The sequence below is a fragment of the Ictalurus punctatus genome, chromosome 25 (genome assembly GCF_001660625.3).
Source record: "Ictalurus punctatus breed USDA103 chromosome 25, Coco_2.0, whole genome shotgun sequence".
Taxonomy (NCBI): Eukaryota; Metazoa; Chordata; class Actinopteri; order Siluriformes; family Ictaluridae; genus Ictalurus; species Ictalurus punctatus.
This window is the reverse complement of record NC_030440.2, coordinates 9,577,120-9,649,208: the sequence shown is the minus strand read 5'-3', so window position 1 is coordinate 9,649,208 and position 72,089 is coordinate 9,577,120. Positions and strand designations below refer to the sequence as shown.

At 39.9% G+C, this 72,089-nt stretch overlaps 2 protein-coding genes across 3 annotated transcripts in view; one reads left to right on the top strand and one right to left on the bottom strand.

Moving 5' to 3' along the window:
* The window catches only part of prkaa2 (protein kinase, AMP-activated, alpha 2 catalytic subunit), a 16,378-nt gene extending 5,872 nt beyond the window's left edge, over positions 1–10,506 (bottom strand). Inside the window, exons 1-6 of the mRNA XM_017456273.3 lie at positions 10,358–10,506; positions 7,527–7,668; positions 3,268–3,361; positions 2,551–2,695; positions 1,328–1,415; positions 126–350 (exon numbers count right to left, since the gene is read on the bottom strand). Of these exons, the coding sequence (XP_017311762.1) occupies positions 126–350; positions 1,328–1,415; positions 2,551–2,695; positions 3,268–3,361; positions 7,527–7,668; positions 10,358–10,451 (788 nt within the window). The 5' untranslated portion in view covers positions 10,452–10,506. The remainder of the gene's footprint in view (positions 1–125; positions 351–1,327; positions 1,416–2,550; positions 2,696–3,267; positions 3,362–7,526; positions 7,669–10,357) is intronic.
* Positions 10,507–12,206: 1,700 nt separating this feature from the next.
* plpp3 (phospholipid phosphatase 3) lies at positions 12,207–43,757 on the top strand. 2 transcript variants are annotated; one of them, XM_017456329.3, is made up of 6 exons: positions 12,207–12,813; positions 29,026–29,183; positions 31,152–31,432; positions 32,173–32,230; positions 37,821–37,997; positions 43,457–43,757. In XM_017456329.3, the coding sequence occupies exons 1-6, from the start codon at positions 12,678–12,680 to the stop codon at positions 43,583–43,585; spliced, it is 939 nt and encodes a 312-aa protein (XP_017311818.1). In that variant the 5' UTR covers positions 12,207–12,677; the 3' UTR covers positions 43,586–43,757. The 2 variants fall into 2 exon arrangements, with proteins under 2 accessions (XP_017311818.1, XP_017311819.1); XM_017456330.3 differs by lacking the exon at positions 29,026–29,183 and adding an exon at positions 28,345–28,499 and having other exon boundaries at positions 12,218–12,813.
* Positions 43,758–72,089: the final 28,332 nt, after the last annotated feature.

Genomic DNA, 72,089 nt, shown 5'->3' with positions numbered 1-72,089 from the left:
AAGGGTTAGGAGTTACTAGTTTGTGTTTATATAAGTGGTGTTTAAGTTGTGTGGGTTTTTAAAATGTGATTTTAAAACCTGTTGTTTCATGATGTCTTGAGGCATCAACATTTTGATTGTCTAACCTAATGTCTTTGATTGTGGCCCTTTTCAGAGGGTCCACCTGGAGCATGAGCATCAGCAGGCTGGCCACAGAGCGATTAAGGTACTCAGGGATGTAGAAAACTCCTCCACGGATCTTCTTGAAGAGAGTGGGTACATGCTCATCATCGAAGGGCAAAGTGCCACACAGCAGAGCATACAAGATCACACCACAGCTCCAGATATCCACCTCTGGACCTGCGTACAGTCTTTCACACAATATACAGGTAAAGTGTGTTTGTGAGAACAAACAAAATCAACCTCTGTGTTTGATTTCAGTTTCGATCTAGTGTTTAAAAACGTGAGGTTAGTTACCAGCCAGATGCCTTCTAACTACTTTTTGCACTCACATCTCACATCAGATGATCCACAAGCACAGGAAATGCTTTTGTGAATCTAACCTTCTACTAAATATTGTTTACGCTGCTAAAAGTATATATTATAATAAGAGAGTGTTTTAAAATAAACTGTAATATAGTACTGATATACAATCAAAAGTTATAGTGGAGCCAGAGATGAGTTATGCGTACATTAGTATTCAGACATCAGATATAACTACAGATTTAAGCACAATTCAGAGCTTGAACAGGATTTGTGTGTGGAGTTTGCCTAAAACAAAATCATGTCTCAGTTACACGTGATTCTGCACATGGACTTAAGTGCATTATTCTTGTGCTATATCAGCTCGATTGAGGAGCAGTATTAAGTCAAATGCCAATGTCTAATACTTTCATTTAACCACAATATGTCATGCTGAAATTTATGTCTTGGGCCATTTCAGGCCAATATTACATATATAAATATGACATTATTAATTAATTATTATTGTCCACAAAAAATGCTTGTGGAACGGGAGACAGCATCTTAATTGAAGACACTTATTAATTTGGACCAAATGTGTTACGGATAAAGTTATGAATGAAATTAGGTAACCTGTAAGTGTAGCAGATGAGTGCTTGGTCATTATTATTATTAATAAGTACAGAGACACATGCAGTTACAAAAATGTATTGTTTTGGTTTTTTATTGTACATCAAATAAAAAGTCATCAGGCAGTCAGTCTTTCATTTAAAAAAATGGAGGTGTACAATCACCAAGCAGTTATTTGTAACACAAAAGTGGTTACATCACATTCCATAGTCAGTTTTTCATACAAAATATGAGATCAGAGGTCATGACTTCTTACCTTCCAGAGATGACCTCTGGAGCAGCGTAGTTAGGTGAACCACAGCTTGTTCTCAAGAACTCCCCATCTGACATCATGTTTGACAAGCCTAAAAAAATACAATATATATATATATATATATATAATTTTTTTTAAAAACACGAGACAATGACATTTAATCTCAAATAAAGGGCACTATAACATATTAAAGCTCAAGAGCTGTTCATTTTAAAGCTTCAAAATGCAATAGAACAACTGCAGTACATTGCATATAGGTTGCCTGTAGCAAATCACTGGAAATGGATGGCTATTACAGTGCCATCGATTAAAGAATGGGAAACTAAACTGAGAGAAATAATAGAAATGGAATGAATAATATATAAAATAAGGGGCCTAGAAGCAGAACATGCAGAACAAGAAGTTTTAGTAAGCAGGTTAAGTTCCCCCCCACTTTCCCATATGTACTCCCTTTCTGTCTTTCATTCTTTCTTTCTTTATTTATCTATCATTTAGTAATTTCGTAATGATCTTAATATGGGTGTATAGTTACCCTTTTGTGTGAAGAAAAATCCCAACTTTTTGGTTAAAAAAAAATGCATGAGGAAATGTACAAATTGTAAATGCACAACTTGCAATAAAATAATAGGTTATAAGCTGTTCCATTTGACTGATTTAAAGATTCAAGTCTAACTGCAAAGGACAACTAATTGGGTTCAAAGGTCAACAAAATGAAAAACAATCTCTTTTCAATCCAGTTACAGGTATGTAGATTATGCTTTTAAAATGAGGATGTAAAGTCTAGGACTAGCTCAGGTGGGTAGAAATTATAATATACTACCCATAATCAAAGCAGGACATTATCCATGGCACATGCGTATTAAAAAAAGGGGACCACCAAGAGGGAGATGAAGGTGATAGAGGTCAAAACAGATACTTTCTGTGAAACAAAGTAAAAGTAAAAGGAAACAACTCTTTCTTGTAGCTTCTTCTTATGATAAGAAAAGTCACACATAGATGAATAACATCCTACAGATTTTCAGCAGCCTTTTGTTATAATTCATGCTTCTAAGAACTGTTTTCCCTAATAGCTGTCATTATCCGGGGTTTTCTTTCTAAAAAGCTAAATACGATCTCGATCTGACAGCTTCTTTCCTAAATGACCAAACGACCTGCTTAATAGACTAACTGCCAGAGATGATGGCAAAACTGCCTGTTGCTTAGCAACTCTCTGTGTCCCTGTGTACCGAAATCAGCAATCTTGGCGTTCATGTTGCCGTCCAGAAGGACGTTCTCGGGTTTCAAGTCTCTGTGCACCACCATGTGTCTGTGGCAGTAGTCAACTGCAGAGATGATCTGCTGGAACAAACGTCGTGCTTCATTGTCCTCTACCTGCTCGGAGAGAAGGGAGAGAGAACGTGACGAAGAATTATTCATATGAATCAATCAATCAGTCACATCAGTCACCCTATATAGTGTATCTCCAGGGGTGGACAAATGACAAATTCATGAGCTAGCCCACCAGCAAAACAAAAGCTTCAGTGTGTGTCCCAGTTTCACTTTTTGGTTGCCCAGAAACCTGACCCGATGGGGTTAAATTAATACGTGGTATCTAATATAATGTAATAACAAATTTAAGAATGCACTTAATGTAGCGTGCATCGTTACATGTTTGCTGGGAAACTACGAATAAAAAACTAATAGCCGGGACAGGAAATCTGCTTGTCCCAGGTGCCCACGCTAGTGATTTCCCACCCCCGATCAAGTGCACAACAAATTAGCACAATGCTTGTCTAAAAAAAAATATAAAAAGGTACACTTTACCTTTAATAGCCACGCACTGGATATTTCATTATAGTCTACCATTGAGGTGCATTTTGCAGTTACTGACTGTGGCCCATTTGTTGCTATTCACAATCGGACCGCATCTCCACACTTTAGAGAGCATAATGTGGGATTCTTACCCTTCCATGCTTACAGATATAATCAAAGAGCTCTCCTCCAGATACATATTCCATCACCATGAAGAAGTCTGTGGGAGTACTGATCACCTGATACCTGCATAACACACACACACACATTTATTACAGCAGACTTAATGCTGTGCAAAGATTGAATGTGTAAATATTGTTTCAGTTAAGATTGCTGTAGTATTTACTGTAGTTGAAGAGATTCAACAAGTACTGAGACTCATTCTACAATATTCATGAGTGGTGGCATAAGTTCCTGCTAAAATGGTATGACCTACGTATATTGTGCTGTATATTTGTGAGCATTGCTTATGTAGTTAGCCCCATTATCATGAAATTGTGGTGGAACCCAAAAAGACGCTGGCGTGTAAGTGCAAAACGTTACCAAACCAAACACACATGACAGAAAAATCAGAAAACGCAAAAACAAAACAAAAACAAAACAGTAAATTTGGAAACATGACAGCAAAACCAAAACCACAACAGCACAAAATAATGAACATCACATGCTTGTTGGACACGCCATAGGACTATCACAATACAATACGTGCACGTTTTCTGTCTCTTATCTAGTTATCCCAGTGAAGACGATTTATGTCTGCATAGTGAGGAATAATTATTTATCCTGAATAATCCAGCTTCCTTTAGCCGGGGTTTCGGCATTCGCATATTAATGTTGTTAATCTAAAACGGCATCACATCAGTGATATAAACATATATATAAACATGAATAAAGCACCATCAGATTCATTTCGGCTCATGTTTCCTCTTAATGTAAACATCCTCCAGCTCTCCATTTTCAGTGGTCTCTTAGCCTGATGTGTGCGGTAGCCAATCAGCAACAAGCAACAAGCAAGGACCTACCCATTCTGGTCGAAGGTAATGTAGTTGCGTTTTTTGATTTTGCGGTCATGTTTCCGAATTTTCTGCTGCATTTCTGGTTCTGTTGTTGCGTTTCCTGATTTGCGGCTGTGTTTTCGGTTTGTTCATGTGTTTTGCACTTATGGGACAAAATGAAGTTGGTTGAACTTCATACAAATGTTTGCCAAAATGCAATAAATGTAAAAGTACTTGGAACTTTGGTGAAAAATACACAACAGCTGGTGTAAATAGGGACACTAATACACAGTGGGCCTCATTTATCAAGTCGGATACAAACGGGTTTGTGCGTAAATCGTTCGAAAAACCAAAAACACAACAGAACAAAACAATGAACATCACATGCTTGTTAGTGGTTGGACATGCCATAGGACTATCACAATACAATACATGCACGTTTTCTCTCTCTTATCTAGTTATCCCAGTTTACACAAGAAATTTGGTACTCGTGCAAATTCTGAAAAAAGTTCGTATCCTACGTGCTCATTTAAATTTACTCATAAGTACACTGACGTAACTCTTGACTTGATTGACTTCATATTATATCATTTGGATGGATTGCTGCACTGTCATAAATGGATTATACTGTTGAGTTTAAATTTATTTTTACGCTTATTTCTTATTATGTTTACTGCATTCAACAGATGCTCTTATCCAGAGAAGCTTATATACAGTAAGTGCTTTGCTACATCCGCATGCTAGTTCAATTGGACAGGGACTGTATACCATCAAGAACATTTTGTGAAAACCAGTTGCTTTACATTATTGGCATTAATAAACGAATAGTAAAAATAACAACACTACAAACCCATGAATTAAGACAAACAAATTATTCAATTATGACAAAAGAAATGGTGCTGTATAAACAAGTCAAGTCAAGTGGGTATGAGCCGGAGGATGAGCCGGTCTGTCTGCACATATTTGTTAGCTATAAACGAATGCCTCAGCTTATGGAAGATTTAGTGCTTATTGCTTATTATTATTAAAATTCTATATTATTTTTATTGACATAGAAATAAGTCAAAATAATTTCCACTTCTTGATCATTAAGGCCCAATGTCCATATTTCAAATGACAATGTAAAGACTATTGGCATAATCTAGCAGGAATAATCTTTGCCTTGATATCAGCTGTCACTGTGAGAGTAAATGGCAGCATTGCCTGTTGCTGTATGCACACTGAGAGACCGTGCATAATTAAAGGTCAAACTGTGTATTTAATGGACATCACAGCCAATGAGATCTGACACGAACCTTTTCACAATGGAGCTATCAATAACACAGGCGGGAGCTTTGACACGTTCATCTTTGATATCGTCTCCCCTAGAGGGACAGCGAGACTCCCGCCGCAGCTTGGAACACACACCGTCTCCCTGTGAAGCGTCATGGCTGGGCTCTAGCTCTCGTTTTAACAGGCTTCTGTCTCCTCTTACTCGTTGCAAGCTTTCTACTGTTTTGATGACAGGAGACAGCAGATTCACTGCAGGAGAAACTGCACGAAAGCCTTTTTTCAGATCTGCTTGGCTCAGCATGTGGGAGAATGGTAGAGGATGAAAAGCTGCTGGAGTGGGTATCAGGAAACTGTCAGGATATGGGAAAATCTAAGGGGCTTTTACAAACTAGAAGCTGGTTGTATGCGATCTACACCAATCAGCTATAGATATTATTAATTAATAACACCTTGACTTTAAATTTAAAGAGCTGGGGGAAAATCATTCTCATTGTCAAGTTATAGCAGATCTCTGTACTGTCCACAAAGACTTAATTAATATTAATATTCAATATATTAATATTTTATATTATATTGTAGGGGTGTAACGATACAGTGCATCATATTTTTTGGTTCGATACAAGACTCCCGACTCCATACTTCTTCATGTCAAACAGTACATTCAACAGGTTGCATAAAGTACAATCATACGTCATACAATATCACATATTACATGAGGTGTTACATGCCTCCTAAGCATACGCTTCTGTGTATGGTTGCACGGTATACCGGTACTACGGTAGTATCATGATACTAAAGCTTCAAAATCCCGCCGACGCCACTGTATTTTTGGAACAGTGGTATCGTCAATACGGTAGTACCGTAAGTAATGTAGTACGTGCGGCACTTAATACTATTTTCACTAAAACGACACATCCCACTGCTTTCCCCGAATACACAACGGTTAGTGACGCTTCATTTAACCTAAATTCTTCCATTTGCATGATTTCATTGCTAGGGAACAATAGATGAAATATGTGGCACACTGAATTAGTCGTTTGCCAACTGTATGACTGTTCTTGAGTTTTTCCAACAGCCAGTTATTCATTCTCATTAATAAAGGAAAATTCGGTTTGTCTATTTTCATTTATATCTATGTATTTCTGTAAATTTGCTTCATTTTGTAGATTTGAATTATGAATTAACACAATATTGCGTGGTATCGTGATACTTCAGCTGGTATAGTATCGTAAAATGTGTTTATGGTATCATGACAACCCTACTTCTGTGTTGGTCTCTAAAGCTAGACAAAAGCTAGAAGCCAGACGCGCACACACGACATTGTTGATTCACAGACTGGGCTAACGAAATCACCGCAGCGACAGAGAAATTCATATTCACTAGTAGAGTGCAATATTATAAAATAGAGAGCTGCATGACTCTCACAGCACAACAAGCTAACAGCAGCATGAGAAAAGCCCTGCGCTTCACCAGAGAAAGCTTAGCCATGTTTTATTTTGTTACATTAGAATGCTCTTTTGCACTTTGGAAATGTTGAAATGGACTGTCATTAAGTTTTAATTATTGTACCTTTATAATGTTGAATGTTTAAATTAACTGAATGTGGAAACCTAATGCACATTCATATTCAGGCAATGCTTATTTTTGCTGTATCAAAAATGCATCATATCGAGACACCACTGTATTGTATCTTACTGAACTTGAATTTTGTTGATCGTTTCACTCCGATTATACTGGTATAAATATCCTGTGGATGTACATCCAGGCTGGAACTAATATCGCTGCCGTGTAGAGGATAAACCATAATAAAATCCACATGCAACACAAAATGTAGCCTACGTTTTAGGCAGCTCAGTGGCACAGCAAGTATCACTGCCTCCTCGCAGCTCCAGGGTTTCCTCCGGGTTCCTCCTACCTCCAAAATCATAACTCTAACCCCTAAGTAAGTGTGAGTGTGTGTGTGTGTGTGTGTATGTGTGTGTTTGTGCCTGGTGCTCTGACGTCCCATTATGCCTCATGCCTAGTGTTCCCAGTATAGGCTTTGGACTCGCCATGAAGCTTCTCAGACCTGCTTCTCAGGCTCCGGTTTTAAGTGTGTGTGTGTGTGTGTGTGTGTGTGTATGAGTGCATACTCTTCCACTCACAGCTTGATGATGTGTGGATGCCGGAACAGCTTGAGGTTCTGGATTTCTCGTTTGATTTTGCCGACCACATCTAGACTGCGAATCTTCTGCCTGTTCAGGATCTTAACAGCAACCTTGTGCCCTGTTAGCTGGTGCTCTCCAACTGTTAGGCAAAACGAACACACACACCAGTGCACAGATGAAATCTCAGCTGCAACACCACCACCAACAGTTTCATCAAACACAGCTGGCAAAAGTTCGGTTTGAATTGAAAGAAATCAGACTACAGGACCAGAGGTCAGTGACATCCAGCTTTAAGCTTCTAAAAAAACAAGAGAAACAAGAGAAACAAGGTTTCATTGTTTCAGTGTTAAGCTTCCCATCCCTGACTTTGCGAAGACAAACACGGTGTGATATGACCTGAAAGTGAAGGAGCAAACGCAAGGCGTGATAGTATCATTACTTGGCAAAATAACGTTCCTCTGAACGTGCTTGCTTCACTTCCAAGTAAAAAAAAAACATGATGTTCAGTGAAACCACACAGGCAGTAATATGATTTATAATGCCACCTGTTGAGACACCAATAATAATAATAATTAGCTATTTTTAGAGCATCACAATCTCATGGCATTGGTGCAGAAAGAATTTTGAGCTGTCCTCACGGGAAAGTGCCTTCATAGCCTCTGGATCTATATATATCTATATATCTATATATATATCTATATATATATATATATATATATATATATATATATATATATATATATATATATATATACAGTATACTTTATTTAAAGGTTCTGTGTAGAGTGTTTCCTTATCAAGTAGTGAAAGTAGGCCCATTACTTCTCTAATATACACTATATGACCACCTGACCATCACACCCATATGTGGTTCTTCCCAAAACTGTTGCCACAATGTCAGAAGTACACACTTGTATAGGATGTCTTTGTACGTAGAGTTACAATTTCCCTTCACTGGAACTAAGAAGCCCAAACATGTTCCAGCATGACAATGCACCTGTGCACAAAGCCAGCTCCATGAAGACACGGTGTGTTAAGGTTGGAGTAGAAGAACTCAAGTGTCCTGACCTCAACCCCACTGAACACCTTTAGGATGAACTGGAACACTGACTGCACCCCAGACCTCCTCACCAACATCACTAATGCTCTTGTAGCTGAATGAACACAAATCCCCACAGCCACGCTCCACACTATGTTCAACAAACACATATGCGTGATGGTCATATGTCCACATAGCCATATAGTGTATATACATACATATACACATAGCATATATATATAAACACAACATTTTTTTTAAGTGCTCAGGTCCTGTGGCTCCTTGCCCATTAAAATGTGTTATTCTATGAAAATAATAATAATAATTTTAAGTAAAACAACCTTAAAATTACTCATTGGAAAAAGGTAACTCCCGCTGTCTCAAACAGGCCTCATAACCTGTGAAGGGGTGTGGCTCTACATTCCATTGTTGTACTTGTTGTTGTTGTGGTGGGGGTGTGGCTCTACATTCCGTTGTTATTCTTATTGTTGTTATGGGGGCGTGGCTGGCTCTACATTCAATTGTTATGGTTGTTGTGGTGGGGGCGTGGCTCTACATTCAGTTGTTATTGTTGTTGTGGTGGGGGCGTGGCTCTACATTCCATTGTTATTATTATTGTTATTGTTGAGGCGTGACTACATTTCATTGTTATTGTTGTGGGTTCGTCGCTCTACATTCAGTTGTTATTGTTGTTGTGGTGGGGGTGTGGCTCTACATTCCATTGTTATTCTTGTTGTTGTGGTGGGGCGTGGCTCTACATTCCATTGTTATTATTATTGTTGAGGCGTGACTACATTTCATTGTTATTGTTGTGGGGGCGTGGCTCTACATTCCTTTGTTATCTTGTTTGGGGGCGTGGCTCTACAATCCTTTGTTATTATTGTTGTTGTTGTGGGGGCGTGGCTCTACATTCCATTGTTGTTGCTGGGTGCGTGGTCGCAACGACATCTCTAGCCGATCATTCTACTGAAAAGACACTGACATTTAACTTAGGATCTTTCGGCATCGTTTGATAATAACGGCAGCAAATGTAAAGGTAAATAACAAGTTCATCCTCTACGACAGAAACAGAGGAGCGTTATGAGGCCAGGAGGCCACACGGGGGCGGTGAAGATCAGGACTGTACAGTACAACAGAGGGGAGGGTTTGGCCAGTTCTCCGGTCGCTCTGGTTGGTTTTATCTAGATTCCCTTACTGCTTCCTCAAGGTCATGCAAACTGCTACTATATTATATCACCAACATACACTTGCACCTTTTCTCTCTGTACAGCATAGTGTCATAATACATAAATGTCCCAATGCTATGTATTTCAGTACAGTGTGGACAAGCACACACTGGGTTTGCCCATTGATCTTAGTCAACTGAATCAGATTCTCAGGATGAGACTGCGAAAAACAAGAGACGCAAAATGTGTACATATATCATTAATAAAACTCCTCCTACCCGCGGTGACAGAGTAAACCCTGGTACAGGAGTAGACAGAAATAGTATACTACAACGTAACATTTAATATTGCAGTTACGTCTAGAGCCACATTTACTATATCAATTATAGTACAGTATTCTGGGTCAGAAAGCAGTGTTTTGTTTAACTATCCCGCAGAACTGTTCAAGCTAACGAAGCCCCAACCAAAGCAAGCACCCCGTTTACACACAGTGGCGTGTCGGGCTGAAACTCCACAGCTGACTGACCGCCGGCAAGTAAACGGCTAACGGCCACGAAAACAAACGTTTAACGCTATTTTCCATTCAGCGTCAGCAAAACCACAGAAAAGCCACACGACTTAACTCTTCACTTTGCCAAACGTGCCGACTCCGAGCGTGTCTCCAAGGATGTAGTGTCCTATCTTGACCCTGCCTTCGTGCTTCTGCTTCTCGGCCATTTTACTACCCGTATTCCGTTAGCTCAGTGCAGCCAGAGTGCAGAAAAGGGGCGGGGCTCCACCGAGTGTAGGCACAATTCCAGACGGCGCTTCAAGCTGCTAGGATTAGCAGCGATCTCAGATCATTTTGTCTAGTTAACAGTAAACAGTAAAGTGATATCCGCGCTCCAGGAAGGCTGTTCTCGGGTCAGTGCAGGGGCGGGGCATGAAAAGAACATATTACCACTTTTGAAGCAACACGTGTTAGGCCAAATACTGTAAGCAAATAAGGCTTATAACACGAATGTATGACTGATATGATAGTAGGTATTGTAGTAGGCTATTATAATACTTGAAAAAAAAGAATTTAATTATATAATGACAATTGATCACATGCTTTTATTTGTTCCAAACTGTTACTGGCGTATTTACAAATGGAAAATGACTATTAACACATTTAATAGTGTACGGATGCAGCCTGTTACTATAGTCTAGTATAGGGGATATTTTAAAAATGACAATGCAGTGGTGATCACTATCAAGTTATAGTTACAATATAGTTATTTTAGCTTTAGTTATATAGTTATTTTCGCGTTTATAGCCTCTTCTAATAACTTCTACACAAGAATACATTGTTCCCTTTTGAATTTAATTGAAATAGCCTAAAGACATAGTGTATCTTATGAACTGCTTCTTAGATACATAAGATGCAAAATGTTTCTAAACTCTCTTTTAACACAGTACAACTGGCTTGGGTTTCATAAATAAGAAAACAGCTTTAATGTTTTCATTAAACAAATATGTATTGTTCAATGCACTATGTATTATTATTATTATTAGTAGTAGTAGTAGTAGTAGTAGCAGTTGTAGTAGCAGTAGTAGTAGTAGTACTAGCCTTTACCACTAGATGGCAGAAGTGGATCAGTGTTGAGATTTTATAAATAGAAAACGATCAAGCAGTGTATAAATATCACAGAACACTGTAGCAAGTGATATTCCTTAACCTTTGGTTATATAATATAACCTATATATATGTGTGTGCATACTTATACAAATTTATACGATATTGCGAAATAATAATAATCATCATCATCATCAGAACGTGTCTGTTTAGTGCTCAAGGGTTACATTGTCGCCTCACAGCTCCAGGGTTCGATCTTGACCTTGTGGGGTTTTGCATCCTTTCCCCATGTTTGCATGGGTTTCTTCCGGGTTCACCAGTATTTTTCTCCACTGTCCGAAAACATGCAGGTAGGCTTATTGGCTACATTCATTTGTAGGTGTGAATGACTGTGTGCAATGAACTGGCCTGCTATCTGAGGTGAACCCTCCTGCCTTGTGCCCAGTATTACCCGGATAGGCTTCGGATCCACCACCACCCTGACCAGGATAAAGTGGTTACTGAAGAATGAATGACTGAATGAAGTAGGTATTAACAAGAGTGCCAGTGTACCTAATAGTAATGAACATAAACAAACAAACAAATAAACCAAATAAATAAATAATCATTATCTTAAAAGTTTTCACATCCTCTCTTTGAGCTCAGGTAAACGTGTACTCTGCGTAATATCAGACACTGCGCTAATTTATAACGAGACGGTACAAGTTCTCTCATCCGCTATGACGCATCAGGGTGGTTTAACGTGAGTTTTTCTGCTTTCACAACAGCGCGTTATTGTCTTATGAATGAAATGTGACTGGGGCTGTGCTCACTTGTTGCTCCACACTTAGAGCTCCGCCGGCGTGCGTAACTGTTCGCGCTCAGAGCGCACAGGCAGGGAGGAAGAAGGGGGCTGAGCCTTTCTCATGCGCTTAGCACGAACCGTAAAGGGGAGAAGCAGGAGGAGGAGGATGATGATGATGATGAGGAGGTGGAGATCAAGCAAGGATTCTTAAATGTGGAGCTGGACTTTCAGCACTTTTAAAGCACCGCGCTCTCCGCGTCTCCCAAGACCCCTCAATCCAAGTGAACTGCAAGGTTTTTCCTACTGCATAGGTTTGATTTGAACGGTACTCTTAAAAAAAAAAAAAAAAAAAAACTTAAGACAGTTTTCTCCGTGAACAAATCACGTTTCGTAGAGGGGACATTTGGACTTTTTTCTTTTTTAATCGCAACTTTCCAGGACTTTTTTTTCCAAAAACAAACGGGATTCCCTAGACTTGCTGACACGTCCTTAAGCTATTTTCTAGGACTCGTAGGTTAGTGTATGGACTGAGATTTTGATTGAGAAGTACACTGTCTGTTGGATGCAATCGTACATGTACGACAAAGCGATGGCACCAGAAACGAGAAACGGCGGCACATCGACGTTCAACAACAACGGCACCGGCACAACCAGGAGGAAACTGTTGATAGTCCTGGATATCATCTGCCTTCTTTTAGGTGAGTGTTGCAGCCGTGTGCAAAGAACAACTTGAGCCAGAATGGGGGTTATGGAATACATAGAGATACACACTTGCAATAGAGAGACAGACAGACAGCAGACAGAGAGCGCTTCATTAGGCGGCAGTTTTATTGTTATAGTCTACCTTTCCCTTGAAATGACCCGAAACAAAACCACAAGTTCTGTCTTTTGATATTTAAATAGACTATATATACACTCTATACAGTGAGATTCCTCCTGCAACGTGCAAATCTCTCTCGACAGTCTCACACTTTTAATTCCTGACACTTGTGAAGGGTGCCGTTGTGCATTGTTATCTCGTTAAGCAGATGTAATGTGCCGTTATAAACAGTCCTATCACAGGGAATAGGGGCTGGGCATACAATGCACTGCTAGTTCAATATTGACTTATTCTTAAATGGAGGCTAATAACGGTTATATGATCATAAGAATCGTCATAATAGCCTATTCAATGTTCCATTTTGCGCTCTAGGACGTTTCTGTGGGTTTGGTGAGAAGTTGTTTGCGCGTCACTTTCTACGCGCATCTTTACAATCTGCCTTTAAAACACTGATATAATCAGCATTAGCAAGGTTTTTTTTTTAAGGTTCTGGGTGAGTTTGGGAGTTCTGTAACGCTTCCCAGTTTGCTCAAGATTAAGCTCTTATTTTGATTTCTCTCCCCTTATGTAACAGTTTTTGGAAACTTTTTTGGAAACACTTGGAAGGATGCTCTTCTCTTACGGTGTCTGACATATTAAAACCCACACATGCTGAAGTTTACCTAAAAAAATGACCTTTCTTTTTCCTGTGTACCCTACCTACTTTTGTTTGCATGCACAGGCCAGCACTTTTCACCAGACACGCACCTGCACTGTCTACATTCTGTTTATATGGTGTGGGGAACAGAAATGTGGCTTTGTGCATGCTGGGTCTCTGACTGTAGGGCTGACAGGTTGGATCCACTGCATCTATCTGTCCATTCTCACTGAAACTTTAAAGTGACTAAGCAAACACTTACATCTATGGTTCATCTACCAGCTCAAGAGCATCTTATATTCTGTCTGGTAGCATTACAAATAACCTAAAAGGAATGGTAAATCATTTAATCTGGCAGCATTTGAGGTCTGCTCAGCAAGCTGTTTGGAGGGTGTTGACGGCCGATTCGCGTAAGAATTGTTTGTGTGCCTGGAACCATTAGAATGGTGTAATCAGTTCCCTAATGTCAGTCAGTGTTCAAGGATAAAACGTTGCAGTAAAGTTAAATTATACATTCTATCTTCCTCAAACGTCAGCATTTAGTTGACTCTCAGCAGATTTTCAAACTTTAATACAATGTTAAACTTACATTTGGGATTACAAACGTTCTTTGGAAAATGTTGTGCATTCATTGTGCGGCCCCAACATTATGCACCCAAATCCAGCATTATACAAATGCAAGTCAGTATTCAGAGCTCTGGGATTAGCAAACATGAGGCCAATGGTATACATTCTACAAATCCCTTTCTTCAGCTGCCTTGCCTCTTTTCAAACCACTACACTGCATCATATCAGCTTTCTTTTAGAGTGGAGACAGGCCAAGTGCCTCTCTGGTCTTTTTGTTTGCGGAATGTGAGGGGAAAAAATGGCATAAAAATGTGTGCTTTTGCTTAAACCGATGCTGACCCTTCAGCATGCAATTGCTTTTATATTCACAAAAAGATGAGACAAGTCTGAGAGAATAAGAAAAGGATTCCTTTTGCATTTGTGCATTTGATAAACTGCTATTTGATGCACAAGCACATTGCAATATTTTGTTATAGCTGTTGTCAGTCCAGGATATGACTACAACTGTGATCACAATGGACTCACCCCTCCAGTCTGCCCTCCTTTCCTCTTTTCCTAGATGGAAGATAATGAAAACAGACACATTTTACAGTGTTTGCTTTACATGCACTTTCAAACAAGACCCTTATATGTGGTTCTTGTCAACGCAGAATGTCATAAACAACATATGGAGTAAATCTCCTGTTTGAGCGCACTTCCTTCTCCAATTAATAAACGGCAGTGGCATCAGCTTCGTGCATCAAAGCGGGATAAAAACGAACATTCTCTTTGTGATGCTAAAGACAGGGCGGTTGCTCTCCTTTATGTTGTGGGGTGGATGGTGTTGTGAAAGAGAGGAGACTCATTAAGATGGGGACTTGAGGAGGGGGGGATGCGAAGTTGTGGGCCACTTGAAGAATGTCTGATTGAATGGGCTTTGTTCAGTGTGATGCTGGATGCTTGGGGTTCCATCTGTTTAATGCTGCCTTGCCTGAATTCCCAATTTACTCTCACTCTCTACATAATGCCTTATACCTTGGGAGAGAGTCACTGTGCTTGTGGTCAAATCCTGACTGCATGACCAGTGGTAGACTGGGACTTGCTGCCATTTATGAGCAGACTGAAGGTGATTCTGCAAATGCGAGCAGTCAGACAGATCGTTGACTGAGAACCCTCGCCTCCCACTGAGCTCCTCCAGAGAAAGTGAAGCTCAGGCTCGATCAATTAGCATACAGTAGTGCACTAAAGCACAGGAGGTGTGTCCTCCCATATTCCCCCTACCCCCAAGGGGGTAGTGGGGGGTGACACACATTCTGGTACATGGCACAGCCACCAAACAGGCTTTTACCCCCTCCTTCCATCTCTCATTCTTTATTTTTCTTGCTTTGGTGCGGCTGGTTAATCCGCTTTTACTCAAGAGGGAAAAGTATAATTGTAATAGCTTATAATGCTCATGGCTGTATAATTGTGCAACATTAGAATGCTTATCGACCTTCTGCCCCCACTGTAACTTCCTTTGAGATATTTGTTATGGAGAGACTTGCTTGTTTGCGGCCTTTCGCAGGAAGCCGCCTTCTAAAAGTGGCCCTTACCTAAGCGCCACTGTGCTTCAATGACTTTCCTCAAGCACACAATGGAGCTGGGATGCCATTCAAGGCAGGATGGAGCCCAAGCACGCTCTGTGCATTTTAAGATGGTTCAACACACATTGAGCCAACATTTACTCCACTAAGCTGCAGGGAATTATGGAAATGCTAACACTAATTGTTGGTTGTTTTATGCATGCATATGGAAGGAGAGTCTGTCTGCAATCAGTGGTGAAGAGTGCTCTCCAAGTTAAAGCAACACCAGAACTACCTGGAGCTCGCTTTTTCATCCACCTGGACTAGTGTGTGATCAAAGTGAATAAAAAAAGGTTTGACTGTCTTGATTTTGGCCATTTATATGTGAATTGTGGCATTCCAGAAAGGGGGTGGCGGGCAGAGTTATAGCATGATGGAGAACCCATGAGAGCCGCACTCATTTAGTGTGCCTGTTTTAACCTCTCGTCTAACAGAGGTGCACACATAGTCACGTCTATAAATATTTTCCAAGATTTCTCAAATGCCTGGTCCCGGTCAGCATAGCCCCTGCTCTTACGCTGACATCTGGTGTAATTTTTTTGGCTTGGGCGTCTGCAGAACCGAACTCAGGAAAGGGTGGGAAGAGGAAAAGGTCGTCTTGCTCTCTCACTCATTCTGCTCTCTCTCTCTCTCTCTCTCTCTCTCTCTCTCTCTCCAGCCCTTACTTTCACTCTTTGCCCTAGATGTGGCCAGCTTTGCTGTGAAATGTAATCCCTCTATTTTTCCAGGCCATTTCCTCAAACGCAAAGCCTCTCACTCCCATTGACTGGGTCATAATTGCAACTCGAAGCTAGCATAGTATTCAGGAAAACCTGCCGAGCCCAAGTCCTCCTGCAGCAGGAATGTTTCATCTGAGATTGCACTAATGGTACACTTCATAGTTAAAATGTATGTTTGACAAGCAATCCATCGTAATTTTAGACAAGCCTTTTAAGTCCTCTGCTAAGGGGTTTCAGCAGCAGTCAAGCCGAGCAGGCAGAGAGAGGAGCTATATTCCACTCTGTATAGTTATACATCTGTTGTATTCTCAGACATGGTGCAGGATGTTTGGCGTGTTTACAGGCTACGCTCTACGTTTGCAAATGTACACAGAGATTGCATTAGCCAGGCGCCGGCTGGATGAGCAGTGCTAAGGACTAAGTGACTCTCATGTGTACAGTACACGTCAGAAGCCACTATCCACTGAGGCAGGGCAAAAAACTGTGATTGTGGTCAGTTGAGTGGGCCGGGAAGTGTGAGGGCCATAATTTCAGAATGAGAACGAACAGCGTTGCTTATAGAAGAAGAGTTTCCTTTCTAAAAAGAAGCTGCAACACAGCGAAGTCCACAGTTGGCCATGAGATCTTGTCCATGTTGTAAGTCAGTCAGAACTATTGAATGGCAGCAGTTCAGTATGCTCATACATCTCCTGTTCAAGGGGCATCATGGCTTAGTGGTTAGCAGGTTTGCCTCACAGATCTGGGGTTGGGGGTTTTGAAACCCACCCCCGTCTGTGTGTGTGGAGTTTACATGTTCTCCCTGTGCTTTGGGGGTTTCCTCCTGGTACTCTCGTTTCCTCCCCCAGTTCAAAGACATGCGCTGTAGGCTGATTGGCATTTCCAAATTGTTTGTAATGTGTGTGTGATTGTGCCTTGTGATGGGTTGGCACTCCATCCAATGGTGTCCCCCATCTTGAGCCCCAAGTTTCCTGGGATAGGCTTCCCTGGGATACACAACCCTGTGTGGGATAAGCTATATGGAAAATGGATGGATGGATGATGGATGGATGGATCTCCTATTCAGCTGCACCGGTTGAACCTAAATTCAAATTGTAGCCTAGTCTGAACATAAATATTAACTGCAGAGCCTGTACTGCCATCATGTTGTCATCCAATGTATCCAAATGACAATTAAATTAGCAGTTTCTTTGTTCTAATTTGTCATTATAGCATTATGTTGACGAGTCTGCATCTGAAGTTGCATCAGTATTTATGAATTCATATTTATTCACTGTATATAGATACAGGTGCTTAACTTGGATTTGAATTCCGATTCCAATGATTAAAATTTGTTCATGCTATGATACGGATGTTAATACCAAGTGTGAACCATCTTAAATGTTGACGTCTTTGCTGGGAGTGTGTATTTTTGGAAGAGCGCTTGTAGATGGAGTCAGATTAGGTGATGCCAGAAATGGTTATGTGTGAACGCTGTGTACGTGTGTACATGTGTGTATGTTGAGATCAGTAGAGTAATTTAGTCTCCCTTACACACACACTCCAAAAACCACACCATCTGAGTGACACCCACAACCCACTAATGGGTCTGTCAAATGGGAGGGCTTAAGTTTGTGACTGCAGCAGTATAGTGTCTGTATGTTTGTGGCCGGTCAGGTGATTTGCAGCCCGGGATTTATTAGACAAAACAGAGTGCCTCATGTAGCAATTAGACGCACACGGTTGTCTTACAGCTATGTGTGTGTGTGTGTGTGTGTGTGTGTGTGTGTGTGTGTGTGTGTGTGTGTGTGTGTGTGTGTGCGTGCGGGTGTGTGTGCGTGCGTGTGCGTGTGTGTGTGAGTCTGTGTGTGTGTGTCTGTGTGTGTGAAAGAGAGAAATAGAAAGAGAGGGTTGATGTTATCAAATCCTATAACAGACATCAGGGAAGCAATGAAGTGATAACAAGCCTCTGGCTTTTGTTAAATACCCCAGAGTGTCTGTTTTCTAGTGAGCCTGCTTTATCAGGCAACAGTTGACCAACACCATATGCATTTCTCTCCTTTTACTGCCATCTAACTGTATTCAAGAACAACAGGAAATCCACGTAATCAGTTGTTGTGTTTAGGATATACTGTAACAACCCCCTCTTTGTTAGCAACTTTTCAATGGAAATAATTGAGTTATTTACAGTGAGATTTATTGCATTTTATTTTCTCTCGTTGGCCATCTATAATCCATTGTTTCAGCAAATGAGGCATTGTGTGTTTGTTTGTTTGTTTGTGTGAGTATAGGATAGTTGGTTAAAGTGTATGTTAGAAATAATGACCTTAGCAAAAGCTCTGCTTAACCCACTTAGCCTTGTCAACAATTTCTCTCAGTCTCCTGAGCTTAGTTAGAATTCCGGGGTGTTTTCAGGAATGCGATTTTGTGGAATCTGGTGTGTGTGTGTGTGTGTGTGTGTGTGTGTGTGTGTGTGTGTGTGTGTGTGTGTGTGTGCGCTTAGAAGTGCATATTGTGAGATCTCAGATGAGATTTCAGGAATCCTGTGTGGGCATCTGTTAAACAAACCGCATCTATGTCCAAAAGGCCAAGGACGACCTCACTCGCCCCCTCTCCCTCTTCTCCCTTTCTGTCTTCGGTTAAAGTCTGGGTGTTCTGCATTCCTGTGTTTGTGTCGAGCTGTCCAGTGTGTAAAGGTCCATCACCTCTGGGTCTTTCGCTACGCCTCACACTCTCATACTTACTCCAAGAAAAAGGCCAGAATATAATAACGGACAATTAACAGGCTGTTATATTCTGTGAATTCCATTCAGTGAGATTAAGCTAAACTGTTATTTAATTGGAAGGGCAATGAGGTTTTTTTTTGTTGCTGAAATGCATACATGTCCATGCATGTCGATGTGACGTTACTATGTGTTTTAGTGTTTTTTACTCAAGATAGCAAAAAACCCCAACAGTTTTTTCCCCTTCAAACAAGAAATTACATATTTCTTTACCTTGTATCATATTTCAACCCTTCCTGGGTTCTATATTTGTAACATGTTAATTTTTTCTTCAGGAAACCTGTCGTTCTGAATGTAATGTACTTGTATTTATTCTGGACAGCTGATGTATGTTCAAAATCATTCCAAATAATGTAAGAGCTGTTAACATCATCATGTTGATCTAATTAGTGCCACGATATCCAGCTGCTAATTTCTGTGAGAATGCAGCAGGTGTTGATAAAGAGAGCGTGCCATTTGACAGAGTGGGGTGCTCAGTGCAAGTGTGAACTGAGCTTGGCTAAAAGATAGGGATGTGTTGCATAATCGACTAAACCAGTTATATCAACTTATACCTGTCATTGTTATTAATTAGTCAAAACAGCACTTCACAATGGCATCGATTTAGTCAGTGTGTTAGCTGTACACCAGTTGGGAAAAAAAAGTATAAACAGGATATTCAGATATATTTTGATATTTATTTAGTGTTAACTTTTGTATTTATTCTTCGTATATATTGAATTCCAAAAATGTAAGCCTCACATATATGGATTAAACTGAAACACTCACTTCCAGACCCACACACAAGTTAACACACTCCAATCCAGACGTGTAAACACATCTGTTTTCATGCCACGGATCTAAACTGGGTCTAAATGTAGCTTTAGTTGTCTGCATAACATGACTATAGAAATGCTATGTATAGGCATGGTTACAATTTTCTGACCACAGCAGACACTCTATGTGTCTGTGTAGCTTAAGGGCGACATGGGATTTGGCGCTGAGACTGAGATTTTAGACCGTGGATTTTGGTTCTGGATCACACAATCACATTATCACACTGAACATGTTTTTTTTACACACACAGTTTGGATCTCATACATTTATGTGAATTATTTAGCTGAAGGCAGCTCATTGGACCAGAAGCTAGCTATAGGGCTAGAGACATGAGGTCAGAAAGGGGGGTGTTTTCGGGTATTTTCATAGATTTTTCATTTTGTTGGCTTTTCATGGTCTGATTAGTGAAGTGCTGACATGGCTTGTTTATTTTTGAAAAAAGTCAACGGCGAATACTGAATGTTTAAAGACGAATATCCAAGCGCCGCTATGAAACAAAACACTCTGAATTGATTGAGTCAAAATCAATTATTATTTATAGGCATGAACGAATCACAAATGGTTAAACATTAACTGGTCCCTCTAGGATTTCGCAATTTTGTGATCAGAGAAATTAAAGCAAAATCAAGCAATATTCATAGGAGTGTGCAATTTTTAATGTGCATTTTATGCAGATTTGCGCAAAAATACATCATGTGACATAATCACAATGTGCATTCAGCCAAAACCCTCTTCGATTCACGAGTGAAAAGGTTTTATTTACCAACAAACATCAAGACAAAGACAAATCAATTTTCAATCACAACAATCACAAAAAACTCTACGAAATCGTGTTACGGACTGATTAAAATATAACTATTGTCGCCTTTCGGTCATATTAGTTGTCCAGACCTTCGTAAGCAAGGAACTGGACCTTGAAAAATTTAAGTCGAGTATTCCTATTTTTCATTTATTTAGTTTAAAGTCATCGGTTGCTATTTCGCTTGCTGGTGTGAATGTAGGGAAGGAGGAAACTGTGTAGGTGTCAGTGTTGTGCTGATGTGTTAACATATTATCAGCTCTGTTATATTGTAAATTCAGTAAACAATACTGGCATATAGGTTTATAATGTAAGTACATGGCCAAATGCTTCTCGGTGTTGACTGATTGTGAACACACGAGCCTCAGATTTGACTTAGCAGACTTAGTCAAACTAAGTCAAATCTGACTCAGCAGAATGCTCTATGATAGTTCAAGACCTGAGTTATGACCCAGTAGACCAGCACAACAGACCATATTAGCTTTTAGCAGCATGATTTAAAAGTCTCCCATCTCTTATTTTGTTAGGGTATACTGTAAGCCTCCTTATTTTCTTTAAGGAAACCACAGTAAATGATATTTATGCACACCCACGTCCCGTCTAAGGTAAACACATCCCTGCCTGGTGTACGGTAAGCACCATGCGTAGTGGGTGGGATAGGGATCAAAAAGGTAAAATAACAGAGCAGCTTCAATTCAATGCAATATGAAAAAGCTCTGCACTGTGATTTGACCCTAAACATGGACAATTTCTAAATATAGATCAGCATCTAAATATGATGAATGTACACGGTTGGATTTGATGTGCTACCAGAAATGAAGACATATACATCCATATACTGTGTACCCCTCTATCAGCAGTGCAGCACTGGACAACTCTGCCCACCATGTGTGTATGTGAGTAAAACAATTTCAGGACCAGGCCCAGGCGCTGATATTCTGTGAGTAGAAATTGCTGCGTGTAAGCATGTTTTTCACCCCACAGCGAATCCGGCGTATTGAGGCACTGAGAACGCTGAGCTTAGCAGCTTGTACAGACAATGCTGAGTGGCGTTTGTGCGATAGAGACAGTTAGAGACAGAGGAATGGTAGCTCTTACTCATAGTACTCACACACACAAACAAATCGTCACTGACCAAGAGGGTCACAGAACACCAAAAGTATCAAGTGTTTAAATGTACCATTTTAAAGAAAACAAAAATAAGGTAATTTTGAATAACATATGGGTTTATCAGATTTGCAAATCACTGCATTCTGTTTTTATTTCCATTTTACACAGTGTGTGTGTGTGTGTGTGTGTGTGTGTGTGTGTGTGTGTGTGTGTGTGTGTTTGTGTAAGGGTCATTAGCCATGCAGAGGTGACAGGAGAGAGGATGTGTAGCAGGCAGGCCACACATTTTGGAGTTCATAGTTCATAGGACAGAGGTCAGCTAGATCATGAGTTTGAGTTAGCAGTGATGGTGTGCCAGACACGGTGCATGTGTGTGTTTTGGAAATTCCATACCAGCTTGCAATGCACCTCTGACTCCCGAGGAATGCCACACAGTGCAGCCTAATACCAGGGAGCAAGTGCAGCGTCATATTTTTAAAGCCATAAAGTCACACACAGACACATGCAGCTCTAAATATACAGACATAAAAGATGGATGCAAAAATCTATCTCTCTCTCTCTCTCTCTCTCTCTCTCTCTCTCTCTCTCTCTCTCTCTCTCTCTCTCTCTCTCTCTCTCTCTCCTTTCAATCCCTGCCCCCTCACTCTCTCTTATTCTCTATATGCTCCCACCCTGAGTAATTAATGAACTTTTCCTCTAGAGTTCCTCTTGTTCCCTACAGCAGTCCCGACCCCCCCCACGATTGTATTTTGTTGCTCTGGCACAGGCAGATGAGGTCTGGCAGAACACCACTCATTCTCCACAGGGCCATTCCCACAGCATGCTGTATTCTCTCACTCACAGCCTCCATAGACCACCCCTCTCTGGGATTTCGGACTGTGATCCGACCCCTGACCCCTGGGCCTCTCCTCCAAATGATTGCCGTTGACAAACCAATCAGGAAAGCTGAAACCTAAATTCAAAACAAACCCCTTCTCTGTGTGGAATACTGATGCCCCTGTGAGGCTAAAATGCTGTGCTAAAAGGCTAATATGTGCTGTCAGTTATGGCTTCAAGCTGAAATCCTCCTTTTCTGTTCACTTCTTTTTGCCCTGTTGAACCCTTTTGGTGATTTTTTTCCCCCATAGCAGTACATTTGGATACTTTAATTTAACACTCTGTATATGGAAAGTGACATAAAAAGTCATTTGCATAAAAAAAAAAGAATGTAGGTGGAAATGTGACCAGGACTAAACACATGATGACATCATAACACTATTGTCATGTTACACCCCTAGCACATATGTATTGTTCCAAAAATTTTAAAAGTCATTGCAGTAGTAGAAAAGCTTTGAATATCAGAGATGACTAACATGCTACTAACTGGCTTACTTATCAGTTTGACACATTTCCTTTATTCAGACTGTGCAAGGCTATTAGTGGGGTGATGATGTAAGTGTCACACAGGAACTTGTAAGAACAAATTTCTCCATATCAGGTTGTGCGTAAGAGCACAGTCCCCCTCAGGCAAATAACAGTTACGTGTGAGGAAGGTGTAAGCGTCATTCTTTTTTTTCTTTTTTCTTTTTTTTCTTTTTTTTTTTCTTTTTGCTAATGTAAGCTAGCATTTCAGGTTAAAATCATAGTAAACTGCTGATCTTTAAATGATTGATGTGTCGCTGGTTATTTTTGTATTAATGTCACCAGGTATATTTAAAATGGGTTTAGGAGCGAACATGAAGTTTTATCTGCTTTCAATAGCAGATAGTCAGCATCTAATGTCACTTTAGACATATGAATCACTAGTTACTGTTAGCATGAGATCAACTTAATATCTTAGATCCTTTTTTTGCATGGTGATTCACAGGAATGAATGAGGAAATGTTACATATACAGTATTTAGCCTGCTAATCTGCCATTCCTGCAGTTAAGCCGTGCTCTCAGTTAAAATGAGATATTTTAAGGACACTAGCTGCTAGGGCACAGACACCTAGATGCTCAGATTGACTCTGCTAGATGTCTCCTATCTTTATTGACATGGTCCCTGTCACTAATTGTTTGCTTGTTCCAAGGTCATGACAAACAACATCTTGTGTCCGTGTGTTCAATTTTTCTCATCTTATCTTCTTTATGCATTCAAGCTCCAGAGTTATGTATTTCTTACTTAGCGTCATCCCAACGCCGACAGGTCTGGCCCATGACCTCTGGCCTTCTGCTGATCTGTCTTAATGCTGTCAGTGATGGCGTTGTGAGTTTAACAGAACCTCTGACCCAAATGTGTGTGTGTTCACATATGAGTGTATGTGAGTGTGCTGTTGATAGACTCCCCAGCTAAAGGCTTTGACCTTTGTACTCTTCTCTTTCCCCAATTTTGTGTGTGTGTGTGTGTGTTTTCTTTGGAGCATGTCACAGCACATATAAAGGATTTCCTCAGCATGACTCATCACAATGCCCCACTCCCTTTCCCAAGATGCATCTAATAATGATTGATCTTGTTATAATGCTAATTTGACTATTCAACTTCCGAGTGCTCAGCGCTAAAGAGGTGCAATCCTGACAGTTTTGTCAATCCTGTCACTCCATGGCAGACCAGATTCACACACTCACTCACTGCTTTGGTCAATTTAAGGTAGCCAATCAATCTACCAGCATGTTCTGGCGAGATAGGAGAGGATATAGTGTAAAACTTCACACAGACAGTAACCCGAGGCCATGGTTGTTCCGGGGATCCTGGAGATGTGGCGTGGCAGCATTACTAGCTCAAATATAAACCTGACTAATCAAATTGTATTCCAAGCAGGTGGAATATTTCCATGTTGTGTTAATGACTGGATTTAATACGGAAAAGAGTAGTGGATAGAGCAGGGACATACCTATCTTTAGATAACCTGGAAAAAATTTATGAGTCTTGGCTAGACTACTGATTTAGAAGCTAACCTACTGGTGTTGCTCCATGCTGGTGCTAAACCATGCACTATTCCTGATTTGCCTGACTCAAATGGTTATCATATCATCAGCACGCCCGCGCACACACACACGTCCCTCATATTGCATGTTTAGACTACAAGTTTTGAACTTCCTCGCTTCCAGCAAAGCATCATGTCTGATAAGGCTGTGCCAACAAATCTCTTCTCTGTGCTCATTTCTTGTGTAAATAGTCATTTTCAAACTGACATTCTGTCATGCCATGTTGGTATCTCTGGTGTGCTGTCTTGAGCTTTAGGCGATCCGCGACGCCTGCTCTCGCCTGTGCTCTGTTCCTGCTGCGGGAAACTGTGTGCCCACATCTGATAAGCCAAATAGGAAAATTCCCCATGCAAAACTGCACTCTGCCACCCACTTTTTGATTGTTGTTGTATGCTTGTGTGTGGTGTGTATATGTAGTTTGCCTTCCCCAAGATGAAACCCCAGTGCACGTTGGCTCCAGATGATTTTCATTAGGCTCTGACCGAACGATCTGTCTGGGGCAGCTTCACTGGCCGAAACTGTTTATGCCAAGCAAATCTGGAGGGCTCCTGGGAATTTGCTCTTTCTCTTCTAAGGTTCTGTTATGACACACAACCTAATGGTGTCACATTTGTTAAAATTACAGCAATATTATAACTTTTAATGAAAGTTGCTCCATTGGACCAAACTAAACCAGAACCTTATAGATTCCTACATGAAACCTTTGCTTCCTAATAGTTTAAAAAGCACAACATTTGAGTGTCTGTCCTTTGAGTATGCTCTCTGTGATCTCCTCAATTCAAACCAGATTTATTCTTCTTTGATTGATCACACACAGAGTTCAGGTGCCTTGTGTTTAGTTAAGAGAAACAGAGAGAGAAAGATAGAGAGACATTAAGGTGAAGCGTGCATGAGCACTATTATTTATGAGCCTGTTTTGTTTGAAGCCCTACAGCTTCTGTACTGTGACGCAAATGAGCCCAGGCATGAGGAGTGAATTAGGGTTAGGGAAAGAGAACGGGATTATGTGTGTGTGTGTGCGTGTGCGTGTGTGTAGAGGAGAGGGACAGAATCTCCACATACCAGCCGTCTCTCATGGTGATGGCATGATGGGCTGAACAATTCCAGCCTGGCATAGTGTGTCTGGCAGTGTGGGCATATACAGAGAGCCTTTCATCAGCATTTGGTGCAAAGGCACACATACACACACTCACACTCTTTTCAGGCCTATTTAGGCTTTGTAGTAGGCCCTTTGCATTCTCCCATGCTGTCGTTGGGCTTATTTTTAAGGCCCAGTAAGGGGCCAGTGCCCTGCCACTGGAGTTCCCACATGCACTAAAGCGATGATTGCTTTTCTCTATATATCTTTCACTCACCCCAACCCTCACTCTTTGGCTGACAAGCGAATGTTCTCTCTCTCTCTCTCTCTCTCTCTCTCTCTCTCTCTCTCTCTCTCTCTCTCTCTCTCTCTCTCTCTCGTGCTCATTTACATCATAATTTCAGTGTGCATAGAACCACAGCAATGTGATGGAAATTTCTGATGGTTTAATTCAGATTGGAATTTCTCTGCTCACCAAGAACTTTGTTCGCCCTTTGAATTTGTGGAGGGTGGAAAGTCAGACACAAACACACTTATCCACGCGCATCTTTGCGCCCTGCCTATGACTGATTGCAGGCCGTTCTTTCTCGTCTATTTGATACAGGTGTGGGAAGAATCCAGACATGTTTGTGAAGTATCCGTAGCAGTGGGTGTTTCCCCAGCACACAACCTGTTCCAAGTCTGTGAACTCCCCAACCCTCACCGATAGTTTACCTTACTCCTAAATGTGCTTCCTCATGACTGCGCACACTTTGTTTACGCAGGTGAAGCCCTGAAAGAGCTGCCATGCTCAGCTGTTTACAGAGTGAAAAAGACAGGCAGGAAAAGTTCAGCCATGCTGTGGTGATACGGAATATATTGAAATATCAACTCGTGCGTATGAATTATTCCAGGACTGGGATTTAAGAAATCCTGAATGTCATTTCGCATCAGGTTTGAGATTGGTGGTGCATACCTTTTTGAGGTCAAGATTTTTCGTGCCAAATGGAGTTCAAATTTGGCTTTCAAAGTACGTCCAAATGAAAGTTGGCTGTTACATGTGTGTTTAGCCCACTCTGTCTAACCACACAAACCCAGAATGCTTCCTTATCCTGGCCTTTCTTGCCATCCCAAAGACCCAAAGTTCCAGAGGTTTGGGTGGCCAATGTAAGCTTAGCCTTGTTTTTCTTGCTATTCACACATTTTACAACCTTTCATAGCAGCCGTCTTTAAGAGCTCCCGCTACCCTTTCAAACCGCTTGCGTTTTCTTTGCTTTGATTTGGAAAACTAGATTTATTTTCACCGCGTGACAGCTGACATGTGTTTTGCAGGAGATGTGACATTTTAACAATGTTAACGAGTAGGCCATTTTGGGCTCTGCTCCCAGACTGGCAGACCCTTCCTCCAAATAACACAGTGGGCTGAGAACTCTTAAGAGAATTTCTAATAGATCTGGTTATTTATTGGACGTGTGTGCTGTTGGTATGGCATTGTGGTGTAACTGACCTGCTTTGGACATACATACGCATATATCTTTGAGCTAATCTAACTAAGCTCACTCTGTATAATTTAATCTTTAGAATAACCAAAGCACCAGAGATCAGTTCATTAAGGAAATCATACCTCGTGATTCTCACCATTGTCTGTCTTATTACACTGCTGTTAACTAATAATTTGGATGAAATCCGAAATGAAAAACAGATTTTGTTATGTAAGCACTCTGTATGAAAAAGGGTTCTTTGGATGGATATAGGTTTCCGATTCCTAAGCAGTTCTACCTGAACCTTTTCTGAAACAGCAACAACAACAAAAATCCAGCTTTTCTCTGAGGAACAAACTGAAGAAAAGAACATTTTCCCTCTAGAGAGTGTTGTTCATTGAAGTTTGCTGAAGCGCTCTCTCAAGTTTAGTTTATTTAAGGGATTTTAGCTAAGGCTATTTAGAACGCATTGTCTCAAGCTTTAGCAATTTAGCCCTCACAATATGCTAAGCCGCTTGAAAGCATAGATACCGCTACTATTTTACTTCTCTGAAATCTTTAAATGAGTATGCTAACAGCGAGAATCTATACTGTTTGACTGTTAGGCATACAGTATATTTGTGTTTAGTTAGTAAATAGGAAGTGCTTAGACACCCTTTGGAGAGGATCAATGAAAACATACTGTTCACTGTTAAATATACAGATCACTGTTAAATATACTGTCTTTTCTTCTTATTTTAAAACCCATGTTTATCCTGTCTGAATGATGCAGGGAGATTGTTTGTAAAACAAACAAACAAACAAACAAACAAACAAAAAAACTGTTAAATGTACATAATTATGACCAGCACAACATCTCAGGTAAGTCTGTGTGTGTGACGACATGTGCGGCGTCTGTTTGTGTGTGTTCTGCGCAGTCATGCTGCCCTCCATGGTGCTGCACAAGTCTTCAATACAGCCGTACCAGCGCGGCTTCTACTGCACGGACGACAGCATCCGCTACGCCTTTAAGAACAGCACTGTGCCCTCTTCCGTGCTGATGGCTGTGGGCGTCCTCCTGCCCCTTGCCAGCGTAAGTGCCCCTGCTGGGGGCATCAGACTCGGGGCATGGTACTAGGCAAGACTGGGGATGGCATGGGAGGCTGAGGCCTCTGAAAGAGTGATGCGAATTTGTCTAGGCATACTGTATCTTCATAGAATGTAAGCTAGCTTGTAGTAAGACAACAGAATTAGATGTATAGAAATAGCCTTTTTTTTAAATAGCAGAATATATTTCTCAAAATATATACATATAATAGAGCTGAAAACATATAGCGATGTGGTGAACCCATTTACACACAGGGTGTAGTTTAGTCTTTTTGGCTTACTCTTTTAATGGCCAGTCCTCCATGCCAGAAGCTCCTCACTTTTCCTGGTGTATCCCATGATTCTCGGCTGCTGTGCGTGCTGTGCTGTGCCACCTCGCCTCCTGTGCGTGTGCCTTTCTGTTTGTCTGTGACTGACCTGAAGCATCTCTCTCTCTCTCTCTCTCTCTCTCTCTCTCTCTCTCCCTCTCTCTCTCGCTCTCTCTCTCTCTCTGTCTTTCTCTCTCGCTGTAGCTGTCCTGCCTTTCCTGTTAATTGAAACTAGCATGATCGAGCCGTATCAACGCGGGTTTTACTGCAGCGACCAGTCCATCCGGTATCCTTATAAAAACGGAGACACCATAAGCGATGCCGTGCTCTCTCTCGTTGGCATTCTTATTGCCATCGTCTCTGTAAGTCCTCCTCTTATATATCCAACATATCATCCTTAACCCCACTCCTATAGGAATAGACCTTCACCCCTCCACTTAACCACAGTTAAATAGTGAAATATGAAGTTTTGTCAAAATAATTAGTGGCTTAATAACATAGAACATAAAACTCCACCAGAACTAAACCATTCATATCCATCTGACAAAAAGAACCTAAACTAACTTAATATGAGAGAGTTCATCATGGTCAGAGGTTGCTTTTGGGCTTCTCTTCTTCTTCTTCTTCTTCTTCATCTTCTTCTTCTGCCATTTTGGTCTACATTGCTGTCTTTCTGTGATTGCATATTTTGATTTGAGTTATGAACCCTCATGGTGAAGGTTTAATTTTTACAATTCTTATTCTGAATCATTTCCTATTATGGCATCAAGTCAAAGGAACTTTGGCTGGAAATGGATCAGTAAATAACTCCATTTAATAATGGTTTAGATACCTCCTTTGAAAGAGTGGAGAAATCAAACCGCCCCTGACCTAAACAGTATGAGGCTAACATTCATTTCTGATTTACAATTTCTATTTGGGATAGCAGATCTAAGCCTGCTGATATACATAACCCTGCAGCTGCTGGGCTGCTGACTTCTCTTTATTAGATCTGAGAGGACTTTTAATAGCATCAGTGACAGCTGAAGCCGGCTTCCTGAAATACAGGACACAGTTTTTTGGCAAAGAGCTGGGATATAGCAGCTTCTCTGGTGTATATTGGACACAGGATCATATAAATGCTACAAGTTTATTCATTATAATTTCATAACACCAAAAAATATACTGTAACAATCCCAAACAAAGACGTGTAGACATCCTGTAAATGCTTAGTAGTGTCTCCAGTCTCATGCTGGGTTTCCATTCAAATGTTTCACAATTTTAAAACACACAAACACAAAAAAAAACAACCCACAGTCATGCAAAAAAAAAAAATCCTGAAGATAACATAAAAGTGATTAAAGAGAAAAGACTATAATACCAAATTTATGTGCCTATTTTTTCTCATTTGCCCAAAAGAAGATTTGACATTTTATGTTCATCCTCATTCATCATCAGTAATTGTTTTATCCTGCTGTTACGTTTGATGTTGCTTTTGCTAATTAAACTGAAGAAATGTCTGTCTGTTCAAACAGTGCATGAGTTCCCTAATTGGCCATGTTTTTGTTTAGAAATATAGCAGTGAAACATGAGACCTACTGTATGTTTCCATTTAAATGTTTCCATTAAAAAAACATTACATTTTTCCATTACATTTTTCTGCATTTATTATTTATTGATAGACCAACTTTAAAATTAAATCTAGGCTTTTTCATTCAGTTTTTATTTCCCCCTCTGTTTTCAAAATATGCTTAAAATGGCTGGATGAAAAAGCCTGTTCCATTGGTTTTGGCCGGAGAGAGCATCTCTTCGCAGGTTTTTCCATTAGAATGTGAAATAGACTTAAAACTGACAGAGACAGAATAAGATAGAGACAGAAAATTAGGGATAGAACAATTAGCCACTTTGTGATAAGTGGCTCAGTGTGTTTACATGAGTCTGTAAACTCCAAATTCAGCCGATAACTTTTCAAAAACTCATAATCCACAGCTGCCACTTTATGATAAGGTCACCCTAAATTCCACTCCATATAATTACCATCACTAAATGTCATCACTTACAGGAGAGGCAGGTCATGCCCGTACTCATAAACCTGTTCTCCTGTTCCCTTCACTCATCTCACTCTCTCTCAGTTTCTCTCTCTCTCTCTCTTTCTCTCTCTCACACACACAGACACACATCTCATAAGTGTGCATTCTCCACTAATTTCATTTGCATGTACCACTATGCATGTCTAAGACCTGACCATTATGAATTTTTGATACTGATTTCAATATCCAACTGGATATTTATTTATTTATTTATTTATTTATTAAAGCAAATGTCAGTAACTATCTCATGTTTCTCTGCAGATTGTGATTGGCGAATGCTATAGGATCCGTTACCTGAAGCAGGGCTCACACTCGTTTGTAGGAAACCCCTACATCTCTGCCCTTTACCGGCAGGTAGGCGTGTTCATCTTCGGCTGCGCAGTCAGCCAGTCATTCACAGACATCGCCAAGGTGTCTGTGGGGCGCATGAGGCCACACTTTCTTCACGTGTGCCAGCCGAACTACTCACACATCAACTGCTCTGATGGCTACATCACCAACTATGTGTGCTTGGGCGACCCCAGCAAGGTGCAGGAGGCGAGGTGAGTTATATAGTTCATAAGTTCATTCACACACACACACACACACACAAACACACACGCACACACACACACACGCATGCACGCAGACACACACGGTTATACTCACTCACTCAGTCAGTCAGTGACACACACCTGCTCACTTCCAGTTACGTTCATTGTTCCATTCACATATGTCAACCCAAGGTCTTCTCATATGCAGTATTTAGTCATCTGTTTTAGTCAAGCCTTGGTGTCTTTACTCCCTTCATGTGGTTTGTTTGGGCAGGTGTGAACACAGTAATTACACTTAAGTGTCAATCAAAACAAGCAAAAGTTGGCCTCTTTCAAAGCAAGTACTAACAGAGTGTGACTGCTGTGAGAAGATGACTCAGTTGAATCAAACGTGGTGTAGTATGGATTTTGAGCAGCACTTCTCAACATGTGAGCTGCAAAACTGAAGTGTCAGGGGACAGGCAGACAGATAAAAGTGGTTAGCACTTTTACATTTGCCTGAAAACTCCAGGGTTGAGGGTTCAATTCCCGCCACACTCTGTGTGTGCAGAGTTCGCATGCTCTCCCAGTGCTTCAGGGGTTTCCTCCAGGTACTCCGGTTTCCTCCCCCAGTCCAAAGACATACATTGTAGGCTGAGTGGCAAGCAAACAGAATGATAAACTAGAACAGCACACTATGAGTTGAATATTAGGATATTTCTGTCATTAATTTTAGGATTACATGTGCTTTTTACTTTTTGTCTTTTTAGGAAATCCTTCTTCTCTGGACATGCCTCATTTTCAATGTACACCATGCTGTATCTAGCTGTAAGTATATTACAAAACCACACAAGCATGGACACATACATACACGCACACATACACACACTGACCTGTTTTCCTGCTCCATGGCTGGTTTTGTTGTGTTTGGGGTGATTTCAATTTCATCTGTTGAACCCTATAGGTGTCTCACACCGAAACTCATTTTCGTTGATCATCTTGTGCTTGAATAATCCAGCTGTTCTTAGTTTTGCAGCTGCATAGACGTCCTCTGCTCCTTTATCAGTAACTATCTCTCTTACACTCTTCACTCCTTTTTGATTCCCTGTCACTCTTCTCTCCTCTCTTTTTTTACTTCTATTTTCCCCTTTACCTCTCTTGCTTGTTGGCACCGGTTGAAAGACAGTATTTAGAGTGTGTTCTGCTAATTAGATGTCCCGCCAGTCTGAACACCCCACCCATTCACTTCCTGCTTAAGCGTTTTCACGTTTCCACATTGTAGATCAAACCGGTTTCCTGCTTTCAAACCTATTCTATTAGTCTTACCTCAGGTCTTGGGCCCACCTTGTTTTTCCTCTTTCTCGATTTCCCTTTTTTCTCACTCAGGCATTTCCCTCTGGATGCCACACCACCGCCTCCTCCCTCTCTCTCAGCTGCAGCCTAGAGAGCACTGAGGTAGGGCAGATGAAGTGTGGGGGCCGAGGGTCCTGTTCGCTAATGAATGTGGCCAGCTGTTCTTTCCCAGAGTTCGGAAAGATTAAGTGGGAGTGTGAGAGAGGGCAGAACGTGGCAGGAGCGCCGCCAACTCCGTGTTAGTGAGACCCTGGGACAGTGTGTGTGTGTGTGTGTGTGTGTGTGTGTGTGTGTGGCCAGAGGGCCAATAGGGTGAAGCTGTTTTAACTCAGACAGCAATCACCTTAATACACCCCGAGCAGTCATTAAATTAATGTGCAACTTTGACAGCTTTGTGGGCCTCACAGAACTGACAGTGTTTCATGACAGAAGTGATTGGCTTTTCATCTAGTGCAGTTTTAGCAAAGTAATTAAGCGCTAAGTAGAGGCCAAGTGCATAGTGCATGGACTCTCACTGCAAGAATTTAATATCCAAGAAACCATGGCAATTAATATCCAACAGAGCATGTGAATTAGGGCTGTCAGAATGCATTTTTCTGGTTGAATGTTCATAATACTTACACATCCTAAGACTAAAAAACTCCACACATTTGAATGTCTGATACACATAAATCTATGGCCATATACAGTAACCCTTGCTTCAGGGGTTTCCTCTGGGTACTCTGGTTTCCTCCCCTAGTGCAAATTAGTCATAGTGTGTGAATGTGTGTGATTGTGCCCTGCGATGGGTTGGCACCCTGTCCAGGGTGTCCCCTGCCTTGTGCCCCATGTTCCCTGAGATAGGGATCAGGATAAAGTGATTACTGAAGATAAGTGAATGACTGAAGGCAGTTGGGATTACAGTTGACAGTACGGAATGATAGAGTTGATAACTTCAAATCATAAACCACCCTTATTTATTCCTTCTCTCCTGTTGAGTTCTACTCCATGGGAGACACAGTGATTAATGACTCCATCTCTCACTGTCACTCTTTCCATCCTATTTACATCTGCTATTTCCACAGAACAAGAAATCCCCTCTGTCTATTGGGTAATAGTTAATGCATCATATTTAATGGTATTGTCTTAACATGCCTTAACTGTCTTAACATACATTGCTAATTCATTTTCTTGCCAAGCCAGTCAGGAATGAGATGCTTGAAGCCTAGGTTTCCTGGCCAACTTTTTTTTCCATAGGATTTTTCAGGAACTTTAAACATCATCTAAATGACGTTAACTAGCGTGATGATTGATGGCTGACTCGAGGCAGCAGTCTGTGGGGATTTCTGTATTCGTCTAGTCTTTCGCTAAGCTCTAGCCGCTCAAGTCTTGGGTTTTGGTTTGAGGCATCCATGTAGTGCCCAAACCACACAAGCCAGCTAGTAGAGTTAGGAAATGATGGGACACTGTAGACACTCTTAGAGACTGACCAAGGGGTGAATTTGCAGAGTGATGACCTTTGAGGTGCTTGCTTTTGGTCATTACTTCCAGTGTTGGAGTCACGTCAAAAAAAGATCCTGGCTCACCATGTTACTTTTTTTAAGGCTGACCTCAGATGAAAATGTGGAGAACCCTGGCTGTGTGCTGCCTGCCTTAGAGAACAAAACAAAAAGATTGCATGGCATTATGAAAAAAAAGAAAAGAAACTACCATAACACTGGAGAAAAACCCCACCCTCTCTTTGGTCTTTTGTTTAGCAAATCTACTCTCTTTACTTATTTTTGCACTTCACCTGGTCTCTCCCCAAAATGGAGAGGAATATTCTACCAATAGGCCCAAATATTTACTATATGGTTGCATGGCCTTGTTCATGGCTATGTGTGGAGTCCAAGGAATTACTAGCAGTTTAAAAATACACTGTTCTCTTTTCCATTGGGCCAGCCAGACTCCCCCACACCACCCCTACATGGTGTATCACATCGTGTGATCCACTTGCCTGCAGGGAATGCATGCATGGTAAGAGAATCCTAGGAAGAGAAAGCATGTTATCTCCTGGATGAGTGTGTTATGTCTCAGCTTAGTATGAGTATGTGTGTGTGTTACACCTCACCCTGGGATAAGAGTATCAGGACACACTTTGTCTTCCATCCACACCCAGCTCCTGATGGGTTTTAGGAGATCAAGGGCCCTGAACACTGCTGTATGTGTGTGTGTGTGTGTGTGTGTGTGTGTGTGTGTGTGTGTGTGTCTTGACGTCCTCACCACATTGACTTTATCAGAACTTTGATAGCTAAGGGCTCTATCTGAGCTCGGAAGAGTGTTTCTTCAAGCACACTCTGTTATCAACTAGCCGAGAGAGACTGCATGTTGCCCTGCAGGGATGCTGTGGTCCTTAATGTCCCAGAATCTTCGTCTCCAGGTCTAGACGCGTCACTCCGCTATGTCTAAATCGTGGCTTAACTAATCCTCAGCCAACCCCCCCCCCCCCCCACCCCCACCCACCCACCACCACCACCATTTTGTTTCCTGCATGTGCTTATTTTGGAACTAATTGCTGTTGTTTGATAGTTGTGCTTGACATACAGTTTTATAAGTTCAGCTTTACCATTAGATGTGGTTTGGGGTAGTTGGATGGTGTCACATTCTTCTCCTGTGTGTCTGTGTGTATGCTAATCTGTTCATGGTGTGTACTATCCCAAGGGTTTGGTTGACTTGTTTGTTTTGTGGTCAGTTGTTTATGTTCAGAGTGAAATCAAGAGCATTCCAGGCATTGTGTAGCATTCGTAATGATAGCCAGAAGGGAAGAGTGGGTGAGAGAGGAATAGCGTAAATGAGAGCTCTCCCATCATTTTACATGTCATGTGACGAGAAGATTAGCTTAACTACTATTGTGCATTTTGTTTAATTGTGTTGATTTGCAGTACATTTTATACTCTGAATGACATGACGCAACATATAGCCTTCATAGTCTTTTATGACCAGGCTCTGCTTTGATACCTAATCCTTAAGCAATTGAAAGTCTTTGACAAAGAAAGGGCATTTTATCCCACCACAAGTAAAGTTTTCTCTTCATAACTGGATGCTCTCAAAGAGTTTAGTCCTTGTTTTGTCAGTTTTATGACCTGGCACTAATGAGTCACTCTATGACAAATTCTCCACAGGCCGCAGTTCTTTGGCCCGAGAACGTCCTGTTCGTTTTCCATGAGAATGTGTTCAGATGCTTTATTTATGTGTTTGTTTTTAATTCCTATATGGATACTACTGTTTGTTTTAGCAAAAGGAATGGCGAGTATCCGCAAGTCAGCAGTTAAAATAACTCCGAGGTTTAAGTTAGAATATCCCTCGGTTTTCCCTGGCTGCAAACGGAACAGGGCGGATTGTACGAGCAACAACATACAATAAAGCGTCAGTCAAACTTGTGGGTTTATAAACTTGAGATATTTGGTGTTTATGAGAAATCACATGCTCGCTAATGGAAGTAGGTACATAGAACCATTTAAAGCAATAAAAACTGTTCACATAAGACTTTGATCAAATCCAATAAATGCTGCTTTTTTGCCTGGAATAAAAGATGTTCTCGGTTGTTCAGTGTAAATTAAAAAAAAAAGAGTTTCATATTGAACAGTGGTCTATCGCTGGCCTTTTAGAGAGACCCATTTTCTTTCCTTTAAAAAGGCTGGTGACTTTTATTTGGAAGAAAAGCTGGCAGACAGTCCAAGAAAGCGAGACTGGATTGAGTTTCTTCCCCATTTGCTGAGTCAGGATGCAGTAATACTGTATGTGTTTGGCTGTTTCATGCTTTAACATGACTGGATAATAGCTTTGTGCCTATTAATCTAATCTGTCTGCGACACACTGAGTGAGGGTTAGTGTCTAGAACACATGCCCACACACATGCGCAATCACATTTAGCTTTTTATCACCATTTTGCTGTGAGCTGTTTGTGAATGGGGGATTAACAGACCTGATTAGCTGATGTGTTGGCCGTTTTCAGTATGTAAAATGATCGTGTATTGCGTTAGGTGGAGGTGAAACTTGTGGAATCTTTGCAGCTACTGTATATGTTATATGTGGATAAAAAAAATGAACAAAAAAGGTTTTATTTTTAGCTAATGGGTTACTGTCTGGCTAGCGGTGAGCAGCGAGCTCCACCCATCCTGACCTGACCGGAGAACTAGAAGCAGTGAGGAAACTCCATTTCCAAACATCCGTAGGGAGGGATCCTTTCCTTCTGGTACACATACAATAGCAGCGATGTGAACGGCAAATCGTTCAGGAAGACAAAACTGACCTCGTCCGCACCTTAGCTGGCAATCTTAATGTTCCCGTGCTATTGTTTGTTTTGTCTGACACTTTGGGCTTCACTCTTTGTCTGATATGGTGTGGGTGTGATGGGAGTTAGTTAACAGTTCACCTCCATGGGAAAGGGAAATTGGCACAAGGGAAATTGTTCTTTTTTATGCCACTGATAGATGTGCAGCCTTTGGATGGTGAATGCAGGAAATGAACGGTGTTTACATTTGCCCCTCTGTGAGATCTGTCTTCTGGGGTCTTTTATTGCCCCCTGCGTCATCCAGTTACTGACCCCTAGATGCCACTTCCTCATTAACTATGGCTCTCATCTGACTGCTGGTGTGTTCTTGATCCAGAGGGCCTTCCTGTTCCCAGAAAATGCATTCTTTCTCAAGGTTTTTGGGTCAAGGAGACTATTGATGACGAAGAACATCCAGGTAGACGTCTACGATGCTACGTTGACACATGAACAGTTGGAAAAGTTCGTACACGTGCTACAAGCCTCCTTAGCGAAGAAGGCTCATTTGGTATTTTGGAAAGAGTTTGTAGTATAGTGTAGTATTTGTTTAATCTGAGTATGTGTGGGTTGCTTCCTCTTCTGTTTGTACAGCTGTGTGAGAGAATTATTTATTAGAAACAGTCAGGCAATTGCTGTACTTCCTCTGCCGGCTTGAGGCTTTCTAATTTCAAACCGACACGTACTGTATTGAAAACATCTACTAACATTAAAATACAGCCCTATTTTAATGTGAAGGCTTCTCTCTCTCTTCTCTCCTTCTGTCTCTTCCTCCAGTTCTACCTGCAGTCTCGGTTTACGTGGCGTGGAGCTCGTCTCCTGAGGCCACTGGTCCAGTTCACGCTTCTGATGATGGCCTTCTACACCGGTCTGTCTCGTGTTTCAGACCATAAGCACCATCCCACTGACGTGCTCGCTGGCTTTGTACAAGGAGCGCTGGTGGGCTACTGCATAGTAAGTACATCTTGCTTTTCATCAATTTCCACAGCCCATAATTTTCTTCTCATATACAGTATACTCTGATAGGCTGCTTTAATCTGTCATGTTTATCATTATCACTTAACAATGCAACATTGAGTGGTTGATTCTTGATAAAAATATTTTAAATACCAGTATATCACATCCAGTATATCAAATACCAGTTTCACAAAATCATTTCACATGTTTGGGCATCCTGATGACCAAGGTAAATGTTCATGATGAGGTAAATGTACATAAAAGATTAAAGTTACCTTTGTTTTGTTTGAATTGAACCAAGCACTGTTGGAAAATAATCTCTAGCATTATTTCACATTTAAAATACAGAACTTAAGGGTTAACTACTCTGTTCTCGGTTCATGTTACGATGGCGGCGCCGAGTTTCCACCAGCTTCAACTCACATACACTTACACACGCTGTTTGCAGCAGCAGCCTCAAACAGCAGACGTCGCGCCCACAAACATAAACCACGTGCTGAGAGCAGCCATGCAAAGGCTCTGTGCCTCTTTTTCCCTCATTCTGATGCTGGTTTTTTTAAACCAGAAGTTTATAACTGGACATGTTCACCCCATACACAATTCCCACTGAGAATCTTTTCTTGTAGAATTCTCTTTGTCTTCGTATAGACCGGAAGTGTTATGCGGTGAGGTTTTCGCTTGCCACAAGGAGAGGCAGTCAAGAATTGCAAAATCATTGGCTGTTTTTCCCTTCATGTCAAAGTGAGGACAGAAGACCATTTGGAGTCTGGAAACCAAATCACTGGAGACAGACCAAGACATTCCCCAGAACATACCCTCTCCACCATTCAGCCCCTCTTTGTCTCTTTATTTCGTTCTCGTTTTCTGTGTTAACAAACTTGTCCAGTTGTAGAGAGTTTTTTTTTTTTTTTTAATCACCTCAGAAGGGCTAAGACACGAATATCTTTAATTATTTGGGAAACCAGCAGGGCATGAGACCATGGAAGCACTATTACGCCACATCACCTTCAACTCAAAAACCACTTTGCCCAGCACATAACTGCCTTTGCACTGCCTCTGAACAGGGGGCCAAACGCAAACATGGAAATTGTTACTGGCGTTTCAATGAAAAGTGCTTTCACAGAGACTCCCTTGGTGATTACAAAATCCTGGCAAAGTCACTGTTGCTCCAACTGTACCAGGTCGTTTGTCAGTGGTTGGCACATGTTGCCACATTTCTGGTGGACTACATTACCCAGAAAGCACAGGAAAATTTAACTTAGGCTGTTTTCCTACATTTCGTAGTAGACAAGTAGTGTACATACACACTTTCCAACAGTTTGCACAACACTGAAGTCCTTGTATCACATTACAAGGTTTTTTTTTTTTTAGAGAAAGATTCCAAATGCTTTTCTAAAGCACCCCATCCCTTGTTTTTTTTTTTTTGTACCACAGGAACACAATCCATTTTTCCTATGAATAGTTTTCCTTTTTAACTAGCCTTTTCTACAATATTTTGTCCATTAAAATAAAGCTCAACTCAACTTTTATAGCAAGTGCTGCATAACGTGCATGTCTGTGACAACCAATCCCTAGAACATGTTAAAAGGAAGAATGAGAGCACAGCCTTGTAGATTAAGGCGTCCGTGCGATTTTTTTATGACCTTGCACTGGAATCTCTCCCACTCCCATTTCTCCCCTCTGCCTGTTCCACTGCACTCACACGCACACATCTGCAAACACTTTGGAAACCCAATTAGAGTATCTCTAACAACAAGAGTTCAGTGGGAACATATGGGGAGTACATATAGTGCACGTGGACGCCAAACAAATGAAAACACAGCCAGGACCTAATGTTATAGTTTTATGCAATCACATACTGGACCGTTTGGCACCATATTGGGGCACGACTGAAGACTCAAAGTGCCAAACCCAGCCACTTCTTACATGTTTGTGCTGGTGTTTATTCTGGTGTGAAGCCTAATTTTTTTCATGGGTAGGATGGTTTGTATAGAAGAAACCAATCTCTTATTTTTGATTTGATACCAAAGCAACAGGCTTTAAAGCGGCTTTGAAGTGGTGAGTCCTGACTTTTAAGTGGTGTGTTCTGGTGAGCTTTGGCAGTGGTGCGGAGCTGCTGACAGGCTTGGCGTCTGCTCCTCATTAGCTGAAGTTGACTCTCAGAGTATCGTCAATCTGCTGGTCCTTGCTTGATGAAAGGAAACTCCAGACGTGGAGCTCCTTGGGTTCCATCTGTGGAGAAAGAAGGACCTCCTAAGCCTCCCAAGTGTGGCATATACACACCAACACAGAGTCTATAGACCATGAGCTATATTTTCACAGACAGGGCCAAAGGTTGCCTGGTTTGTGTTTTGTCTGACAAACCAATAAAAAACCCGCGGTAGTCTGCTTTCTTTGGAGGGCCGTCACATCCTTTTGCTCTTCCGCCCACACTTTGATGTTTTTCATCAATTCATCAAAGCTGACCCAATTTCTGAGTGCATACTAAAGAGAGAAGATGTTGCATACACCAGGCAGGCCTCAGTTTGGAAGTGCTTCTTACAGAAAGGGGATGGTAGATGAGGGGGGAAACAGCTGGAGAGGAATGCACCAACTGACTTTTCCTCTCTGCTTCTTTCCATTTCTCCACTCTCGCTCTACATGTTCCTCCTCTCCTTTCTACACTTCCTGACCTCCAGTATCCCAGCTTTCCTCTAGAGCGCTAAGGGTCATGGTCACTGTTCCGGACTCATGTTCCTTCACTGATAAGAGTTTAAGACAGAGCTCTTCTCTGCTGGTCTGCGTGCCAAGATATATATTCTGATATCCTATCGTTTTCTTCCATATGTCTGCCCGTTTGGCTTGCCTTTTTTTCTTCCAACAGTTACAGCTCTCTTGACAGGCTGGGGAGGCAGTGTGGAGCCAAAAATAATGTTTTTGTTTTTGTAAAGCTGAGGAAATATTAACAGCATTATTAAAGTCAGCCCAAGTTACGCAGGGAATGAATATGCACCAAATACCGATGCTGTCTTTACAGTCGTTAAGCAGATGCACCTTCGTGCACCGTGCCCTAAAACAAATTATGGGCTCCCACACACTCCTGTGCATACAAGCACAGTCTGCACTCTAAATTTAACACAGAGAAGACCACACACATTATTAGTTTATGATTAGCCTGTTAACATTAAGGCAATGGTCAGTAGTCCTGTCTGTCTTTATATACTCCTTTCCCGTAACATATTTGTTAAAAAGCCAAGCAGCTCAAAGATCCAAAATATTTTCTATTCCAGCAGATTTACTTTCGAAAATTTCCAACATCCCCTGGCACAACTGTTGGATGGTGATAGATTAATTCTGTCAGTTCCTGTTTGACTCAGAAGTCAGATGCTGTAAAGTCTGGGCTCCTAAAGTTTCATCTCATCACCATGTGGTTGAATTTCACCAGAATTAAATATTTTTGTTTTATTTATGGATTATCCAAAGACAAAAAATAAGGCATGTATTTAAAAAAAAAAAAAATCTAACGATCTAAAACAGGAACCAAACAGCTTTAAGTTCTGGGAATTAATGCTAATAAATCTGTACTTTTGAGTAATATACTATCATTTTTCCAAGTAGAAAAACTAAAGCACCATTTCTCAGAATTTCAAATGAAAGAGTGGAAAAATATTCTTTTGGCAAGTAGTAAAACTCCAGTGTGAACTTCACTTGAAAGCATGATTGACTTCAGAACCTATTCTGTGTACAAACCTCACAGACATAAAGTAGATACTTCCTTTAATGCGACTTTTAAAAGGCCCCTAAAACTCCATTTGGGACAGTATTGAAGACAAACTCATGCATTCTTACATGCAAATACACACAAGCCACACTGGTTCCTGTTGCTGATGAGGCATTTCGAACACAATGGGGTAACAGTGCAGAGGAAGAACACTTTCACATGGAAGGGTCTCGGCACAGGAAGCACTCCCTCCATGATAAAGCTTCATTACTGCCTGGGGTCAAAGGGCAGAGGTCATAGTGTTAGTCTTTTGTGTAAAAGGATGGCTCATGTGCCACAGAGCTATTATATACTCATGATCTCATTACTATCATGTACTCCATCAATGAATAATGACATACACACACAATTAATCAGGGGCATTATGTTCCAGATTTCTGATGTCATTCATACTTGTGCTTAAAGGTCACATCGAGAATGGCATGAGCTAATCATGTACACTTGTACACTCACAATTGCAAACCCTGAATAAGGCTGCCCTTTCTACACTGTGCAGCCTCAAACTATGGCAAAGCTCTCTTTGTGTGTGTGTGTGTGTGTGTGTGTGTGTGTGTGTGTGTGTATGCAATGGCAGGCTTGTTGGAATCTGTTACTCCACGCTATTAGCGTTTCACTCAGCTGTAGCCCAGGCTTCAGTCAAACATATGGGTGTGGAAGACTGAACATGTTGAAAGCCTGCTTCATCTACCGATGCCATGTAAATTTGAAGAAATCCTAATGAAAACGAATGATTTTGTTGGATTTCATGCAAGTTGAGTCATAAACAAAAACCCTGCCAACCTATGTTGCACATCGCCCGCACCTGAACCGTAAATTCTTATTTTGAAATGGCAATAATATATACTTTTGACATACATGTACTGTAACCTGGCTTACTGTGAGAACTGTGAGAGTGTGTTGGCTTCATCTTTACATCAGCTCTGCCAGAAACACTAAATAATCTAGACTTTTCCAAGCCCAAATGTCAGAGATTCGTTCTTCATTTGGCCTTATAAGCCAGTCCAGGTGAAGTTTTAGATCACCAGATTGACCTTGCTTAAGAATCCTCCTGGAAGGGCTTGGCTTGCTGCCGCAGGCACAATTATTATCCACCCCCTGTTTTCCTGTTACTCCAGTGATGTCATCACCAGCTATGGCTGGCAGGCGATATCTTTTCCTTTCTCCGCGCCTCTCACATGGTTCACTCTGACTTCACTTTCTTAAAGGGGGGCCCAGGGGAACATGTGGAGGCATTTGTCTTCCCTTCTGACTCAGTGATTTTGAAAGATTGTTGTGATTGGACACTCGTTATCAGAATGTGAGCTCAGAGATGGAAGTAGCTGAGTTCGGGGCTTGCTGAGGACAAAGGGGTGAATGACGACATTGAGGACATAATAACTCCACTATTAGTCACAGGCTAATTGAGTATTTAAAAAGCTGTGCTTTAAAAAAGTGTTGCAAGACATTTGAATTGTAGGAGTTTTGTGTGCTTTAAAACTGTCTCATTAAAATTCACTATAAATTTATATGTACTGGTTGGGGGGCCATGGTGGCTTAGTGTTTAGCATGTTTGCCTCACACCTCCAGGGTTGGGCGCTCGAATCCCGCCATTTCCGTGTGTGTGGATTTTGCATGTTCTCCCCATGCTTTGGAGGTTACTTCCGGATACTCCAGTTTCATTTTAACTTGCTTTTGTTTTCTTTTGTCTCCTCTGTAGGTCTTCTATGTGTCAGACCTGTTCAAGCCCAAAGAGAAGACTGTCAGTCCTCCACCATCGCCAATCAAGAAAGAACTCCTGCCTTCCGCTGACATCATAGACAGGAACAACCATCACAACATGGTGTGAGAGGAGGATATGGAAGGAAGCATCCCTAGAATTCAATCATACCTTTGAAGAATCTGAAGAGCCACCTGTGAATGAAGAGAAGCAGCATTTTAGCTGCTGCCCTCTCTTTCTCTCATCTGACAGTAGAATGTAGGGGCAGGAGACAGAGCCTTTTTTTTTTTTTTTTTTTTTACTATTGAGACTCTCTATTTTTGTACTATTACAAACCTTGCTGTTTCTTATTTGAGCCCAATTTGTGAAAGCTAAACAATCATAAAAAAGTCATTTATTTTGGGGAGTTTGTTCCCAAAGCAGCAGGGACTAAGTGGGCCTTTAACTTGCTTTGCAATACTCTAACTGGAGAGGAAGGAAAGCAAAACAAGTACTGAATGAATGAATGGATGAATGGCAAATGAATGAAGAGTTTTCCCCATTTTCCTCTCTCTTGTCTCCGAGGCCTTTCGCCAGTATAAGACAACAAATTCCTTAGTTATAGGAACGATACTTTATTACCTGCAATGTTACTAGCACAGCTATATTAACAATATAAAGAAGAATAACTTATAGCACTATATCCGATCATTATAAATCGTCACCACTCGCTGTCTGGGCGGTCTAGCTCTGAGGACGCTCGATGAGGTTTAGTGTGTGGTAGACTGACTATTAGTGAATTCTTACCCTGTGGTATGTGAGGGTCCTGCAGAATCTAGTGGACTACACACACCATTATGATATGCTGACACTCAAGCACTAGACCCATCCCTGCTAAGCTATCCACACAGAAGCCTAGCTCCAATGGATGTTGCATTTTACTGGGATTTTAGAGGGTGGGCGAGGGGAGGGTGGGCTGTAGATAACAGAAGTTTGTCAAATTTTAATAGTGAAATAGTGAATTCAAGATGTCCACCCAGCTGAGAGAGCATGGCAGAGCCGTGCGTCTGCATCCAGTGGGTGTAATTTGTGCTGGGGATGATGGAATGGTATAGGTTGGGATGGGGACGGGCATGTCGAGTCTAATCTACTGCACTGGCTTGGCACATTTCATTTTGGATGGGGTGAATGAGTCTCTTCTGCTGGTTGGTATGGATTCTTCTCCCTTTCATGCACATAATCACTCAACAGCAGTGCCAACTGTATCTATAGCCAGGGATGGTGTTAATTAATTTGCCTGCCAGAACTCCAACCGAACATGTTCAAGGTGTGGGGTCCCACCACAGAAGATCACTCAGTGCCACATTTTGTGTATGTGTGTGAGTATGTATGAGTGAGATTCGTTGTATGTGTGTTTGTCTCACTGTGTTTCTGCACCTAGTCCTTGCCTCTGTGCAAAGGACTGTTACCATGTGAAGAAAAAAAATGGAAGAAAACTGTGGATTTATTTTCTTGAAATGCCTCTTTGACCTTTTCTTAACTAAAATAATGTCTACTGTTCTCGCTAACACCTGTACAGTGCTGCCAGATTAGTTTACATACCATATAGTACATCTACACAAGCCACACAAGCTCCAACATGTTGCACATCCCTCACATTGTCAAGTCCGTCCTATAATTTCAGCAAACTGTCCTTTTTTTTCTCCTTTTAAATATATAAATAATGTATAGATCACTAAAATTATCTATGTAAAATATTATTTCTGAACATATTTAGATATATCCACTATAAATAAAAACAAAGTGTCATGACCTGTGTTATTTACAAATTGCTGCTTCAACAAGCATTGATTGACAGATTTTTTTTTTGTATTTAGCTTACTAAACTATTGTAGATTTGTCATATTAAGTTTTTTTTTTTAAAAAAAAAAAAAAAAAAAAAGAACTACACCTACAAATGTATCACTATTAGTATTTTTGTATTGTCTCATTTTGTACAAAAGAAATAATAGCATTTTTTTCTGCTAAATGTACGTAGAGCTAATTCATGTGTTATGAAATAAAAAATAAAAAAAATGCTCATTATGAACAGAAACTCTTATGTGATTGTTTAAGTAATAAGGGTGTTAACTCTACCATAACACACTTTGAAAGAGTGCATGACATCATCTTGTTGGCAGTGTGCTAGAGTGGCACCAAGTGTGTGGCTACCAGCGTTATGGTCTCTGAGAGCCGTTTTAAAGCCAGTGTGTCTGACTCGTTGCAGTAAATCTACTTTCAGATATGTTACAGCATGGGGTGGGGACTCTAAAGAAAATTCTCTGTTTACACCTCTAATACCTATCCTCAGGATGGACTTAAGAACAGATTAAGCTCTCTGAGAGTAGGCACAGTACCATGGTGAGTCATAAATGTGTGTCAAAAATTCAGCAAAGAGCACAAATGTGCCAGGGTTGAGCTGGAGGTCTTGGCAAAAATAACATACAGATAGATATGAGATAGATAGAGAACAGTACAGTTATATATTATTCTACACTGACTTGAGAACAGTACAGAGATATATTAACCGAAACTGACCTGAGAACAGTACTGACATGTATTAAGTCAGTGGAGGTTAATATATCTTGGTACTTTTCTCAGGTCAGCCTAGAAAAATATATGTAACGGTACTGTTCTCAGGTCAGTGTAGGTTAATATATCTCAGTACTGTTCTCAGGTCAGTGTAGGTTAATATATCTTGGTACTTTTCTCAGGTCAGTGTAGTTTAATATATCTTAGTACTGTTCTCAGGTCAAGTGTACGTTAATATATCTTAGTACTGATCTCAGGTCAGTGTAGGTTAATATATCTTAGTACTGTTCTCAGGTCAGTGTAGGTTAATATATAGTACTGTTCTCAGGTCAGTGTAGGTTAATATATAGTACTGTTCTCAGGTCAGTGTAGGTTAATATATCTTAGTACTGATCTCAGGTCAGTGTAGGTTAATATATCTTAGCACTGTTCCCAGGTCATTGTAGAATAATATATAACTAAACTGTTCTCAGGTCAGTGTAGGTTAATATATGTTAGTACTATAGTAATATATAACTAAACTGTTCTCAGGTCTCAGTATAGATTAATGTATCAAAGATGGCTGTTGACTTCAGGAGAGCACGGAGTGACCACTCTCTGCCGAACATCGATGGCTCCTCCGTGGAGATCGTCAAGAGCATCAAATTCCTTGGTGTTCATCTGATGGAGACTCACCTGGTCCCTCAACACCAGCTCCATAGCCAAGAAAGCCCAGCAGCGTCTCTACTTTCTGCGAAGGCTGAAGAAAGCCCACCTCCCATCCTCACCATGTTCTACAGAGGAACTATTAAGAGCATCCTGAGCAGCTGCATCACTGTCTGGTTCAGAAATTGCACCTCATTGGATCGCAAGACCTTGCAGTGGATAGTGAAGACAGCTGAGAAGATCATCGGGGTCTCTCTCCCACCCAAAACAGACATTTACACCACATGCTGCATCTGCAAAGCCACTAGCATTGTGGAGGACCCCACACACCCATCACAGACAGCCTCGTGCTGTCTGGAAATAGGTACAGAAGTGTTCGGGCCCTCACAGCCAGACTGTGTAACAGCTTTTTCCCCCAAGCCATCAGACTCTTCAATACTCAGAGACTGGACTGACACACACATGCTCTGAACTGAACACCATCCCACTCCCATTTAAATATTTGCACATTCCTGCGTTGACACTGTTGCATTTTTTCCTGCTACTGTATTATAAAAAAAATATAGTATTTAATTAATTAATTAATTTATTTATTATTTATTTATTTTATTAAAAACTGCTATGTCCATATTTGCTGAATACTCAGTCATAGCATGCTATGTTTACATTGATACCATTTTTTAATTATATTGTTACTCCTTGGCACCTATCTTCTGCACTACCTGTTATATTGGACTCTTCCTCACTAAAACTGTGTACTGTTTGGCGCTACACTGTCACTTACTGTGCCTGTTGTTCTGTTTTAGTAGTACTGTACTGTCCTGTGTTTTTAACACACGTCTGCACATGCACTTTATGTAGAATGCTTGTAGATCTTATTTAGTTCCGTGTCGTCTCATGTGGTTAGTGTGTTATTTTATGTAGCACCATGGTCCTAGAGGAACGTTGTTTCCTTTCACCGTGTACTGTACCAACTGTATATGGTTGAAATGATAATAAAACCACTTGAACTTGAGGTCAGTGTAGAATAATATATCTCTGTACTGATCTCAGGTCAGTGTAGGTTAATATATCTCAGTACTGTTCTCAGGTCAGTATAAAATAATATATAATAACTAAACTGTTCAGGTTAGTGTAGGTTAATATATCTTAGCAATGTTCTCAATTCAGTTAAGATATACAAAGCTTCTCTGACCTGAGAACAGTAATGAGAGATATTAACCTACACTGCTAATATATAACTACAGTTTTATACAGTCATATATGCTGTTATATATAGTGTTATATATAGTCAGTGGCATCTGGAGCAGTTCTGAAGGAGCAGAGTGGCGCTGCCGTCGTATTTGGCTCTAGAGTGTGGAGAAAAGCTGGTACTGCCTTTGTATTGGAAGGAGACCAAGAAAGAAGGCGTGCTAATGAGTCTGAGAGTGTATGTTTATTATGGAGACCACGTTGGTTCTTAGGAAAGGGTGTTTTAGACATTTCAATCTCTACCTCTTCTACTCACAGAGACTGGCATGACTATTTTGGATTATCTGGATCAGTCTGGATCAAAATTGTTTCTCTGAAGCATAGCCAGGGTCTCTGATAAAAAATTTTTTTAAAAACCCAACAACATTTAGTTCCATTAGTAGAAATAATAACTCACCATTATCAGAATTGTATTTCTTATTGAGTTCAAACAAGCTATTAGCTTGTTTGACTGGTCACTTGAACTGAATGGGTTTAATCCAAACCTCAGTAACGCACAAGTAGGGCTATAAATGTCACGTAATATTGGACCTTTACTGCTCTGTCGGTGGAGAATTCAGGAATTAAAAGCTGAAATAAATAGCCAGAATATTATTGTACACATGTGAATAATGAATATTTGAATAGTTCATAATATAAATCTGTTCTGAAAGGTCACACACACATGCACAATTCAGAGGCCCATCTCAAAACGAAGCTGATTTAGAGTCATGATTGTTCCACAGTTGACTGTGAGTCTACAGGAATTTGTGCAGGGGTGAAAAAGAAGTGAAAAAGAACATTTGAACCAAAAATGTTTCTAGTTACAGGTTGAGGTGCATGGCAGGGCTGACTGGCGTGAAAAAAATAAAAAACTATTTGAGTGTGCTTTCCTTTACTTACAATGCCACACACACTCTTTTTCTCACATACTTATTCTACTCATCACCTCCATTTAGCAGGTCTAGATTTCAGCTACACATAGGGCCGCTGATAACTCAATTTCCGGTCACATATGTCACCAAATATTAAAAACTTAAAAATATTGAAGTTTTATGTCACAAAAAAATGTTAGCCTAATCACATTCGTTCCTGTCATGGTACATCAAGCAGAATTATAGGCTAGCTTAAAAAAAAAAAAAATCATTAAACATTTAAAAGTCATTAGACTCAACAAATTCACATTGGAATGTCAAAGAAATAAAAAATCGCTACAGTAAGAAAACATTTGAGAGCTATATCAGCGATAAACAAGCTACTTACAAGGAAGTTGGCTGAATGTTCATCCCGCATTTTTTTATTTTTTTTTCAAGCTGAAAGGCTTCAGAAAATATGATGTCATTTCCATTTAAGGGAACATAGTGAGCATTGATGCTCCCTGGTTTTTGTGGTGCATTGTGGGATTTTTTTTAGGGCGCAAACGTTCCAGTGCATTGGAAGGAATTTGCAATTGAGACAGCCCTTAAAATGGCCGACTCCCTGATCTGAACTAGGGAGCTGATTGAGACGCACCCTCTCTGTCTGTCTATTTCATTGTGTTTGTAAGACTGTGCAGAAATTTCTCTCTTTGCTCTAATTCCCTGCCAGAATCAGCTACACTGACTTGCAGGATTGAATCTTGAAGTTTGTCCTTGACAGCCTGCCTTTGTGTGCGTATGGAGTCTACATTTCTGAAGTTCCAAATACGGAACACTGGAGCTGGAATTTAATCCAGCTGTCTGAAGCTCTGGAAATCTAGATATTGAATATACTATATAAATAATATAATATATAATATGCAGTATCAATTTCTATTATTTGTAGTCCATTATATTCATTGTATTAAACATATTCAAATGAAACACATCAGCAAACTGAAAGCTAGTGGGTCTGTGCTGAATGACTGCACAGGAGAGCATTGGACTTTGGGGAAATGGAAGTGTTGGCATACAGTAGGACCACATATACAGTATAGTGAAAAAAAATCATCCAGGGACAAGAGGGGCACTGTGGTGGGAGAGGAACTGTCCAGCTGTGGCATGGATGGAAATGAGGCCAGCTCGAGGGTGGGACCTGCAGGAAGGGGGTCCATGGCTCACAGGGGCTTTTCAGTTCACTGTAACCCAGAAAGAGGAGGGGGACCCTGGGCAGGGCTCAGTTCCTCACTTCCTTTAGGGAAATGGAGCACATTCCTGTGAGCTGTGCTACAGAAAATAGAGAGACAGAGAGGAGGAGAGACAGATTTATGATAATGGGTGTGTATGTGCATGTATTTGATGGGTAAGTAGGGTGGTAGTTAAGCCAGGACAATCAAAATAACAAAGAGAATTTAATGTGTGCTTAATCCTTAAAATATTAGAGCAATATCTGTATCAGTATTTGAGAGAGGTGGATGTTAGATGAGAACGAGAAAGAAGAACAGCTCATGCACTATTTAAAGGCCATTCTATGACACTATGTTACTTTATCACAAATTAATTTTTCATGGCGACACCATTTTGAGACCCTAATCCATTCACGAATGCTGCTTCCCTCTGACAAATGTTTAAACGTAGGCGGCTCTTACTGGAATTAATCAAGTTCTTATTTCCGTAGGATTATCCTGTGGACCAAATATAGGCTTAAACCAATCATATCATTTAATGTTGGCTTTGTATATATAATAAGGAAGTAAGCCCAGAACATCCTTTTAAGTGTGGAAAGGCAAGATTGGCCTAGTTTTTGCTTGGGTTATGGTAGGTTTTTATTGGATTTTAATGAGTAAATATTCAGTGGTGGTTGAAGGTTTGTGAACCCTTTAGAATGTTCGATATTTCTGCATAAATATGATCTAAAACATCATCAGATATTCACACAATTCTTAATAGTAGATAAAGAGAACCAAATTAAACAAATGAAACAAAAATCTTATACTTAGTCATTAATTTAATGAGGAAACTAATCCAATATTACATATCTGTGAGGGGCATTAGTATGTGAACCTCTAGGATTAACAGTTAATTTGAAGGTGAAATTAAACCCCTGTTCTTTAAGTAAAGCAATGTGCGCACTCACTCCTGATTGTTGCCCTATTGATTGAAATCACCGGGCCCCATCAAAAACTAATCATCACAACACATGTTTGTGGAAGTGTATCATGGCACAAACAGCGGAGATTTCTGAGGACCTCAGAAAAAAAGTGTTGTTGAAGCTCATCAGGCAGGAAAAGGTTACAAAACCATCTCTAAGGAGTTTGGACTCCACCAGTCCACAGTCGGATAGATTGTGTACAAATGGAGGGAATTCAAGAGCACTGTTACCCTCCCGAGGGGAGGGTCAATTAACAAAGATCTCTCCAAGAGCAAGACGTGTAATAGTCCACGAGGTCACAAAGGAACCCAAGGTAACTTCTGAGCATCTAAAGGTCTCTCTCACATTGGCTAATGTTAATGTTCATGAGTCCACCATCAGGAGAACACTGAACATCAGTGGTGTGCATTGCAGGGTTACAAGGAGAAAGCCACCACTCTCCAAAAAGAACATTGCTGCCCCTCTGCAGTTTCATAAAAATCACATGGACAAGCCAGAAGGCTATTGGAAAAATGCTTTGTGGATGGATGAGACAAAAATAGAATTTTTGGTTTAAATGAGAAGTGTTATGTTTGGAGAAAGGAAAATACTGCATTCTAGCATTTTCTATATTTTCTATATATCACTTATCCAATCTGTAAAATATGGTGGTGGTAGTTATCCAATCTGTAAAATATGGTGGTGGTAGTTATCCAATCTGTAAAACATGGTGGTGGTAGTATCATGGTTTGGGCCTGTTTTGCTGCATCTGTCCCAGGACGACTTGCTATCATTGACGGAAGAATGAATTCTGAATTATATCAGCAAATTAAAATGGAAAATGTCAGGACATCTGTTCATCACTAAATGGGGAGAACTGGTTGGTAATATAAATTGAAGATCGGCGTTTGTTGACCACTGAGGCTCTGCTGGCTGAGCTGGGCAACTTAAAATGGACTACCGCCACATGTTACACTGTTAAGAAGCCAGAAGTGGTTTTCGTCTCTGTGCACGCTGATCATTTGCACAGATATTGTTCTCGTGATGGGACGAGCTCTATTTAAAAAATAAATAAATAAATAAATTTACCCATAATGTTGCATGTCCTCAAAGGCCTTCACTTCAATCATGACTTATGAGACTGTCAGCAAAGGCTCATATGGTAGGTGTATCATGTTTAGTTGGGACATTGCCACACATGCTCTTGGATGTGTATTCAACCTGTGCTCTCTTAGGTAAAATTGTAAAGACAACTCGCTTGAACTATGATGAAAAATGTTGGATTGGTTCTTGGTTTAAATGGATCTAAAGATGGATAAAGATCAAAAGAAGTACTGTTTTAGACATATGCAGGTGAATAGTGAGGACCCCGTAGTGCTCTTTGCCCAAAAAGTCATATTTGAAGGACCATTGCGAAATGCTGGAGTGTGTATTGCTTCTCTGTCAAGGTAATTTAAAACATGCTTTCAATTGTTTGGTTCGCTGTGAAATTGCCCTGGGAGCTATTCAGCCAAATCCGTGCGGTATGGAAAAACAGATCACTCCTGTACCACCTCTGATTCTCTCTGTGTGATATAGATGTGAAACTGCAGACTCAGTGTATATCTGCAATGGTCATTACTGAAACATAGTCCAGGGGTCTTTGTGCTTCTGAACCCCTCTGTTCCCTTTCCACCAATTTACTGCCATATGTGATTCGTGTGAAAAGGGATAATGAGAAAGCGATGGTCATGGTGGAAAGGTCATGGTGGAGTTCAACCGACCACAAAAAGTAAATATTAATCCCTTTGCATTTAAGATTTCATCAAATGTAACTGCAGGAAGTAAATCTGAATAAATATTTGTGGATAATTCACAATAAGGATGGCTCTGCTTGAGTAGTTCTGGCTGTCATAGCTGACATTTTATACACAACCTAATTGAGTTTGTGTGCACAAATCACTTATGCTCTTGACTAAGTGCAATGTCGAACAATAGCCAGTTTCAACATTCTATGAGCTAATCTTAACAAGTGGTGAAAGAAAAACAGTTGTGGGGTGGTTTTTAGGGTTTTTTTTTTTTTTTTGGGGGGGGGGGGGGGGGGGCAGTTGAGGCAGAGCTCCTAAACATCAGAGAGGCCAGACCAGAACATTCCTAAGAGCATCCGCTGTGCAGAAGCATTTTCAACATGGATATAAACATCTGTATGTTTGCTCATGGGAAGCTGAATTGTTGACGTTTGATGAAAATCTCTCAAAGGACGTTCATTAACAAAAGGTGAGTTTTCCTAGTCTTGGATGTTTCGTTCCACTTTCTTCCAATTAAAACCAAGGTCCAAATATCATGTTTCCCCATTTATCTGTCTTAGTTGTTATTTTTAAAAAAAATTTTTACATTTTTTTTATTTTTGTAACAGAGAAATTTCCACACAACTTGAGCCACACTCATGTAGTGTATTTGTCATGGACAAATTTTTTCCATTGCCAAGTGACCCTATTATAGGTACCTATGATGAATTTCTTAGCCCCTGTGCCAGTGTATGAAGAGTACAGAACAGGGATGTCTGGGTGAAATAATCTACTACAGTAGAAATAGTGCAGACCATTAATATTTTCAGATGTAATTGTTGCAGTGTCATGAAAATCCAGACAACCAACATTACACAAATCTAGCAGTATGACACAGTAATCTTCAATATTATAGTAGAACAAGCAACTTTTTCTGCCAACTTTTTTTGCACTGGTATTTAGCTTTTACATTTTATTGTAATAAATTTTTATGTTTCACATTTATTACCGTATTGTGTGTGAGGTGGTCTCGGTTCCAATGCAGTCTCTAGCTCGGATCAATTTCTAGTTGATCCAACTGCACAAAGTGAACCAAACATTCTGTGTGTTTTGAGTTGTGGGCAACATTTTTCTATAGATGTGAAAAATATTGCAGGGGTGTAGTTTGCAGTGAGGGATTCGGTAGCTCTCCGATTAGACTTACAGTGGTGGAAATAAGTATTGGATGTGTCAACATTTTTTTCAGTAAATATATTTCCAATGAAGCTATTCTCCGTTAAATCTTCACCAGACATCAGTATTAACTCAAGAAATCTGGAAATATAAAGAAATCCAAACATTGAAATCCATACACAAAGTTATGTGTAATAAAGTGGAATGATGCAGGAAAGTATCCTATTTGCTATAAAATATTAAATAGTTCATATTCAGTGGGGTAAAAAAAAGTCTGAGACCACATTGAAAATCTGGGAATTATTTTTTTATTTAAAATGGGAAATAAACAGAAGGTTTAACAATTTTGAAATGTTTCAAACAAACAAAGTAAATGTTCAATATCTTGAATATTTCGTATTTAAAGATTCTGCGATTTCTACGTCCCTATTTAAAAAGAAGTAAATGTTTGAAATTGACCCTGTTGACTGCTCCGTACAAAAAGTCTGATTTTTCTCCTGCCTAATCTCTTCCATTGAGGCATGTCTTCAGACGACACTCCGATGGATTTGATCTAAAATGGTTCATCAGGTGTTGCACAAACTTATGGAGTCCAAGTCATTAAAGCAAAAAGGGGATGTACCAAATACTCAGAAATTCTGAAATTCATGTAAATATTTCAAAGATTCTTTGAAATATTTTTCACTCCAGTTGTTGTCCCTAATATAATTTGTAATGAAAATTGTTGTATTAAATTGGAAAAGAATGTAAAATAGAAGCAGTTTCACTAGTGCTCTCAGACTTTTGGACTCCACTGTATCTTAAATAAAATTCACCTCATCTGAACTGACAATGCTGGTAATGCCAAAGCAGATTAATGTGAATCCAAGAATTGGTATCGGCCAGTAGCAAAACAACAACAACAACAACCAAAAAAATAAATAAAAAATTACTCAGTTGATCTGAAAAAGAAAAAAATTATCTAGGTGACTTGTTGTCTTTTTGTCAGTAATAGGATTAACATTAAATGGTGTGCACTGCAGTGTTCATTGCCATATAAAGGTTGGACTTGATACTAGAATGTGTAGGCTTTAAAGATTTGAAGCTCTTCTACTGGAAACTCTAGTCTCTGTGTTTCTAAGATCTATCAGATCTGATATACTGACTTCTTTGTGTCTCACATACTGTACCTAAGCCAGAGAGTCCAATAGAGCCATATTAAGAGCTAATGCATGTGCTGCACTGTTGAGGTACTGTGTTTGATCTCCAGCCAAGACTTCTGGCCCCCTGCTTCTTTGAATTGCTTCTGTGTTTGTTGATGTATCCCTATACCTTTATTCTTACTGTATAATTATTCTTCTCAGTGGAACATTTAGAGTTCTGATTAGAGATTAGTAAAGACCTTTATATGGATATAATATAAAATTTGTTCTTTCAGATGATAAATTACATTAGTCAGTGTTGAGGAATGAACAGAATGGAATCTTACATCTGTTTGCAGGGTTTTTAGTAAAGGTTATGAGATATGGAGTCATCAGTTCAACGGTTATGAGTAATCTCTCTCTTGGGAGGCCTGGTGTTTCTTGCGGCTAAGAAGGATTCAGCACTTCTTTATGCTGAGTTAGTGGTCGGCTCAAGGGGTTCAAGTCGCATTACGTAATGTCTGATGCACATGCTGACTTGGAGAGCACTTGTCCCATTTTCCAGTAATGAGAGAGAGAATGCTCAGAATCTGGAACTAATGCTGACTGGAGGGAAGTGTGGACGTAGACACTGGTGAACACCTGTCTCCTGTCTCATGCACTCTCAGTTGTGGGAGGATGATCTGGAAAACATTATCTCCACTGAAGATGCTCTTTCTCACTTTCTCTCATGCTCTCATTGTCTCTGAACACAAGATGTCATGTCTCAACCCTATATTTTATCTTTAGACAAGATGAATGATGTGCTTATGCTGTTTTGCTCATAAATGTACCATAATGGGGTGATTGTTTGTGTATGGTGTGAGTTAGTGTTGAATACTGAATGATTCCAGAATTGCAAGGTTTCAACAGCACAATAATACTGTATACAATACAATATACAATAAAGGAATAATCCAAGGCCCAGGTATCAACGTGTAGGAACATACATTTAAAAAAAAAATTAATTATACTTTGAAGTGATTGAGTGTAGAAAACCCCCCCACCTCAAATTCTTCTCAAATTCAAAATTCGTTTCTACCTGAGCTTCAGATCCTGTATCTCTTGTCCATCAGTCTTCTCTCTCACTCCCTTTAACTCTAGTATAAACACAGATAGCTTGAGGCGGCTGTTGCATTCCACAACTACGTCTGCTTCTTGTCTGCCTTGTTCTCTGCCTCCCTTGCTTTTAAACCTATGCATAAATGATTATCTGGGTTCATCAACAAGTAGGCTCTCTGTAAGATTAACACTTGTGGCTTTCCTTTAATACTTAGTCTATCAATTCAGTCACCTCTATGAACAGGAACATCTGGCTTTGAAACTGAATACCAGTTGTTCACTGTTGTAAATAAGCATACTTTATATGGAATTTGAGTCATGTTGGATTATATAACCTATAACCTCCTATACAAAAAGCAGACCTATATGACATCACATTATTTATAACTCAGTGGTGATCTAACCAACTCTGTCCCACCATGGCTAAAATATTGGCAGAAAGCTCTGGAGTTGGTGTCTGGAGTCAGCGTTATTCCTGCCATGCGAATGCGTTTTCCTTTTGCTATCTTAGTGATCTTGTTTAAGTCCAATGGTGCTGCCGGGCCTCCAGCTGTAAGCTTGATATCCAGATCTGCCAGTAGTTTGAAGGCTGGATGAATCATGGCAGTTTATTGATCCCTATGAGCACATATCCCTTCTGCCTTTCTTCCTTTCTCTTTTTCCCTCTGATGTCAAACCTGCTGTCATTTTGGCACGGCTCCCCATTCAGATGAATCACACACAAGCATTTTCATGTTATAAAATGATATAATTGATATAATTTACAGTGACAGGATGTATAAGTGAAAAGAAATAACTAAGGAGTGCTACATTTGTGCTGCAGTCTAGATTAATCAATGATGATGCTTTTATGTGGTCTTAATCAAATACGTCTGCTATATTGTTAAATTTAGGGAGAGAGAGAGAGAGAGAGAGAGAGAGAGAGAGAGCATTGTTGCATTTAAAGCATTGTCATCCTATTTCTGAAACATGATTTAAAACATTTGCAGAGAGTGAAAGTCACTGTTTCATTGCTCTGCATGTGACAGTTGCACATGCTTGTGCGTGTTTGAGAACCAAAATGTGACGAATGCTTGATTTACACAGCTGTTTAATACCAGGCCCCAGAGTTACTCGGAAAATACTCACTCATTTTTCATCCCTTGAATTGCTAGTGAAATAATCCAGATTCAGATTCTGTCTGTGATTTATTCCAGTGCTGTGATTCTCAAGTCCTCTCTTAATCGGTGCCTGGTATAAACTAGGACTAGTGGTGTTGACTCTGGCTGTCTTTCAAAGATATTTAACCCTCCTATTATATTATAGGTCAATTTGACCCATTTCCACATTGAGATGTCTGAAACATCATGAACTTATATGGGTCATGAACTTATATGAAAATATTTCTTCTTTTGACTTATCTCAGACAAGCCATAATAAAGGTTTACTGTTTTCAGCTGTTATTTGCCATGTTGTGTGTATTTAAAATGTGGAAGTCATTTTGACCCATAACATAATGGATGTAAACCCCCCCCCCAACCCCCAACATAATAGAAGGGCTAAAGACATAAATGTGAGGTTTCATTTTTGGCATCCTCATCTGATTATTTGCTGTTAACAAATGTCTTATGTCTTAAAGCAGATTATTTGGCACTTTTGTGGAACCAAGTGCAACAGCACCACCAATGATAGTAAAAAGTGATAGTCTTATTACTATTATTATTAGTCTTATTACAGAAAAAGAGATGGAAAGAGAAAGAGATTTGGGCTTTAAGTACAGTTCATCGTCTGTTGGGAATTTTTTTTGTACTTTCTGTTTCTGTATTTTGCCTGTGTTTGACCTTAAAATATATTTTTCTCACTCTGTTTATTAAGATTACTCTCAGCTCAGAGTTAAAACAAGACATAGCCGCATGGTGCAAGATGCCCCAGATGCCCACAAGATAATGACAAAATGTAATTCCTTTTGACAGGACCTTGTCAGACAGACTCTAAAATGCCAGGAGTGTAATGAATTACAGTCAATGAACAATTAGTCAATGAACAACAATACACAACAATCCCTCATCAACCTTTGAAAATCTAGTTCTAATTCTTGATTGACCAAATCCTGAAGATGCCATAGACAGCCATGGCTGGGAGTCAAGGGAGTAAAATTGGCCATGCTCTCTGGATATACTTTTTTCCCCTGTCAATCACAGTAACTCAAATCACTAGCTGCTGTAAGCTCATGTATGTGGAAGAGGGTAGATAACATTTTCTTCCAAGTGTGTTATGATGCCCAGCATCATAGCAGCTTGGAAAGGTGTGGTTGGCTGGTTTCGCATGTCTTGGAGGAAGCACATGTTAGCCTTCACCCTCCCTGGTTGGTAGCTGCTGTATGATGGGGAGAGCTGGATGGTGTGTGTGTGCCCTGTGCCATAATATAGCATCAAAATCTTATTGTAGCTTCTGATAATTGCATTCATTATATAAACCTATAAAAGAAGATCCAGAACAAAGACCAAAAGTGCTTGGCAGTACCCCATACTGTAGAATGTGCAGAGCCAATATAATATGACCCAATTTTTTTTTTTTAAGTAATAAAGTGAAAGAAAAGCTACAACAAATATACACACCTCTTGTTTACAACAATGCAAATTTTTCATAAAATTTGGCTCACACAGGTACTTTGTAGAATTTTCAATAGTGCCAGCTAGGAAAACAAGCCCCATACTGTATGCCAGAGATGTAAGAGAGTCCATTCTGACTCAACTAAGCCAATGGCCAAGTCCAAATGTACAGACAACTCCCACATATACAAATACAGTGTTGCTCTGATACTCATGCAATACACTGAGAGCATACAGGAACTCCCAGATTTCAGCACTGCCCACTGGCCACATTTGGTTCTAATCATCCTGTTTCATGGATGAGTCATCATAGAAAACATGTTTCCAGAAAATACAAGTACTGTCACCTTTTACAGCAAGCCACACTCACTCACAGTGTTTGCCGCTACTATTTGCACTTTTTGAAATTCTGAAAGTAGACAAGAATAATGCTTCAAGATGTTTTCTCTGTCTACCTGCATGGGTCTAGTTGTTTCTGTTTCACTCTGACATGGAGAGTGGCATGTAGGCAAACAACAAATATGCCAGTCCTCACAGTGCTGAGACTCTTGTGCAACCCTTGAGGTCAAGGGTCACAGCAAAGGTCAAAATGTCAACAGGTTGTGATAGATTGTTGTGGAGGATGAAAGGCAGACAGTGCTCGCCGTTGTCTTCGTGGCTGTTATATATTAAGTGGACAAAACCAGGAATCTTTCTCTCTCCACATGTTTTGTGTTTTTCATCTTTCAGCTTTGTGGACCAGATGTGCGTTAATGGCACTGAGGTGAAGAAACGAAATGTTGTAATACACAGGGGAGATCAAGGGTATGAATCACATTAATAATGGCTCCCATCTTATTGTGTATGTAAGGTTCTGACGTTAAAAGATCTCTGATGTCTCACTTGTTCTTATGAATACTGCGAATTGTTCCAAAGGCATTAAGAAACATCTAATATGTGTATTCATTTTCCATCTACAGATTCCTGGTACCAGATGACACTTTTTCACCAAAATATTAACAGATGTCCAATTTTGGTCTACAAAATACTGAAATAAGGTAAAGCTGTTCTGCTAACTCTATCAGGGTTACAGGTAAAAGCATGTATAACTCACTGATTCTAAATTTCAACGTTTCCATTCAACGTTTTAAGTTTTATTACAAACCTAGACCCGTATCTCATATTCAGCTTCCCCTGAAAGCTTGAGAAACTAAATAAACCATGTTAAATTAGGAGTTTTTAAAAACTGTACTTAAAAACTCTCTCTCTCTACATATGCTTTAAAAGGATGGGATTGAGGTGACACTAATATATACTATACGGCCAAAAGTTTGTGGACACCTGTCAGTGTGACACGTGTTTTTTGAACAGGCCACTCCAGATTTAGTCCCCCTTTGGTGTTATAATAGCATGTTCTGGGAGGGCTTTTCATTAAATTTGGGAGCATGGCTGTGAGGATTTGTCCATTCAGCCACAAGAGAATAGTGAGATAGTGAGTATCAGGTGTTGATGTCGGGTGAGGAGGCCTGGGGTGCAGTCAGCATTCCATTTCATCCAACTCAGAGGTGATCAGTAGGTCAGGGCTTTGTACAGACCACTCGAGTTCTTCCAAACTAATATCGGCAAACCATGTCTTCATGGAGCTTGGTTTGTGCACAGGGGCATTGTCATGCTGGAATAGGTTTGGGCCTCTTAGTTCCAGTGATGGAAAATTGTAATGATACAATTGTATGCTTCAAGATTTGTGTCAATTCTTTGGGGAAAGTCCACACATAGGTGTGATGGTCAGGTGTCCACAAACCTGTGGCTATATAGTGTATACTTGGTCCTGTGTATTGTAAACATTTTTGTGATAGCAAGAAGTTAAAAAAGTTTGTTCTGTTTACTACACCCTAACATATGACCTCTTTATAATGTTGGAAGACTATTAGTGGGTGACATCAATCCTGATATCACAGTTCCTTTAATTAAATTTGTTTTCATCACTGACTTAGTGCAATCAGACACTGTTTCAGACTACACACTAGTATAGTGTATTTTGGCCTTTTCAATTAGACCCTAAAATGGACTCCAAGCTTTACCCTAATTGGATACTTGAGCACTATTGGCTAAAATTTTAGAAGCAGCCCTAAAATTATACTCATTATTTTATGACAGCAAAAACAACTAGCAAAAAATGGTTCAGCCAAAATTAATGAAAATTCATGTATAACTAATTGATTCTTAATTTCATCCTGAAATTTCCATTCAGCGTTTTAGGTTTTAATGCAAACCTAGACCCAGATTTCATATTCAGCTTGTGCTGAAAGCTTGACAAACTAAATAAACCATGTTAAATTAGGAGTTTTTAAAAACTGTACTTAAAAACTCTTTCTCCCTGCCCGACTGCCCGCCTGTCTGTGAGAGAACCCCTACTCTTGGTTGGCTGATGAGTGTCAGAATTCTGAGGCAGAAAAACATTTAATAAGTGAAACACATAGAAACAAACTTTAAAACATGAACAATACCTTGGTAAACATGAACAAAATTGATGATGACATGAACAACAATGTGACAGTAACAAATGCTAGACAAAGAGTGCTACGAAACAAAACTTAAATACCTGTGCTCATCAGGTGCGTGTGATTATTGTCAAGTACTGGGGCTGATGGGAAATGTAGTTCTAGACCACTTTCTGACCTGACAATGAGTTACAGTTAGGAACTGTTTTCAACAAAGCTTAAATAATATAATTTTGAATGGGTTGGCACCTTGTCCAGGGTGTCCCCCGTCTCGTACCCTGAGTCACCTGGGTTTGGCTCCTGGCTTCCTGCAACTCTGTGTATGATAAGTGGTGCATAAAATGGAAGGATGGATGAATGGGAACACATCACCAATGAAATTTTTTAGAGGAAAAAAATGTGATTTTTTAAAAATATGTGGGTGTTTTTTTTTTATACGTCTTCTGTTTTAATTCATTTAATATTTTAACAAATTAAAAACAGCAATGTGAAACAGAATTTGTGTGAGGAATAGATAAATATCCTGCTGTATGTATCCTGTGTGGTATCTGTAGTACTGGGAATTACTTTGTACAGTGTGGCTTCTGTAAATACTATCTGTGACAGACATTTAGCTGTATTAAACAAGTCTTTGTGTTGGTGCCAGATCATAGCTTTGACCCTCCACTGAGCCAGGTAAACATGTTGCATGCCTGGTACTTGTTCAGCCCTCACAGTGGCCCATGAGTTGGAATCAATGGAGCAGGAAGCAGCTAGAGGGTCGGCACTGACAGAGTGATTTAAAGCAGGAAAGGGCAGGCAGGTGAGGAGGCTAAGGGTCATGGAGAAACAGGCATGGAGGATTCATGGAGTTTGGATTTAGTCAGAGTGGTGTTAAGGTAAAATCAATCAATATACAATTCCAATTCTGAAAAAGTTGGGACAGTATGGAAAATGTTAATAAAAACAAAGAGGAGTGATTTGTAAATGTACTTTGACTTGTGTTTAAACAAAAAATGCATAACGACAAGTAATTTGATGTTTTATCTAATCAACTGCATAGTTTTTTGAAGGTAAATATTTATTTTGAAATTGATGCATGCAACACGTTCCAAAAAAGTTTTGACAGGAGCAATTTACGACTAATAGCGATGTGACAAGTTGAAATAAGAAGATGATGTGAAACAGGTGAGGCAATCGTCTAATCATAGTATATAAGGAACCTCCAAAAAAGGCCTAGTCCTTCAAGAGCAAAGATGTGTCGAGACTCGCCAATCTGCCAACAGATAATAAGCCAACACTTTGAGAACAACATTTTGGGCATTTCACCTACAGTGCAGGCTTGTGGTTACCACGTTCGCCTCACACCTCCAGGGTCGGGGGTTCAATTACCACTGTAGCCCTGTGCGTGTGGAGTTTGCATGTTCTCCCCGTGCTGCAGGGGTTTCCTCCCCCAGTCCAAAGACATGCAGGGTAGGCTGATTGACATGTCTAAAGTGTCCGTGGTGTATGAATGGGTGTGTGAATGTGTATGTGATTGTGCCCTGCGATGGATTGGCACCCTGTCCGGGGTGCCAATCCAGGGTGTACCCCTCCTTGTGCCCGATGCTTCCTTGGATAGGCTCCAGGTTCCCTGTGACCCTGAAAAGGATAAGCGGTATAGAAAATGGATGGATGGATGGACCTACAGTGCATAATATGATTAAAAGATTCAAGGAATCAGGTCAAATCTTGGTGTGTAAAGGGCAAGGCTGAAAACCACTTCTGAATGTACGTGATCTCCGATTCCTCAGACGTCACTGTCTTAAAAACCATCATGAGTCTGTAATGGATATCCTGACACAGGCTTGGGAACACTTTGGTAAACCTTTATCAGTCAACACCATTTGCTGCTGCGTCCATATATATAAGGCACATATATATCAACACTGTCCAGAAGCGCCACCAACTTCTCTGGGCTTCTCACATCTGAGCTGGACAGTAGCACAGTCCGATTGAGAATGTGTGGAGCATTATGAAGCACAAAATAAGGCAACGAAGGCCCCGTACAGTTGCGCAGCTGAAGAAATGCATAATGGATGAATGGGGGAAAATTCCGCTTGCTAAACTTAACCAACTGGTGTCTTCAGTGCACAAACACTTAATAAGTGTTATTAAAAGAGAAGGTGATGTTACACAGTGGTAAACAGTCGACTGTAACAATTTTTTTAGAGTGTGTTTCAGTCATCAGATTTGAAATTAATGTATATTTTCAAAAATATTGTACAGGGTGAATTGAATTTTCAGATGGCTCTTTTTGTTTTTTTGTTTTTTTTGCATTTTCCATACTGTCCCAACGTTTTCGGAATTGGGGTTGTATCATAAGGTCCTTGCTTATCAGAATTATGTGGCATTTACTTATGTTGCTAAAGCTATCCTTAAACAAGATATAAAAGACTCGATTGGTGTAAAAATTAGCTTGCAGAATTAGCATTTTCTTTTGAAAACAGCTGAGGATCAGTTTACCTGAATTAAAACAACTTGTGTATGTCTGTGTGTCTTATTCACACTTCTGCAATGCTGTGAGCTATATTCAGAGCTGAACTATATGCCGGAATATTAGTGAGGGGTTCTTACAAAAATTGTGTGCATCGGTATTCAGACGTCAGGCATAACATAAGGGCTACATGAACAGTTTGCCAAAAACAAAGGTGTATCTATGTTAGATGTGATTTTTTCTTTGGACTTAAGCCCATTTTTCTTGTCCAGTGCAGTCTGATAGTTTGATGTAACCACAATATTGTATGCCATGCTGAAATTTGGGAATTGTTAATTTACTCAAAAACCTATGGAATCCCAATTAAGGGCATTAAATAAATAATAATAATAATTACACTTTAATTGTTTAAAATCTATTATAATTTTTTTTTTTCAAACATTAAGCATTGAAGGAGACAGCATCTTAATCAGTGACACTGCTCATCATGAAAGGACTGAATTTTAATGCATAAATTTATGAATAACACTTACTTAAATTGAGCCATAAGCATAGCAGATGAATGCTTGGTCAGCTTATTCTTCAAACCATAGGCATGTTTTCTTTACAGAAGAGCATATTGAATTAACCAAAATAGTGGCGTAATTTTATTCATTCATAATCAAAATTGAAAAAAAATAATAAAATAGCTTATATCATGCAGACACATTATAATTTCATGACCTTGAATTAGTGTCTTGTGTCTTCATTAAAGACAAAAGATGTGCTGGAACAAGTGCTATTTTATAAGCTGGTGAATAATGAGGGTGAAAACCATGCTATAATATTAAACTATATTTACTGTGATTATTGCTACTAGGTTTACTAGGATTCAGGTGGAAATGTATTATCAATATAATAGACTCATAGATTTTTATTTCATTGCTTGCATCTCATTCATATATCATTTTACCAGTCTTTAAATTATCTCTTGTTTTTTTATGTTACATAATATTACATTCTATAGCAAAGGGAAAAAATGTGACCTGCCTCATCTGAAAGTCTGCATTTCCTATCCCTGATTTTTTCCCCCCCAGACTTAAAGGTGTTTAAATGTGGTGGTCAAGACTTTATTGAAAACCCAAGATGTTGCAGATGTTTCTACTCAAGAAAAATGTGCCATCCTAAAAGGTGTGAACTACATACACTTGATAACCAGCTGCTTAACTCAACTCTGAATATGAGCGACTTTTTCCATGTAAATGTTGATGCAATTTTCAGACTTTGTTGCCAACTGTGAATCCAAATCCTAAACCAATAAAATATGTTTTACCTGAATTGTCTTGTGCATTTTAGGGAGATGGCCAGTGTTTGAGATCATATCAGAATAAGCAGTATTGGACTCCATCTCAATTAGGTCTTCAAAGTATGCAAGTTCTGAGTGACATTTAATTTTCTACTGACTTGATTACCCTGTGTGAGCCAGTATTACATTTCCTACTACGAAAAAAAAAAACACAAAACATTGTGTATAGGCCAAATATTTTAAGCCCCAAATACAAAAACTCAAAATGACTGGATTTGAAGGCTTCCCTTTGTTAATTGGTTTCAGTAACTCCTGAGTGTTGTTCGTGTGGAGTCATGTGAGGCTGCATTCCACTGGCCTGTTTGTGTGTGTCTGACAGCTTGTGTTTTAAGTATATAAGGCCATAGAGGCTAGACAGCAACTGTTGGTCCTTAATGAGTCCATTTGCTCGACTCCTTCTGCTCAGAGCTCTTGACCTCTAATAAGAAAGATCTACATCATTCCTAATGGCTCTCAGTCTCACAGAGCACACCCTAACTCTCAGTTATGTAAACTAGGACTACTTAGTCTGCCTCAAGAGTCAGACCACACAAAGAACTCTTAACACTGTTCAGATACGAATATCATAGTGGAGTAAGGTAAGGGCAATGGGAGTGGATGTGTGTAACCCAACACTAGGGGAAAAAAAACAAAAACAAAGAAAGAAACAAAACTAAAATAACCAGACCAAATTAGTTTAACAAAGCCAGTTAATGTTAGCAGATTAGCAAAGCCTACTTCAACATGCCTTTTAAAATTGGGTGGAGGTCATGCCTTGTAAAGGAGACACCTCATGTTATACAAGTCTTTGCTTACTCCAGCATATTGACATGTTTTACTAAGGTAGGGCCAAAGATGCTAATCCTCAAGTTCAGTCTTGTGGCTTGTACATATTCAAACATACATGGATTACTTTAGTCGAGAATGTAGCAGCATGAGAATGTCACCTCAGAAGACAAATTGACAGAACTCTCGATAGTTTCTTTCTACATTTATAAACTTCATGCTAAACTGAATGATTGGAGGCCAAACTGAGCCCATCTGACTGATATAGTGCCGAATCATTGCCTTAGTGATTTATAATTACTCCTCTCCACTAATAGCAGGTGTGTGGTGGGCGTTCTGGCGCACTATGGCTGCAGTCACATTATCCAGGTGGATGCTACACACTAGTGGTGGTTGATGAGATTCCCTCCCCATACTATGTAAAGTGCTTTGAGCTTCAAGAAAAAAAAGCACTGTATGAATGTAAGGAATTATTATTATTATTATTATTATTATTATTATTATTATTATTATTATTATTATTATTATTATGAGTACTTGGAAGGTCTAAATGAATTCAAGCAGTTGCAGTTCAAAGTAATTGTTTTTGGAAATGTAATTAAGTAAGAGTACAAGTATTCAATTTCAATAACATTATGTACCATACACAGTAAAAATGCCAAAGTAATGCTAGAGTAATACTACATAAATATAATTATGTAAGTATTTTCCACCCCTGCCAACTCATGACACATATCCTGAAAATGACTAACTATGCAACCCACAATAATCAACTACATATGATGACATCATGTTTTGCATGTGTTCCAAATCTTATAAGAAAAAAATTAAAACTCTCATTATGTAAGGACTAGAGAAAATATTTGTAAGTCTGTTACAGTGTGATGATTGTAATAATGTTTCCACTACTGCTGAGTACAAGAGACACTGCAGGCTCATCTTTGTTCAGTTTTACAATTAACAAAACATATTTCACCACAATTTTGCAGCCAGAAGTACACTGAGCTAAAAATCAGTTGACAGTCAGAGTGCAATTTAGTTCTGTAATTTATCCCAGGAAGTGTCATAACACAACTTTAGATTTATGTCATCAAATCTGTGTCACTTAACTGAAGTACTGCCCAAACTGACATCAAACTCTGGCATACTAGAAATGTTTAAATTGACAAAAGCAGTGCTTATGACAGCTGATGCCTGTTTAGATAACCTGTTTAACTTTACTGATTTACTGTATGCCAGTTGTGATGAAGGGCTTTTGCATGATCAGCCCTATGAACACTGCCAACAAGTAAATTGTAGCCCCTTTTTTTTTTTTTATGTCTGAGTACATTGTAACGTTATAAGGACCTTCTGAAGACTGGACACAATTCAGGTTTGATTAGGGAACATTAGGGAGAAATTATTTCAGGACGACAGCAAGATGCAGAGAGCTTGTGTGGCAGAGAGTGATGGGAAAAAGACTAATGAAATGAAATGTGACGTGAGAAGATGGCATTGTTAAATGGCATTGTGGTGGGAACTAGGAAGAGAGACATTAGTCTGGAATTTGACCTCTGTTCTGTCTTCATCAATCCCTTTGTTTTGGACCAAGTGGTGAGAAAAGTGCCTGAGAAAACCACAGCATTTTATTCTGCTCCTTGCATTACCCCTCATCACTGCTATTTATTTTCTCATCTGGTTCTTCTCTCTTTCTTTCTGGTCCTTGATTGAGGTTTGGTCTACTTTGCTGTCATTGAATTAAAGATGAGAGCAACAAGCCTTGTAAATATTGTATCCTTATTAACTGCATAGATCACAGTTTCCTTCATGTGGTAAAATATCCATATTTGGTTTTCCTCTTGCGTTAAGTTCCTCGTGAGTCTTGAGGGACAGAGGGCTTAACCTTTAAAATGTGTAGGTTCAGTACACTGAAGTTGCATGATAGCGCCTTTTTGTGAGTGTGTGTATCAACAACAACTGGGATGACAATTGGGAAGATGTAGTGTAGTTGAGCTGTTTAAAAAAAAAATTATTGACATGTTTGGCCACTCCATTCAATATCCTTGAGTTAATGTGCACTATCTACATTTAAACCATATATATATATATATATATATATATATATATATATATATATATATATATATATATATATATATATATATATATATATATACATTGAACGAGACCATTGCCTGCCAGATATTGCATGGGTGATGAACCATTAATGCACAGCACTGACAGTGAGACATTCATTGGGTGGATAATTATGCCCAATTTTGTGATAATAGTGGCAATGAGTATGAGGTGCTGGTTTGAGATGCAGCATTATTTGGTTTTGACACACAATACATGTACATGCCATTATTATTAAACACACTTACCATGTTGCACAGATTTAACTGCACAGTTAGAGACTAAGGCTGATTCTTTCCCATGCACAGTGTTTTATTCATCTTCTAACCCTCTGTCAGTCTGAGTTTCTAATCAGAGCACTGTGGCTGGTTTGATAGTTTTGGATGGTAGACTGTTTCTCAGTCCAGCATTGACACTGAGGTGTTAAAAAAAAGCAACAATACTGTGCCTAAAACAACAACAACATTTCATGTCCATGTCAGAATGATCCACCACCCAAATAACATCTGGTCTAAGGTGGTCAGAGAGCTGACAAATTCTACAGCAACAGATGGAAAGCGACTGTATACCTAAATACAAAGTGCGCCAATATGGTATGTGAACCTTATAATTAGTTTACATACAAAGGATTATTTAACTAACAGAAAGAGCACTGAATATGACCTTAATGACCATGCTTTATGCGTATGCATACATGCCATAAATACACTATAAGGCTAAAAGTATGTGGAGTATTGATCATATCACTCAAAGATATGGTGATTAATATTGATTTGTTCCCCCCTTTGCTATAACAGCCTCCACTTTTCTGAGAATGCTTTCCACTAGATATTGGATGGTGGCTCTTAGGATAGAGGTCAGGCACTGATGTAGTGTGTCTTCCCAGTGATACTGACTGTAGGTATCCAGATTAGAGGTTCTAGGGATCCAGACTGTATCCATAAGTGCTGATGTTTTAGCATAGAATTTATTATGACTGACCGTATAGGACAGTCACAACAGGACTTGCCATCACCTACCACAGCACTGTTTGTTTTCCTTTTTTCACACACAAATGAATCATTTACTTATATTTACTTTATATTTCAGCTTCTGATCGGGCATGAGTGCCACCTGAGTACTCAAATCCTTTAAATATTCCAGACTGAAGCCTATCTAAAGCTTAACTGACTAACCTCCAGCACTAAAACAAGGCTTAGACTGGATGAATCCCCTAAATATGTCTTTACCACTGAGCTCAACAACTGGCTTAGTTTTAGACAGTGGAGATATTTTAATGCATCTTTCCCGCTCTATTTGCATGATTTTCCAGTAAGAGATGTAATCACAAAGTAAATGTTACCTTTACCACACTTTAATTATATATATATATATAATTAATGTTGCCTGTCAAACACCAATCATTCTAGTTGCTCACCAAGCCTTTACACACTCGTAATTGTGTACACACCTGTAATTGTTAGCTTGCTTGCTTGTGTGCTGACATTTGGCCCTTAAGTAGACCAGATGTGAGAGTGCTTTGATACCGTATTTTTACATCGCACTTTGACTTTGCAGAAGAGGTCATGTCTGGGAATTCACCAATATGCAGCAGGATGCAAAGTCTATCAAGAAAAGCAGATGAGCAAACTGCAGAGAGGACAATGAAACCTATCAATCTTGTGAAGTAGTGTAAAGCTGTAAGTATATGTGTTAATGTGCAGAATGGGAATGGAATAAGTTAATATTTCTGCAAAAAGCAACCTTTTACTTACTGTCTGCGCTTGCTGAATATGATTTGTTGTTAATGCTGACACTTCACACTAGTTGTATAAATTTGTTTATTCATGTGGATCTTGTGAAGAGAGACGGATACACACACACACACACACACACACACACACACACACACACACACACACACACACACACACACACACACACACACACAGAGAGAGAGAGAAAGAAAGAGTGTATGTTTTGTGGAAAGCGCCTCAAAACCTAAAATTGCTATTTAAGGTTTTTTTTTCTGGCGCTCTTGAACCCTGAGCGCTGTGTTTGTGACAGCCAGGGAAACCCTTAAACACATAAATACACATTCATGTACGTGCACACACACACACACACACACACACACACACACACACACACACACACACACACACACACACACACACACACACACACACACACACACACACACACATTCTCAGCACTATCCAAATAAACCCCACTAATGTTTACAGCAAGGAACTGCTGACAGGGAAGAAATAAGTTGGCATGAAAGACATTAGAAAACAAGGAGACAATCGACTTCTCTCTAAATCTCACTTTCACACGTGCTGCTATTTATTCAATTTTTAAAAAAAATTCAATTCAATTTTTATTTGTATAGCGCTTTTTACAATAGACATTGTCTCAAAGCAGCTTTACAGAAATATCAACATGAAAAATTATGTTTTCCAGATTTTATTCTTCTACTTTCATTCATTCATACCTTTTAACCCCTTTCACTTTCTTTCATACTTACTCATATGTTCTTTCTTTCCCTGTCAGTTTGCTTGCTCTCTCTCTCTCTCTCTCTCTCTCTCTCTCTCTCTCTCTCTCTCTCTCTCTCATGCACTCTCTCACTGGCTGACTCACTGACCCTGTTAGCTGGTCAGTAATTATGGTCAGCTTTAAGGGAAGTGGTTAAATGTTACCCGCAGTGTCAATGCAGTCCTATAACTCAGAGCTGTCCATATTCCACATTTCTTTCCAAGGAACGTACGGAGAAGTAAAGTGTTTCATGAAAGACTGAATTAGATACAGACATAAAATTGCCTGGTTTTATTACACAGTTCTTCACTTACTAATGAGCTTTTTAATGCAGTTATCAGCACTTACTATCAATAACAAGTACTCCCAAAACCATGGCATTCTCAAAACAGTACATTCCACATGTAATTGGACCACAGAACGTGTACACTTTCTGTGTCCCAGAAGCAGTTGAGCAACTCAGCCTAGTAGTTTTTTTTTTTTTTTTTTAACACAATTCCGTGAAGTAAAAATGTCTTGAAACCACATTCTCAGGGATTTCACTGACTGGAAAGTTTTGAAGCCTGTGTGTGGTGTGAGCCAGATTTGTGGTCTATTTGTGTGTTTGTGTTCACACACCGAAAGGCCATAATTATAGTTTGAGACCGCTATAAGGCAAACTCTCATTCAGCTTTTGCCTCAAGCTGTTAGTCAGAAGCACACACACACACACACACACACACACACACACACACACACACACACACACACACACACACACACACACACACACACACACACACAGGAAAAGAGAGAAAGTGTGTCTTAATCCCTGCACTTTCACACACTTCTGAAGAGCTGTTAGAGTTTTGAATCAAATCATGTTGACCATGTGAGGTATTTTCCAAAAAGCCTCTGAAAATGACATGAGAAAATATCAAAAGACCACATGAATATACAGTATCAGTTGATTTAAATAATGTTCCAGTTACTATTACTCTTTCTATTCCTCTTGACCTTAACTTATTCCTCTATTTATCCTGAATCCATTTGGTTAGTAGGATTAGTGCTCATGGCTTCATAACTTTGTACCAATTCCACTTAGTGTTGTAGCTCGATAAGCAGCATTAACGCTCTCCCTGTCAGTGGCGTCTCTGCTCTTCATTTCTTTGCCATTTTGGCGATTTGTGGAACTTCATATGTATCCATCTTGGGTTTCCTTCTTTGTCAGTCATCCCAGAAACAATGATAGCTTGCATGTTTTACTTTGGCAGTAAAACCATCATTTTCTCTCCAGTTCTGGGTAAAAAGTGTGAACTCAGACAAAATTTTGGACACGGGATGCAGTTTGGGAAGGTCTGGTATTAGGTGGTCATGAATCTGTAAACAGAAACTAATTAAAGGTTATCTAATGCTGGTAAATGTGATATTAAAGAAAAAGATTGTGGATAGTTGGCCTGGTTTTCCACACATGTGAGAGATGACCTCCAAAGAAGTTTTCTTTCTGAATCTTTTAACAATGTCTGAAATGTTGCCCTATTTTCTACCCTCTAAGGCAGTGGTTCTCAGAGTTCTTGTAGTTACTAACTTGTTTGACCAACTCTGCCCTGTGTGGGAGGAGCTTGTGTGCTCTCCCTGTGCATTGGGGGTTTCCTCCGGATACTCTGGTTTCCTCCTCCAGTCCAAAGACATGCATTGTAGGCTGATTGGCATTTCCAAATTGTCCGTAGTGGTGTGTGTGAGTGTGTGAGATTGTGTCCTGCTCCAAAGTTG

Excerpts from the sequence above, each read along its gene's own strand:
- plpp3 (XM_017456329.3), top strand. The coding sequence starts at position 12,678 with ATGCAATCGTACATGTACGACAAAGCGATGGCACCAGAAACGAGAAAC. Across the intron at positions 31,433-32,172 it reads AGCAAGGTGCAGGAGGCGAG|GAAATCCTTCTTCTCTGGAC; the intron begins GTGAGTTATATA and ends TTGTCTTTTTAG. Across the intron at positions 37,998-43,456 it reads CGCTGGTGGGCTACTGCATA|GTCTTCTATGTGTCAGACCT; the intron begins GTAAGTACATCT and ends TCTCCTCTGTAG.